Below are 69,853 nucleotides of genomic sequence, written 5' to 3' on the forward strand. Positions count from 1 at the left end.
TGACAGATAGAATATGGACAGTGAGAGAGAGACAGAGAGAAGGGTCTTCCTTCTGCTGGTTCACCCCCCAAATGGCCGCTACGGCTGGCGCGCTGCGCTGATCCGAAGCCAGGAGCCAGGTGCTTCCTCCTGGTCTCCCATGCGGGTGCAGGGGCCCAAGCACTTGGGCCATCCTCCATTGCCTTCCTGGGCCACAGCAGAGAGCTGGACTGGAAGAGGAGCAACGAGGACTAGAACCCGGGGTGCCGGCGCTGCAGGCATAGGATTAGCCTAGTGAGCCGTGGTGCCAGCCCTCAAGGTACACTTAACTTGTCTCTCCTCTCTATTTACTGTGAACTGGAGGTGATGTGTGGAGGCCACACCAGGTTTCATGTTAAACAGTTTTGACAAGATTACTTCATAGATAATATTGTACACTTCATACTGTAAAATATCAGGGGGTGTGCATGTGAATCTGTGCTTGATCTCTTGACCCATGTTAGTCCCAGCAGTCTCCATTGGATTGACACGCTTTTTATTTGTAATTAGTAAGTAACCCATGGAAGGTCACATTGGCACTGTAATTAAGTATGTAAACACTCATTTCTCAGAACATATTCCTGCCATTTAGCTGTCCTAGGCCTAGAGAAGAAGGAGAGGAGAAACAGGGAGAACTAAATTCACGGTCTCCGTTGTGTATTACTAGGCATTGTGAGAATTCAGATTAGTCATTTAAAAAGATCTAGCTGTGATGGTGGAAATATGCTAAAATATTTTTCATATATTAAATAGAATTATTAAGTAGAATCAGACAGGAAATGGTGACCAATTAGTTGTGAGGGACACTGGTTCAAGTCCTGGATGCTGCACTTCTCATCCAGCTCTCTGCTGTGGCCTGGGAATGCAGTGGAAGATGGCCCAAGTGCTTGGGTCCCTGCACCCATGTGGGAGACCCAGGAGGAGCTCCTGGCTCCTGGCTTTGGATTGGCCCAGCTCCAGCTGTTGTGGCCACTTGGGGAGTGAGCCAGCAGATAGAAGACCTTTCTATCTACCTCTTCCTGTCTCTGTCTGTAACTCTATCTCTCAAATAAAATCTTTAAAAAAAAGATGTGAGGGATGAAAAGTTCTAGAAATATTTTCAAACACCTGCTGTATCGCCATAAGCCCCCATTCAGTTACCTAATTTCAACCTACACAATCTTTCATACCAGCACTGGTGTCGGGGAAGCAGGGACCAAGTCTTCTAACTGACCCCATTGCTCATCTCTCCTACACTAGAAAACCATCACTTGAGGATTTGTTCATGCAGCCACTCGGGATAATGATTGTATTTCCTTTATTTGACCTATGGGTCTCCAATTTTAGCCATTTGAGATGACTGAAGCTGTGTGGTAACGTGCGGGAGCCTTCCCTAAACAACACCTCATTCGTGCCCTTTGCTCCCTGCCTTCCCTCTGCTGCCTGGATCTGGATCAGACGGTATAGACTAGGACTGCGAAGCAGATCCGTAATGCCCCGGGCTTAAATCACCAACTTCCAAAGTATTCTGTGACCGAGATAAGTGTCCCTTGTTGAACCACTTTATTCCAGGCCTTTTTTTTTTCAAGATTTATTTATTTATTTGAAAGAGTTACACAGAGAGAGGAGAGGTAGAAGTAGAGGGAGAGAGAGAGAGAGAGAGAGGTCTTCCATCACTGGCTCACTCCCCAGCTGGCCGCAATGGTCAGAGCTGTGCCAATCCGAAGCCTGGATCAGGAGCTTCTTCTGGGTCTCCCACGTGGGTGCATGGGCCCAAGGAGTTGGGCCATCTTCTACTGCTTTCCCAGGCCATAGCAGAGAGCTGGATCGGAAGTGGAGCAGCCGGGACTCGAACTGGTGCCCATATTGGATGCTGGCCCTGCAGGCTGGGGCTTTAACCCGCTACGCCACAGCGCTGGCCCCTGGACTGCCTTTCCCAACAATCCTGGTTCCAGCTTCCTGCTAATGCAGACCCTGAGAGGCAGCAGGTGATGGCGTAGACAGGTGGGTCCCTGCCACCCACGTGGGAGACTCAGACTGAGCTTCCAGCTCCCAGCTTCAGCCTGGCCCACCCTCACTGTTGCAGGCATTTGGGGAATAAAACATTGGATGAGGGACAGTGCTCCCTTTCTCTGCCTTTCAAATCATTTACATGAATTCCAACATCTTATGCTAACAGATAATTGATTAATGACTGATTAAGGTAGTAGCCTGGTTTGATTATGAGGTCTGAAGACGGAAGCTCTGGGAAGTGACTGCAGGGGACTGGGTTGTGTTGCTACGGTGGAGCCCATGACTGAATCATGTTGGCATTACACGGAGAGAACACACAGAAGACAGACGAAAAGCATGCCCCTGTCTTTTGGTTTGCCATGTGATTGTCACTTGGTCATCCTCCAAACAGTTCAACCAGTGGTGTCACCCAGTCTTGGGCTATGAGCCTTCGAACTATAAGCTGAAATAAGCCTTCCTTCCTAAATCTCTTCTTGGACATTTTATTTACTATAGTGAAAGGCTGACTAATAAATTCTGTAAAAAGACAGTCATAATGCATTCTTTTTCTTTTTTTTTCTTTTTTATTTTTTGGACAGGCAGAGTGCACAGTGAGAGAGAGAGAGAGAAAGGTCTTCCTTTGCTGTTGGTTCACCCTCCAATGGCTGCTGCGGCTGGCGCGCTGCGGCCGGCGTGCCGCGCTGATCCAAAGCCAGGAGCCAGGTGCTTCTCCTGGTCTCCCATGCAGGTGCAGGGCCCAAGGACCTGGGCCATCCTCCACTGCCCTCCTGGGCCACAGCAGAGAGCTGGCCTGGAAGACGGGCAACCGGGACAGAATCCGGCACCCCAACCGGGACTAGAACCCGGTGTGCCAGCGCTGCAGGCAGAGGATTAGCCTAGTGAGCCATGGCGCTGGCCCATAATGCATTCTTACTAAGCCAAGAAATAATAGTAAAGGAGCCTGCAGTGGCCCGTTATAGACACCAGTGAAATCTGTGAAATCACATGGTGAATGGCGACTTCTATGTCAGCTAGTGTGACTGACTAGACGAACTGAACAATCCTACAAAATATGTAGAGATTTTCTTTAAAATAGACATTGTCCTTCCAGATGTTGGCATTCTGTCAAATGAATATATAGATGATTATTAAAAAATATGGAAATCTGGGCTGGTGCTGTGGTGTAGCAGGTTAAGCCACCACCTTGAGTGCCGGCATCCCATATGGGCATCAGTTCGAATCCCGGCTGCTCCACTTCTGATCCAGCTCTCTGCTATGGCCTGGGAAAGCAGTAGAAAATGGCCCAAGTGCTTGGGCCCTTGCATCTGCGTGGGAGACCTGGAAGAAGCTCCTGGCTTCAGATTGGTGCAGTTCTGGCCATTGCGGCATCTGGGGAGTGAACCAGAGGATGGAAGACCTCTCTCTCTGCCTCTCTGTAACTCTGCCTTTCAAAAAAAATATTTTTTTAAAAAAAATAAGAAAATCTACAAGGGTGCAAAGTTGAATCGTCACTAATGATGGAACACCCTGAGATGTTTGCAGAATGAATGTACCAAGAGTGGTAAGTGACCCAGAAGCTCCTACAAGAAACAGACAAATCCATGCAAACAGTGTGAGGGAGATACTAATACATCTCTCATTAAGCGATTGTGCAAATGGGCAAAACTCCATGATGATGAACGTGTTTATCTAATGAGCATACTTTTAAAATCTGCATTTAATGTGCACTAAACACATTCTCTTGTACACATTTTTAATCATTTCCTAGGCATAAAGCAGTCCACATGAATTTCAAAGGATTGAAATAACAGAACATGTTTGTGACTAAAATTAAATGAATTAGTACCAAGAAGATAAATGTTAAATTTTGTACAATAAGATGAGGCAATACAATTCTAAAAGCCCTTGAATTTTAAAAAGTCATATTGAATTTTAAATATATATACTTATACACAAAATACTTAAATATGTGTATATAATTGTATATAAAGACAAATGGAAATTTTATAAATATCTTTGTGGGATGCTACTAGACCTATATCTGTAGAAATCTATAAATGCATAATTTAGAAAAGAGGGGCTAAATTAATAAATTAAGCCATTATCTCTAGAAATCTTTTTTTTTATTTGACAGGTAGTGTTACAGACAGTGAGAGAGAAAGAGAGAAAGGTCTTCTTTCCGTTGGTTCACTCCCCAAATGGCTGCCATGGCTGGCGCTGCGCCGATCTGAAGCTAGGAGCCAGGTGCTTCTCCTAGTCTCCCATGGGGTGCAGGGCCCAAGCACTTAGGCCATCCTCCACTGCCTTCCCGAGCCACAGCAGAGAGCTGGACTGGAAGAGGGGCAACCGGGATAGAATCCGGCGTCCTGACCGGGACTAGAACCTGGGGTGCCGGCGCCGCTAGGCAGAGGATTAGCCTGTTGAGCCACAGCGCCGGCCAGGAACAATCTTAACACATGATGTGACTCGAAAGCAGAAAATCCAAAGTGACCTACACATTTGGATAGAACATAACACACTGTGTAGAACGGTACATGTGGGGTGGGGGCCTCCAAAAATCCGATCCTCGATTACAAAAACAAGAACACTATCAAAACTGCCAAATTAACTTTTTTCAGACCTTTGGAAATTAACCACACTCACAACAATTCAATAAGCATTTATTCAGAGAAAACACCTGGATCTCAGTAATAAAGATGTTACAGAGGCCGGCGCTGTGGTGCAGTGGGTTAAAGCCCCAGCCTACAGTGCTGGCATCATATAGGCACCGGTTCAAGTCCTGGCTGCGCCTCTTCCAATCCAGCTCTCTGCTGTGGCCTGGGATAGCAGCAGAAGATGGCCCAAGCCCTTGGGCCCCCGCACCCGCGTGGGAGACCTGGAAGAAGCTCCTGGCTCCTGGGTTCAGACCAGCTCAGCTCTGGCTGTTGCGATCATTTGGGGAGTGAACCAGCGGAACGGAAGACCTCTCTCTCTCTGGCTCTACTTCTCTCTGTAACTCCTCTTTCAAATAAATAAAATAATTCTTTTTTTTTTGGACAGGAAGAGTTAGACAGTGAGAGAGAGACAGAGAGAAAGGTCTTCCTCTTTCCATTGATTCACCCCCCAAGTGGCCGCTACAGCCGGTGCACTGCGCCAATCCGAAGTCAGGAACCAGGTGCTTCCTCCTGGTCTCCCATGCAGGTGCAGGGCCCAAGCATTTGGGCCATCCTCCACTGCCTTCCCGTGCCACCGCAGAGAGCTGGCCTGGAAGAGGGGCAACTGGGACAGAATCTGGCGCCCCAACCGGGACTAGAACCCGGTGTGCCGGCGCCACAGGCGGAGGATTAGCCTGTTGAGCCGCGGCACTGGCCATAAAATAATTCTTTTTAAAAAGATGCTACAAAAATAAATAGGATTATAAATAAAAAGGAATCATGCAAGAGAATATTTACAAGAATTTGATATCCTTAATAAGAACTAAATAAAAGTTTATAAACGAATCCCAAGAGGGGCCGGCACTGTGGCATAGCATGTTAAGCTGCCTCTGCAGTGCCAGCAGCCCATACGGGTGCTGGTTTGAGTCCTGGCTGCTCCACTTCTGATCCAGCTCCCTGCTAATGTGCCTGGGAAAGCAGCAGAAGATGGTCCAAGTGTTTGGGCCCCTGCACTCAGGTTTGGTGCCATTTGGCAGAGTGAACCAGTGGATGGAAGACTTTCTCTCTCTCTGTCTCTCTTTCAAATAAATAAAGAATAAATAAAAAAAGAAGACTATGAACAACTGTATGCCATATGAATAGATGAGACAAATTCCTACCTGACCTATACAAGCTACCGAAACTGACCCAAGAAGAAACAGAAAATATAAATAAACTCACGACAAGAGGTTGAATCAATAATCAAAAACTGCCCTACACAGAAAAGCCCAGGGCCAGACGGCTTCACTGTTAACTTCTACTAAACATTGAAAGAATTAAAATCAGTTCTCAGAGCATTTCAAAAATGGAGGAGGTAGGCTGGCGCCGCGGCTCACTAGGCTAATCCTCCGCCTGCGGCGCCGGCAACCCGGGTTCTAGTCCCAGTCAGGGAGCCGGATTCTGTCCCGGTTGCTCCTCTTCCAGGCCAGCTCTCTGCTGTGGCCCGGGAGTGCAGTGGAGGATGGCCCAAGTGCTTGGGCCCTGCACCCCATGGGAGACCAGGAGAAGCACCTGGCTCCTGCCTTTGGATGGGCACAGTGCGCCGGCCGCAGTGCACCAACTGCGGCGGCCATTGGAGGGTGAACCAATGGCAAAAGGAAGACCTTTCTCCCTGTCTCTCTCTCTCACTGTCCACTCTGCTTGTCAAAAAATTTTTTTAAAAAATGGAGGAGGTAAGAATAATGCTCACATCTTTTGAGGCCAGCATTACTCTGACGCTGAAGCCAAGCAGCACATCACAGTAGAATAAAGCGCAGGCCAGTCTCCTTATGAATACAAACGCAGAATCCCTCAAGGAAACCATAGCAAATTGAATCCAGGAGCACATGAAAAGAATTCTACAGTATGACCAAATGGGATTTAACCACAAACACAAGGTGCTTTAACATACAAAAATCAACTGTTGCAATGGACAGGGAAAAAAAAAACAAGAACAATAACAACAACAACACCCGATCATCTCAGCTGGGGCAGAGAAAGCACTTGACAAAATTCATCATTTTTTCATGATACAAATATTTTAATAGGCAGACATTTGCCTAGAGGTTAAGATGCCCACATCCCATGCTAGAGTGGTTCAGTTCCCAGCTTCACAATAATGTGGGAGACCAGCTCCTGACTTTTGTCTCAGCCCAGCCCTCATTACTGCAGAGCAAATGGGGAGTGAACCAGTTTGGGGAGCTCTGTATCCCTGTATGTCTCTCCACTTCTCAAATATATTAAAAAGAAAAAAATTTTAAATAAAGTTTTATTAGAACATGGCCACATGCCATCATTTATATATTATTCACGGCTTCTTTCATGGTGCAACCAGAGTGGACAGAGACTCCGTGGCCCAGAAACTTGAGAATATTCACAGAAAATATTGACTGACCCCTGCTGTACACAGAGAATAACGCCTGGCAGATGGAATCTCCTGGTCTGTGTCAGATCACTTAGGCTTCAGGCATGTACTGCAGGAGCTGGACTTCTAAAAGCAATTTCTCTTAGCAACGGGAGAGCAAGAGACCCCCACGGAGCTCACAGCAAAGGAAAACCTTGGCCTCTGAGAAGCCAAGCGTGCCTTATGCTGGCCACACGGTGACCCCAGACTGTCCGGTTGAGGTGAATAACCACGGAGTTAGAAGAAAAAGTGGGGGACAAAATGTCTGCATGGGGACATGGGAGTTTGTCACTGAGGGCCCCCCTACTGGTTCTGTACATACACCTCTCAAGCCCCCTCTGCTCCACCCCTGAGACCACTGTCTGCTTCTTCATATCACAGGGAAGTTTTGATCTCTCTGGCTTTTCTCAGTAGGCGTTAATTGGTAATTGTTGTGCTATGGTTTTCCCTGGGCCAAAACTTTTCTCAAAAACATTCTCAATTCCCCTTGCAGACACTGTCAGTGCTGTCAGTGCATAACAATGACTTCACCGCTGGGAAACTGTGGTGCCTCCGACCTATAACCTGGGGGCTCAGGGGCTTTTTCACACACATAGGCGCAAACCCTGGTGGCGACAGGTGCAGCATCCAGGTATCAGAGGTAGGTGTGGTGAGCTCATCTTTTTCATCGTTTCAATATGTCATACAAAGTGGCTCTGTGGCTCTAGGAATTTCTTAAATTTTTTTTGAGAGGCAGAGAAATATTTCTGTCTGTTGAAAATGCCCACAATGGACTGGCACCGCGGCTCACTAGGCTAATCCTCCACCTGCGGCGCCAGCACCCCAGGTTCTAGTCCCGGTCAGGGTGCCGGATTCTGTCCCGGTTGCCCCTCTTCCAGTCCAGCCCTCTGCTGTGGCCCAGAAAGGCAGTGGAGGATGGCCCAAGTGCTTGGGCCCTGCACCCACATGGGAGACCAGGAGAAGCACCTGGCTTTTGGCTTCGGATTGGTGCAGCGCGCTGGCCGTAGTGGCCATTTTGGGGGTGAACCAGCGGAAGTAAGACCTTTCTCTCTGTCTCTCTGTCTAACTCTGCCTGTCAAAAAAAATGCCCACAATGACCAGGACTGGGCAAAGGCTGGATCCAGGACCAGGAATGCAATCCACATCTCCCACATAACCGGCAGGAACCCAATTACTTGTAACATCACCCTGGCCTCCCAGGGTCTGTATTAGCGCACTCAGGAACTGGAGATGGGTGTTCAACCCAAGCTCTCTGACATGGGATAGGACATCTTAACCATTATGCCAAATGTCTGACCCTCCAGGAACCTTAATAAGCATTTTATTGAATCTCAGGATTTAAGAAACACTTGGAAACTCTCAATGGCTCTAACAGGGTGTGTGGCTTTACTCGATTTAGTTGGATTATCCTCTTGTGCTTCCATTCCCTTGTTAATGAGCTTCCTGAATTTCCCTCCCAGAGTCCTTTCTTTTCAACCTTTTCTTTTAAACTGGGGAGCACAGCACCCCCCTTGCAGGCATGTTATGACACGGCATCAGAGACACCAGGCTTTGGGCATGGACACATGTGGATGTGTGGGTTCCTTTGTCTTGTTTCCTCTGTGGTCCTGATTGGCCTTAAGGGAGATTCATAAAGAACTATACTGTGAGTGGTGATGGGAAGACATAAACCCGATTCTCCTCCTCGGTTTCTGCGTGTGCCACAGGAAAGGGGTGGAGTTATTGTCTCTGAGTCTCTGGAGGAAAGACATATCCCTGAACGTATTTCTCAGAACCAATAATACAGACCACACACTGGCCACGTCACCCATGTAGGGCCTGAGTCACCGGGCTGTGATATTAACATGGGAGGTTGGGAGTTCTGGGCTCTAATTCAGAAAGGTTCCTTCTCACCAGCTCAAGTCTGACCCTACACTGCCCTCTGTGCTAGACAGGAAATGAAAAACTCCAGTGAGAAAGTAGAGCAAAAAGCCCATCGAATGTAGGATCATTTTTAACATCAATTGCTGGTACATGGGGCCGGCACTGTGGCACAGCAGGTTAAAGCCCCAGCCTGCAGCACCATCATCATTTATGGGTGCCGGTTCGCATCCCGGCTGCTCCTCTTCCCATCCAGCTCTCTGCTGTGGCCTGGGAAAGCAGGGGATAATGGCTCAACTCCTTGGGTCCCTGCACCCACTGGGAGACCCGGAGGAGGCTGCTGGCTCCTGGCTTCGGATCAGCTTAGCTCTGGCTGTTGTGGTTATTTGGGGAGTAAACCAGCAGAATGGAAGACTCTCCTCTCTCTCTCTCTGGCTCTGCCTCTCTCTGTAACTCTTTCAAATAAATAAATAATAATTCTTTTAAAAAATTGTTGGTACATACAGGGTCCACATCTAGCTAAAACCTATAAGGCCTAGAGAAGGGAAAGCTGGAATTAATTTAACTTCCTTTCTTCGGGCTGGCTTTTCTGAAGACTGATTACTGGTTTGCCCACTTAATGACTGATTCCTCTTTTCTGGGCCACTTAATACAGTGTTGTCCTTTTTGGAAATATGGTTCTAAAACTATCTGCCTGCCCACGTTCCTATTCGCTCTCGTGAGCTTGCCTAGATTTCTCTCCCCTCTGGTTATGTCTAAGGATTTGTGCTGACTCATCAAATGAGTAGGGTCCTGTGAGCTTACCTCGGAATCTGCTTATGGTGTTCATGACTCTGCACACCTTGGAGGTGCATTGCAGCGGGCAGAGTGTGTGCCGCCCCAACCCCAGACCCCTTGACCCTGGCTGGTTCATGCATCCCTGTCTGCTGTCAGTGCTGGCCACTAGGCCTCACGCCTGCAGCCCTCTCAGGAAAGCTGAGAACCACCACCTCACCGACAGGGTTGCTTGAATGGCCAGTGAACAACGCATGAGTGAGATGAGAGCCCACAGGCCCAGCCCATGGTATCCGTGAGCATCTAGCCTTGTGCTATATTCAGCTTGGCGCCAGTGCCCATCACCCCTGCTGGATCAGTCCAAGACTTAGCCTTCTTCCTGCCCTACCGGCTCACCTCCCTGGAGAAGTTATCCCTTAATAAAGTACCTGGCCAGCTTCCCCAGCTCTGGCTCTGCTCTGTGGAATTCAACCTGAGCCACTGACAACCTTATTTCACAATGGAGTTGACGTTCTTCAGAAATAAAAGCATGAATCTGAGCTGCTAGGACGTGAACTTCCTGTTACCACAGGTCTCTCTGAGAGAAAGCTCGGGGTCTCTCAGGCACCATGGCCAGGGCTGGACACATCAAGTGTGATCATCCCAGTCAATGCTGGAACCCTTGGGACCTGATTGAACGTGAGTCACTGAGAATGACTCCCGGATTCCTGCTTTTATTTCTTACCCTAACAGTTGGAAATGGGGTTTTCAATGCGATTTCTAGTATCTCATCTCCTTTCCCTTTAAGTATCTCAGCTCCTTCCCAGGGCCACTCACAGCGGCCAGACACCCACAGGGAAAAACCGCGTCTTCTAGCTTCTAGTTCCTCCTTCCCTGTGAAGACTTTGTGTTTAGATGTCACAAAAGTTACCACAACTGACCTCCTCTTGTTCATATTGCACCACATTTGCCTTATCCTTTGTTCTCCATCTCTCTCTAAAAATACAGCGACTCAGGTTTCCAAATAATTGAAAGCAAGTCATACAACATGGCCCTTTACCATTAAATACTTTTGGGTGTATTTCCCAAGAATTGGACATTCCCGAATTCACTAACATCTATAGTAGTTTTTTTTTTTTCTCCAGGAGAGGAAACATTTTAGAATCAGGCTTTTGCATTAAATTGTGTCTCTGACTTCAGCCTCCCTGAATCTGGAAATTTTCTAGTCTCTGTTTGTGATATTGGCGTTTGAGGTGAGCATGCCTCCCTGGCCCCTCAATAAACATTCCTCCTTGGCCTTTGATTTGTTCGCCTAAGTTCTCCTGGCTGGACACCACACCCGCCATTCTCTATCCTTCTCAGAGTAGCAGGAATGCACAGCACCCATCTGTCACTTCATTGGTTAGTTTTGTTAATCAAGCTTCTACACAATTTCTTTGCATAGTTAATTACTTCTCTGTGGCAACTAATAATTCACAGGTGGGGAGACATGTTAAGACCTCGTAGATATCCTGCTCCTCATCAAAACCCCCTACATTTAGAATGCATGATCATTGTCTAATCCGATCTTTACTGTGATGGCTGCGAAATGACGGCTTGTCCAATTGCAGCATGACTGCTGAAATTACTGGTTGGCACTTGTCACCCTACTGTGAGTAAATATGTACTCTTCCAAATTTTTTTAAAAATTTTTTGACAGGCAGAGTGGACAGTGAAAGAGAGAGACAGAGAGAAAGGTCTTCCCTTTCCATTGGTTCATCCCCCAATGGCCGCTGCAACTGGCGTGCTGTGGCCAACGCATCGTGCTGATCCGAAGGCAGGAGCCAGGTGCTTCTCCTGGTCTCCCATGCGGGTGCAGGGGCCCAAGGACTTGGGCCATCCTCCACTGCACTCCCGGGCCACAGCAGAGAGCTGGCCTGGAAGAGGAGCAACCGGGACTAGAACCCAGGGTACCGACGCCACAGGCCTAGTGATTAGCCTAGTGAACCGCGGTGCCAGCCAAGATTCATTTTCAATTAACTCTGTAAACTTTGTCTTTTTTTTGTTACTTACCTGATAATGACTTTTCTCTAATTTTCTAGAAGGTTTTGGGCTTTTCTCCTTAATTTTTTGTAAGGTATTTGAAGTTTTATTCTTGAGACAGTTTTTTTTTTTTTTTGGACAGGCAGAGTGGACAGTGAGAGAGAGAGGCAGAGAGAAAGGTCTTCCTTTTGCCATTGGTTCACCTCCAATGGCTGCCGCGGTAGGCGCGCTGCGGCCGGCGCACCACGCTGTTCCGATGGCAGGAGCCAGGTGCTTCTCCTGGTCTCCCATGGGGTGCAGGGCCCAAGAACCTGGGCCATCCTCCACTGCACTCCCTGGCCACAGCAGAGAGCTGGCCTGGAAGAGGGGCAACCGGGACAGGATCGGTTCCCTGACTGGGACTAGAACCCGGTGTGCCGGCACCGCAAGGCGGAGGATTAGCCTAGTAAGCCACGGCGCCAGCCTGAGACAGTTTTGATAAACCATATTTTTGTAGGAATTTCTCCATTTCTTCCAAATTTTCAAAAGCTTGTTCATGCTAACCTCCATATCTTTTTACATCTGTAACTCATTTTCTATTCATATATCATTTATTCGTGCTTTTTCTCTTAGATTTCCCATCTTTTCAGAAATGAACTTTTAGCCTCTTATTTTATTGTTGTTGCTTTGTATTTTTCTTTTCTTTTCTTTTTCTTTTTGACAGGCAGAGTGGACAGTGAGAGAGAGAGACAGGGAGAAAGGTCTTCCTTTGCCGTTGGTTCACCCTCCAATGGCCGCCGCGGCAGGTGCACCGCGCTGATCCGATGGCAGGAGCCAGGTGCTTCTCTTGGTCTCCCATGGGGTGCAGGGCCCAAGCACTTGGGCCATCCTCCACTGCCCTCCCGGGCCATAGCAGAGAGCTGGCCTGGAAGAGGGGCAACCGGGACAGAATCCGGCGCCCGACCAGGACTAGAACCTGGTGTGCCAGTGCCACAGGCAGAGGATTAGCCTATTGAGCCGAGGCACCTGCCTATATTTTTATTTTCTATGTTCATAAATTTGGGATATATATTTTGAAGTTAAAGATTTATTTTATTGTATTTGAAAGGCAGAATTACAGAGAGACAGAGGCAGAGAGAAAGAGGCAGAGAGAGAGAGAACCATTTTCTATCTGCTGATACATTCCTCAAATGGCTACGACAGCCAAGGCTGGGCCAAGCCAAGGCCGGGAGCCAGGAGCTTCTGGGTCTCCGAGGTGGGTGCAGGGGCCCAAGTACCTGGGCCATCTTCCATTGCTTTCCCAGGTACATTAGCAGGGAGCTGGATTGGAAGTGGAGCAGCCGAGACAAACCAGTGCCCACCTGGGATGCCGGCATCACAGGTAGAGGCATTACCCCCTATGCTACTATGCCAGCTCCAGTGTCTTTATTATAATTGTCCTAAGATATGTTCTTAGCTCATTTAGTTTTGACTTCTTTTTTATAATATAAATATTTAAGAATACAAAGCTGGGGCCGGCACTGTGGCGCAGCGGGTTAATGCCCTGCTCTGAAGCACCGGCATCCCATATGGGCGCCGGTTTGAGAACTGGCTATTCCACTTCTGATCCAGCTCTCTGCTATGGCCTGGGAAAGCAGGGCCCCTGCACACACATGGGAGACCCCGTGGCTCCTAGCTTCAGGTCAGCACAGCTCTGGCCGTTGCAGCCAATTGGGGAGTGAACCAGCAGATGGAAGACCTTTCTCTCTCTCTCTCTCTCTCTCTCTCTCTCTCTCTCTGCCTCTCCTCTCTCTGTGTAACTCTGACTTTCGGATAAATAAATAAATCTTTTTTAAAAAAAGAATATAAAGCTTATTAGTTTTTAAAGTACACAGCAGCTTGAGTTGCACATAATTCACATAACATACACTGCAATTATTTGAAGTGTATAATTCAACAATTTTTAATATAGTCACAGATTTGGAGCCAGCACCGTGGCATAGTGGGTAAAGCCACTGCCTGCAGTGCCGGCATCCCATATGGGCGCTGGACCGAGTCCCAGCTGCTCTACTTCCAATCCAGCTCTCTGCTATGGCCTGGGAAAGCAGTAGAAGATGGCCCAAGTCCTTGGTCCCCTGCACCCGCGTGGGAGACCCAGAAGAAGCTCCTGGCTCCTGGCTTAGGCCTGGCTCAGCTCCTGTCCATGTGGCCATTTAGGGAGTGAAACAGTGATTAGAAGACCTCTCTCTTTGCCTCTGCCTCTCTGTAACTCTTTTAAATAAAATAAATCTTAAAAAAAAATTATAGTCATAGATTAATACAATCATTGCTACACTTGTAGAACATTTTTATCAGCCTTAAAGAGACCCTGCACCCTTTAGCTCTCACCATCTACTGCCCCAATAGCCCTAAGCAACCACAGATCTTTATTGTTAATTTTTGGAAAATGCTTTGTACATTAGGGATGCTAACTTTTTTTTTCTTTTTTCTTTTTTATTATTTTTTATTTTTATTTTTTTTTTTTACAGGCAGAGTGGACAGTGAGAGAGAGAAAGAGAGAAAGGTCCTCCTTTTGCCATTGGTTCACCCTCCAATGGCCGCCGTGGCCAGTGCATTGTGGCCGGCGCACCGTGCTGATCCGATGGCAGGAGCCAGGTGCTTCTCCTGGTCTCCCATGGGGTGCAGGGCCCAAGGACTTGGGCCACCCTCCACTGCACTCCCTGGCCACAGCAGAGAGCTGGCCTGGAAGAGGGGCAACCGGGACAGGATCGGTGCCCCGACCGGGACTAGAACCCGGTGTGCCGGCGCCGCAAGGCGGAGGATTAGCCTATTGAGCCGCGGCGCCAGCCGGGATGCTAACTTTTTATCTGTGATATTTTTGCAAATATTTTCCTGTGGTTTGTCCTTTGTCTTTTGAATTTGCTTATCATGTTTATTTGCAATTTGGGATAGATCCCTGAAAACACAATCATTTCCCCAATTGATCTGCATAGATACCTTTGCCATAAATCAACTATCTATTTGGAAATATTTCTGGAGTCTCTTTTCTATTATGCTGATATATTTTAATTCTCTTATGCAAATACTACATTCCAAGAAATAGCTTTATAATAAATATTAAAATCAGGCAAGTTAAATCTTCCAGCCTTTTTGCCTTTCCAAAACTATCTTTGGCTATTCTAAATCTTTTTATTTCCATGGAGATTTTAGAATGAGTTTGGCAACATCTACACAAATATGTGCTGGAATTATTGGCATTGCATTGACTCTTCATATCAACTTGGAAACAATGCGTATCTTAACGAGGAATATTCTAATCCATGAAAATTATATATTTTTCTATATATTAAAGTCTTCTTCAATTCACCTAGCAGTGCTGTGTAATTTTGATGCCAACATCTTGCACATATTTTGTTAACTTTCAGCCATTGCAAAGCTTTTGTTAAAAACAAGTATCATTCTGGCCCAAGTTCTCGGGCCCCTGCACCTACTTGGGAGACCCAGAAGAAGCTCCTGGCTCCTGGTTTCGGATCAGCGCAGCTCCAGCTGTTGTGGCCAATTGGGGAGTGAACCAGTGGATGGAAAACCTCTCTCTCTCTCTCTCTCTCTCTCTCTCTCTCTCTCTCTCTGCCTCTCCTTCTCTCTCTGTGTAACTCTTTCAAGTAAATAAATAAATCTTTTTAAAAAAAACAAGTATCATTCATAAATCACACAGGTACAATGTGATTAAATGCAAGCAAAGCAAATACAATCTGGAAAACTAGTTTACTTCTTCAATGGAGTTTGTAACTGTAGTTTATTTCAAGATTTGCAAATCCAACAATACTAAGGATAAATTCATAAAGTACCTTTGTAAATATAAATGAAGGAATTTTTGTAGACTTTTGCATTTTTCACACCAAAGAAAATAATATACTTCTTTCTCTCCAGATTTCTCTGGCTCTGGGCAAAATAAAGTTGTCCTAACAAGATGGCCACTGGTAACACAAACTGCCTGGCAACAGGCTGTGATTGGATTGCTTCGGAAACTGCCTGTCAACAGGGTATGATTGGTTAGGGCATAGACCGCCCCTTAACCAGATTGGCTGCCTTGGCTATATAAGCTGCTGTAGCAACTGAAATAAACGAGTCTGCCGGCTGCTTGCCTCAGGCCCGCTTTCACCCGCTTTCGCCCGACTCCCCGGGGTCTGTGTGGTGACTCCACGCCTCTTGCCCCCACCACGCTCTTCCTCTCAGGAACGAATCCACAGCAACAGTCCTAACCAGTGATGTAATGGCATCCAGTGAGTTGGCAGCTGGGCTGGTCTTCCTCCTGCAGACTGGAGTTGGAATCCTGGGGAATGTGTCCCTCCTCTACCTTTACATATTCGCTTTCTCCACTAAGCACAGCCAGAGGCCCACAGACTTCATTTTGAGCCATCTAATGTTAGCCAACTTCCTAGTCCTTTCCTCAAAGGGAATCCACCACACAATGGCTGCCTTTGACTTGCAGTATTTCCTGGGAGATGTTGAATGTAAACTTAGTTTTTATATTCACAGAGTTGCCCGGGGTGTTTCACTCTGTACCACCTGCCTGTTGAGCGTCTTCCAAGCTCTCACAATCAACCCTAGAAATTCTAGATGGACCAAATTTAAACTGAAGGCCCTTAAATGTGTTCAACCTCCCTGTTACATCTGTTGGATTCTTCATTTCCTGGTAAATACTATTGTGCCGCTGAGAGTGATTAGCCCAAAGAACACTACAAATAGTACAATAAACGATTTTGGGCTGTGTTCTACAGGAAGGTCTAATTCATTCGTTAGGTCACTCTATGCAGTTCTCTTTTCCTTTCTCGATATCCTGTGTTTGGGACTCATGGCCTGGGCCAGTGGTTCCATAGTAGTCCTCCTGCAGAAGCACAAGCAGCAAGTCCAATACATTCGCACCGGCTCTCCCGGGGCCTCCCCAGAGACCTCAGCTGCACACACTGTGCTGCTTCTGGCAAGCTCATTTCTGTCCTTCTATCTTCTCTCCTCCTCCTTGACACTTTACATGACTTACTTCGGCAGCTCCAGCCGGCAGCTGATGAATATCACTACGTTCCTGGCTGCCTGTTTTCCAACTCTCAGCCCCTATGTGCTCATCCACTGTGATGCTCGCATCTACACAAACTACCTGGCCAGTGGGAAAACAAAAACATCCCACTAGTCTCTCTCTCTCTCTGCCCATCCTTCTCTCTCTGTGTAACTCTTTCAAATAAATAAATAAATATTTAAAAAAAAGACTCATCTAAAATTTGCCCTAGTTAATGTGAGATGTTAGCCATGTGACTTAATTCTCCAAATATGTTAATTATTTCTCTTTGGATATTGCCTTCTAATAGAGGCAGTATCAGTTTTTGGTTTCTGCAGAAACAGTAAAAGCCAAGAAAAAAGGCCTACACACACTGACACCCGGCACTGCACTTACAAAATGGAAGAATCTACAACATGAATGTAATGGAAGAGCCACCGATTCAAATCAGCTATTAAAGTCTCTCTTTTTTCATATAAATGGACAGGGGTTTTTTTTTTGGGGGGGGGGCTCAGTTGGACACTGCAGAGCTGCCCACCTCACACCACAATGGAGAACCCCTCATTCCGCGAAAGCCTTCTCTGAGCCTGCCCTTCATTCTAATGAATTGTATGCCACTTTGCGCTATGTAAAATTAATATTTTATTTCCTAATGATAACATGAATCTCACTTCCTTACAACCCCATCAGTTCTGCTAATTTCCAATACCAGACTCCTATCCTTGGCTATCTGGTGAACACAATGATTTCTGGTAGGGAATTTTGTGAAATACACATTGCAATGAAAAGAACAGAAGTCCTTCTAGTTCTTGGAGGTAAAGAATATGAACACAAAGAGACTTACAAAAGTAGCTAAAGGCTGGTGAGACTAGAATGGATATGGAAGAAGGAATTCAAGAAAAAGTCCTTGCTGCGGGCCCACCAGCGTGGGTGCTGTTTCTGCAATAAACTTCTGGAGGAAGAGACTATCAGCAGATAGCTCCAGAACCACTACACTGAAGACACGGATTGTGGCTCTACCTACAGATCAGGAACCCTCACACTGCCACTAGCAGGGATCCTGTTGAAGATTTATTTATTTATTTATTTGGAAGGCAGAGTTACAGAGATGCAGAGACAGAGAGGCCCTTTTTTATTTTAAAGATTTACTTATTTTATTTTTTTAAAAGATTTTACTTATTTATTTGAGAGGTGGTAGAGTTACAGTGAGAAGGAGAGACACAGAGAGAAGTCTTCCATCTGCTGGTTCACTCCCCAATGGTTGCAATGGCTGGAACTGAGCTGATCCGAAGCCAGGAGCCTGGTACCTCTTCCCATGTGGGTGCAGGGTCCCAAGGACTGGGGCCATCCTCCACTGCTTTCCCAGGCCACAGCAGAGAGCTGGATCGGAAGAGGAGCAGCCAGAACTAGAACCGATGCCTACATGGGACACTGGTGCCACAGGCAGAGGATTAACCTACTGTGCCACAGCGCTAGCCCCAAATATTTACTTATTTATTTGAAAGTCAGAGTTACACAGAGAGGAGAGGCAGAGAGAGAGAGAGAGAGAGAGAGAGAGAGAGAGAGAGAGAGAAGTCTTCCATCTGTTGGTTCACTTCCAATGGCGCCCATCTGAAGCACTGGCCCCTATAATGGATTTTTAATATTTTCATGGCTAATATCTAACATTAAAATGTGCCATATAAAAGATTAGACTCTCCAGAGCTGGTGTTGTGGTGTAACAGGTAAGCCACTGCCTGCGACACTGGCATCCCATATGGGTACCAGTTTGAGTCTCTGCTCTACTTCCAATCCAGGTCCCTGCTAACATGCCTGGGAAAGCAGTGAAAGATGGCTAACTTACCCCCCAAATGGCCGCAATGGCTGGAGCTGTGACAATCTGAAGCCAGGAGCCAAGAGCTTCTTCCAGGTCTCCCAGGTGGGTGCAGGGGCCCAAGCATTTGGGCCATCTTCCACTGCTTTCCAGGCCACAGCAGAGAGCTGGATGGGAAGTGGAACAGCTGGAACTTGAACCAGTGCCCATATGGGATGCTGGCACTGCGGGTGGCAGCCCTACCTGCTACATCAGTGGCCCCAAAACTAGAATTTGATCCTCTATGTTAAAGCACCAGAATTTTCTGTTAGGAAAAAAAATGGGAGGGTGAAAGTTTTGATATTTTAATTTTGAAATATTTTCTATAATGCTTTCAACCATCTACTGAATTACAACCCCACCCCCCCTTTTTTTTAGTTTGTATTTAATTGGTGATTCTCTTCCTTGACATTATAATCAGCTCCTACAGCTTCTTTCCTCCCCAGGTCTGACTCTAGCATGACCTGACACTAGAAACAGTGACAGGATGAACTGATTCTTTCCTAGTGCCTTTACCTTTGAATACAATAACTGGCCAAGAAAATAAAGATTATGTTTTGTTAAGGAAATGTTTTGTTTTTGCTTCTATCATTATTAAGTTTTGATGTTTGGGACAATTGAGTTTAAAAAAAAAAAAAAGGAGCTGGCACTGTCTCATAGCAGGTAGAGCCACCGCCTGCAGTGCCAGCATCCCATGTGAGTGCTGGTTCAAATCCATGTGGCTCCACTTCCCGTCCAGCTCTCTGCTATAGCCTGCAAAAGCAGTGGAAGATGGCCCAAGTGCTTGAACCCCTGCACCCACGTGGGAGACCTAGAAGAAGCTCCTGGTTCCTGGCTTTGGATTGACCCAGCTCCAGCCATTGCGGCCAATTGGGGAGTAAATCAGAGGATGGAAGACCTCTCTCTTTTTCTCTCTGCCTCTGCCTCTCTGTAACTCTGCCTTTCAAAAAAATACATTTTTTAAAAAAGTTAATATTTTAAAAGATATCCATTGATTTGTGAATTTAGGTGACCATTTCAACACTTTGATTAATTCTGGTCTATAGCTGGTTAAATATTTCTTAATTAGAGGACAGCGTTTACTCCTGGGGGGACCCTCCCAGAGGGCGGGGAAAGCTGGTGCGAATCCATCGGGGTGGAGGAGGGCTCCTACCTCCCTGGTCCGGTGAGGCTGCTGTGCTCTGAGCCTGGCGGCGCTGAGGAGGAACGGGAGGCCCCCCACGTCCCCGAGTTCTTTGAGGGGAGCGCCCAGGCGGCCGGAGGAACGTGGCGCCAGTCCTCGCTGCAGTTGGAAGCCCTGTCTACTGTGAATCTCCATCTCCATTTATCTTCAATGGTTCTCCCCGGTATTTTCTTTCATTTGTAAGACTGTTTGGTCTGTCGGTTCTCTCCCTTGCTGTGCACAAGGTCCTACATGGGATGTGATCCTCTTTGTCCATCTGGGATCACGTTGAAGACCTGCAGAGGGCCAGCAGCACGTGGGAAACCAACAAGGATGCCCTGTGCACAGATTTCAAAGGAAGAGCAGATGCGTGGAAATAGGTTTAAGACAACCTCACAACACAGGGGTGAGGCCACTGGTGTCGACACATGGTCATCATTGAGAGTGGAAGAAGACCGGGTGAAGACCTGAGTGCGTGGTGATGTGAGACAGAGCTTTTGGAAATACTTCCACATGTTGAAACACAGAATCAAAGATGATTTGGATCCTCAGATTCTATCACCTAGGAGAGTGAGTGTGTGCTCATCATCACACGGAGAGCTCAGGCCTTAAGCAGAGAGCTGGATTGGAAGAGGAGCAGCTGGGACATGAACCAGCGCTCATATGGGATGCTGGCACCCCAGGCAGAGGCTTAGCCTACTATGCCACAGCAGTGGTCCTGAAATCTGAAGTTTTGTGAGGCTGTACACATTTGTAGTATCCCCTCAAGCATTAATGAGAATTATAGAATTTTTGGAGACTAACATGGATACCTATCTAGGTAGCTAGCTAGCTGTGTGTGTGTGTGTGTGTGTAAGGGGAGGAAAAAAAACCTTTAAAATCACAAAGTCATTTCTAGGGACCCATTCTAAAGACACCCAGCCAAGAGAAGCAAGAAACTGGGATCTCAGCTCTGCAATTGCAAGAGAGGATCCTGTAAATAATCCAGATAAGCAAGGCACACGTGAAGCCCAGAGCCCCAGGCAGGAGCAGCACTGTCCACACAGCTTGGTGCCTTTCACTCTGTGAGACGGGCTGCGCTGCCTAACCTGAGAGGTGAGGGGTTTGGTAACTGGATGCAACCACAATCTCCATTGCATCACAGGTTCAAATTCCCCAAGGAGTCAGTTGGTGCCAAGGAGGCACAGGCTACTCTGTAACTCACGCCATGATGGAAGGGTAAGCAAGAGGATGTAGGTTAAGAGGAATCCCAAGTTCTGAAGAGGATAATACAGGGGGGCAAGGGAAAATCTTGATGGTCAGCGAAAGGAAAAAGATTAAGGATCCAGAAGTGAGAGGAGAGAATTAACCACGTAAATGACAACGTACCCAGCTCTCTCTATGGTATGATTGTTGTCATGAATCCTTCATTTTGTGCTATTAATATCTGTTTTTCAGAAAAATAGTAAATATACCCTTATTTAGTGTCTACATGTGAAGTGAATATGACAAAATGTTAAAAGTTATTCAATTTTAAAACTAAAAGAGAAAATTATCACTAAGTAATCTAATTTTTTCATTTGAGCCTTCATTTTACAGAATTTGGTGTGAGGCACTTGTGGCAACCCCGCGTTTCCTTCTTTCCAATCCTGCTTTCTGCTCTGGAATTCTGCCCTAAATTTTAATCATGGATATCTTAAGAAAAAGATTCACACCATTCCTAGTTTCAGAAAGAATTTTTCCCAGCTCAGAGAACTATCCTGAAGAGTGAATTTGCCTGCAGACTGGTTTGCATTATTTGTTTAAAGATGCTAAGTATAAACAAAACACTGCTATTGCAATGATGTATTTGAGGCTCCCCATGCACTGTAGCAGAACAATGTTATATAAGTGGAAAGTGCCTCATTTATTTTAAAAGAATACATGAGTTTATTTCTCAAAAAAAAATATTTCTTAATTATGTGTGTGATGATTATTTCATAACGATCAAGGGTTCTATTTTGATCAAATGTTTAAACCCTTCTGGCATCTCTGGCAGGCTTCCTCAGTTCCAGGATTCTATGTTCTTCTGACTTCTGAGATTTCCAGTTGGGCCTCTGGAGATCCTTAAAGAATCTCTCATTTTGTAGGGATGAAAGTTAATTGGGCTTACTCAGCTCATACGGAAAACGTTGTCAGGTTGTGAAATTATGCTAAACCGTGTGGTACTGATGTAAGTATTCCAGAGTATATAAAATGTAGAGCACTCTGGCAGCCCTGGTGTGATGTCATCAGTTATGACTGCGATCTTAATGAAAAAGAGTTAGGGGCCTTTCAAAGATCTTTGCCCTTGTGCTACAAATCCAAAGATCTAAAAGGGATACTTTTTTTTAAATATTTATTAATTTTACTCGAAAGTCAGAATTACACGAGAGGAGGAAAGGCAGAGAGAGAGAGAGGTCTTCCATCCACTGGTTCACTCCCCAATTGGCTGCAATGGCCGGAGCTGCACCAAACCGAAGCCAGGAGCCAGGAGCTTCCTCGGTGTCTCCCACGTGGGTACAGGGGCCCAAGGACTTGGGCCATCTCCTACTGCTTTTCCAGACCACAGCAGAGAGCTGGATCAGAAAAGCAGCAGCTGAGACTTGAACTGGTGCCCATATGGGATGCCAGCTCTGCAGGCAGTGGCTTTACCTGCTACACCACAGCGCTGGCCCCAGGATACAGGTTTTGTAAAACCCCACAGGTGTTTTCTAAAATACAGTATGCAATGACTATAACGAGCTCTCCTTGTCAGTTGCTGAGTTTTATCTTTTTTAACTATGGCTATTTTAAGTGTCTTTAATCCACAGTTCTGACATCACCTAAAACATTTGCAATCAGATTCTTGGGGAAGACTCTAACAAATATCCCCAAATATGGGTTTCTGGCAGCTTTAAGTTCAATAGACTAGCTTAGAATTTCCAGAACTCTGATTTTAAAAAATGCTAAATTCATAAAATTGCTAATGGAAATACTAAGCAAGAATTAGTTACAAGACTGAATTAATGGGCCGGCGCCGTGGCTCAATAAGCTACTCCTCTGCCTGCGGCACTGGCACACCAGGTTCTAGTCCTGGTTGGGGTGCCGGATTCTGTCCCAGTTGCTCCTCTTCGAGGCCAGCTCTCTGCTCTGGCCGAGGAGTGCAGTGGAGGATGGCCCAAGTGATTGGGCCCTGCACCCCATGGAAGAACAGGAGAAGCACCTGGCTCCTGGCTTCGGATCAGCGCGGTGCGCCGGCCGCGGCAGCCACTGGAGGGTGAACCAACGGCAAAGGAAGACCTTTTTCTCTGTCTCACTCACTGTCCACTCTGCCTGGCAAAAAAAAAAAAAGGAAGGAAGGAAGGAGGGAGGGAGGGAGGGAGGGAGGGAGGGAGGGAAGGGAGGGAAGGGAGGGAGGGAGGGAGGGAAGGGAGGGAGGGAGGGAGGGAGGGAAGGGAGGGAGGGAGGGCAGCAGCCCGATCTTGAACTGGCACCCATTTGGGATATGGGCAGTGCAGGCTGGTGCTTTAACCTACTACACCACAGCGCTGGCCCCATTTTTATTCCTCATGGCATGGTGTTTGTTTTCAGGAGTTCAGTAAGGGGCCAGTGCTCTGTTGTAGCAGGGTAAGGCCCTGCCTGCGGCACCAGCATCCCATATGGGCAGTGGTTTTGTCCCTGCTGCTCCTCTTCCCACCCAGCTCCCTGTTCAGGGCCTGGGGAAACAGAATATGGCCCAAGTGCTTGGGCCCCTGCACCCACGTGAGAGACCTGGAGTAAGCTCCTGGCTCCTGATTGCCCCACCTCCAGCAGTTGCGGCCATTTGGGGAGTGAACCAGGACATGGAAGACCTCTCTTTCTTTCCCTCCATAACTGTGCCTCTCAAATAAATAAATCTTCTAAAAAAAAAAAAAAAGAGTTCAGTAAAATTTGTCCTTTTTTTGGCCAGCATTGTGGTATAGCAGGTAAACCCACAGCCTGCAATGCTGGCATCCCATATAGGTGCCAGTTCATGTCTTGGCTATACCACTTCTGATCCAGCTCCCTGCTAATGGCCCAGGAAAACCAGCAGACAATGGCCCAAGTATGTAGGCTCCTGCAACCCACATGGGAGACCCAGATGAAGCTCCTGGCTCCTGGCTTCAGTCTGGCCCAGCACCAGCAGATGCGGCCATTTTGGGAGTGAACCAGCAGATGCAAGATCTCCGTCTCTCTCTCTCTCCCTGTGTAACTTTAATCTTTCAAATAAAGATTTAAAAAGACCTTCATCCCCAACCCCTTGGGCAATAGCTACTCACCTACTTGCTCTGTGCAGTACAAGAAAAACTCTCATCATCCTGGTATCAATAATGAGATTGAGATTGTAGCATGTCAGGCAAGTAAACCCAATTGGGGGGGGGGGTCTATAGTAATTTCTCCCAAGAGATTTGAGGGTGTTCTGTAACAGTATGAGTATTCTGGTATTCTTTTTTCTTTTTTTTTTCTTTTTTTTTTTTTTTTTTTGACAGGCAGTTAGACAGAGAGACAGAGAGAAAGGTCTTCCTTCCATTGGTTCACTCCCCAAACGGCCGCTACGGCCAGCATGCTGCGCCAATCCAAAGCCAGGAGCCAGGTGCTTCCTAATGGTCTCCCATGCAGGTGCAGGGCCCAAGCATTTGGGCCATCCTCCACTGCTATCCCAGGCCACAGCAGAGAGCTGGACTGGAAGAGGAGCAACTGGGACAGAATCTGGTGCCCCAACTGGGACTAGAACCCGAGGTGCCAGCGCTGCAGGTGGAGGATTAGCCTAGTGAGCCACGGCGCTGGCCAAAATGGTAGTCTTAAATCCAACCTTTTTTAAAATTTTTTTTATTTGACAGATAAGAGTTAGACAGTGAGAGAGACAGAGAGAAAGGTCTTCCTTCCATTGGTTCACCCCCAAATGGCCGCTACGGCTGGCGCTGCACCGATCCAAAGCCAGAAGCCAGGTGCTTCCTCCTGGTCTCCCACACGGGTGCAGGGCCCAAGCACTTGGGCCATCCTACACTGCCCTCCGGAGTCATAGCAGAGAGCTGGACTGGAAGAGGAGCAACCGGGACTAGAACCCGGCACTCATATGGGATGCTGGCGCTGCAAGGTGGAGGATTAACCAAGTGAGCCACAGCACTGGCCGTATGAGTATTCTGGTACTCTAATCAGAAATGTGACAAATGATTTTGTTTAAATCATATGGTGACTTGTCTCATGCTTTAAAAAGTGTGACTATCTCTCAAATTATTTCTGGGGATGGGCAAACATTTGACTTTTAACTTCCAATCTTTCATGGATGGATACTTTTGTAAGATACGACAAAAATGTTATGGCAATAAAAAATTGCTATAAAGTTTCCAAATATTTACTCTCATTTTCTGCATATATCTCATAGTTGAAAATTTAGAGACTGGCACCAGTCTCTGGGAAATGGCTTGAATGACTTCCAGTTAAAGGCTTTCCTACAGCTCTTTTTATACTTTTTTTTTTGACAGGCAGAGTTAGACAGCGAGAGATTCAGAGAATTTCTCATGCAGATTAATTCCCTGATGCATCCTAAGATGTTTACATGTCTACAAGCCTTCTCACATTCCTTACATGTATAGGTTTCACAACAGTATGAATTCACTGATGTGCAGCAAGACTGAACTAAGTTTAGATCCTTCCACATTCCTTATATTTAAAGTGTTTCTAACAGGTATAAATTCTCTGATGCAGTCAGAATTTGTGCCATGAATAAAGACTGCCAGGGGCCGGCGCTGTGGCGCAGTGGGTTAAAGCCCTGGCCAGAAGCACTGGCATCCCACATGGGCGCTGGTTCTAGTCCCGGCTGCTCCTCTTCCGATCCAGCTCTCTGCTGGTGGCCTGGGATAGCAGTAGAGGATGGCCCAAGTTCTTGGGCCCCTGCACCCATGTGGGAGACCCGGAGGAAGCTCCTGGCTTTGGATCGGTGCAGCTTTGGCCATCACAGCCATCTGGGGAGTGAACCAGCAGATGGAAGACCTCTCACTCTGTCTTTATCTCTCTCTGTGACTCTGTCTTTCAAATAAATAAAAATAAATCTTTTTTTAAAAAAAGACCTACACATATTTCTTTCATTTATTTATTTTTTTTTTGACAGGCAGAGTGGACAGTGAGAGAGACAGAGAGAAAGGTCTTCCTTTTACCGTTGGTTCACCCTCTAATGGCCACCATGGCCGGCATACCACGCTGATCCGAAGCCAGGAGCCAGGTGCTTCTCCTGGTCTCCCATGGGGTGCAGGGCCCAAGCACTTGGGCCATCCTCCACTGCACTCTCGGGCCAGAGCAGATAGCTGACCTGGAAGAGGAGCAACTGGGACAGAATCCGGCGCCCCAACCAGACTAGAACCCGGTGTGCCAGCGCCGCAGGCAGAGGATTAGCCTATTGAGCCGCGGTGCCAGCCTCTTCCATTTAAACTGTTTTACATCCATAGAAATTGGTGCTCAGTAAGATCACACAGAAGTGTAAAGGCCATTTCATATTCCTTGCTTTCAAAATATTTCTAGTGTCAATGTGATGATAACAACAAGCTGTCCACATACAGGAGAGGCTTTAGCACATTCCTTACATTCATGGGACTTTTCCTCCTCACATCGTTACCCACAAACAAAAAATGTCCTTTCACATTTCTTCAATCATGCTGTTTCACCGGTATCAATTTTCTCATTTGAGGAAGTTGTCCATATACAGTCTTTATATTTGTAGGGTTCATTACTACTAAGCGTTCTCTCACATTGATCCCAGTTCGAGCCATGAGAAAAGGTCTTCCCCAATTCCTTATATTGATAAAATTTCTCTCCAGTGTGAAATCTCTGAGAAACAGTGAGTTGACAGCCATCACATTTCCCCACTTTTTTTACATTTATAGGATTTCTCACCACTGTGGACTCTCTCATGTTTAACAAGGCTTGGACCCCAACTAAAGGCCTTCCCACATTCCTTACATTCTAAAGGCTTCTCGCCAGTGTGAATTTTCTGATGCTAAGTGAGGTGATAGCCACGACAAAAGACCTTGCCACAGACTGTGCACTCGTAAGTTTTCTCTCCGCTATGGATTCTCTTGTGTTGAACAAGACTGGATCCACAGCTAAAGGCCTTCCCACACTTCTTACATTCACAGGGGTTCTCCCCAGTATGCAATATCTGATGGCGAGTCAGTTGATAACCCCAACAGAAAGCCTTGCCACATACTTTACATACATAAGGTTTCTTCCCAGTTGGATTTTCTGATGCCGAGTGAGGTGATAGCCATGACGAAAGGCCTTGCCACAGTCTCTACATGCATAGGGTTTCTCACCAGTATGGATCCTCTCATGTTTAACAAGGCTGGATGTCCAGCGGAAGGTCTTCCTGCATTCCTTACATGCGTAAGGTTTCTCTCCAGTGTGAAGCCTCTGATGTACCGTAAGTTGACAGGCACTCAAGAAGGTCTTCCCACATTCCTTACACTCAAAGCATTTCTCATCTGTGTGAGTTCTCTCATGGTGAACAAGTTTTGACCCATGACTACAAGCTTCCCACATTCCTCACACACACGGGGCTTCTCTCTGCTAGGAACGCTCTGATGTGGAGTGAAAGATCTGCTTTTCCTGAAGGTGCTTACTTTTTCATGGTTGATTATCATTTGGCTGAAATATTCTTCTTGATGTCCCTGCAGTCCTTCAAGTTGCTTTTTGAACTTCCAATTGTTTCCAAAAATGGCTGCTTCAAGGTCAAAGGTTTTACTTTTTTCCTTTATCTCCCACTGGGAAAAATTTATTTCAAAACTGCCCTTTTCTGAAAATACATCTTTGGTGTCATATGTTGACTCCAACTCTGAAAGAAAACCACACATTTTATTTCCTTCAACAGAAAAAAAAAAAAACTTAAAGAAATAAAAAATAAACTGAAAACTACCTATTGGAAGGGATTTACATTCAGAGATTACTGAACTCTCTAAGCATCAAGGCTTTTCCCTGTTAGGCAACAAACTCAGTTTTCATTGTTCAGCTCTTGTGATCTTAATGTTCTGATTTGATAGTTTTCTGGAGGGTTCCACAGAGATCATTTAAAAGGCCTTCACTTTGCCCTGCTGATGGTCATTCTTAAACCAAAATGTAAGCTTCCATTGCTGAAGCCACTTGTAGTGTCCAATGTTCCCTGTTAGGTATGCAGCTTAAAGGCAAGCAAGCTCTTACTACAATAAGCACTGGCCGATTCTATTTTGACTAACTTACTCTTTCTCAGCTTTCTGCAATGTGTGACTTGTTTTCTTTCCTCTAGCCACGTCTTTTGAAAGATGAACTTGATAAACTGTCTGGTTATTCGTATGTGATCTGCTGGAGATAAGGGATCAACCTCTGCTTCCTAATTACGTGGCCACTATGTCACAGAGCCCGACATAAATGACCCACAGGAAACCACGTTACTTCTACACCTTACACGTTCTGTAAGTCACTGGCTGTGGGTTTATATGTCTGCATTTTGTAATGGATTCTACACATAACTCAGGTTTCCAGCCAGGCCCTACCCCATAACAAGATCACAAACTAGGGATTACCAAACTGCTAGCTTGGTTGGCAAAATGTTCTACATCACTCTCGTTAGCACTGTAAAGAATCTCTTCCAGGCACAGAAACGATACCTTCCATGTATGTTCTTCTTAAATAGATGCATGCACCAAACAATTAAAAACAACTGCTTCTATGTATCCTCACTATTTTTTTTTTAATTTTTTTTTTTGACAGGCAGAGTGGACAGTCACAGAGAGAGAGAGAGAGAGAGAGAGAGAGAGAGAGAGAAAGGTCTTCCTTTGCCGTTGGTTCACCCTCCAATGGCCGCCGTGGCTGGCACACCGCGCTGATCCAATGGCAGGAGCCAGGTGCCTATCCTGGTCTCCCATGGGGTGCAGGGCCCAAGCATTTGGGCCATCCTCCACTGCACTCCCTGGCCACAGCAGAGAGCTGGCCTGGAAGAGGGGCAACCGGGACAGAATCCGGCACCCCAACCGGGACTAGAACCCGGTGTGCCGGCGCCGCAAGGCGGAGGATTAGCCTAGTGAGCCACGGCGCTGGCCAATTATTTTTTAAAGATTTGTTTATTTATTTGAAAGTCAGAGTTACACAGAGGAGAGGCAGAGAGAGTGAGAGGTCTTCCATCTGCTGGTTCACTCCCCAGTTGGCTGCAACGGCCAGAGTTGCGCCGATCCAAAGCCAGGAGCCAGGAGCTTCTTCAGGGTCTCCCACGTGGGTGCAGGGGCCCAAGCACTTGGGCCATCTTCTACTGCTTTCCGAGGCCATAACAGAGAGCTGGATTGGAAGTGGAGCAGCCAGTTTAAGAACTGGAGCCCATATGGGATGCCGGCACTACAGGCAGCAGCTATACCCACTAGGACACAGTGTCAGCCCCACTATTATTCTCATTTCTAGTCTTATCCGGTGAAGTAGCAGTCTTTCATTAAGGAGAATCTAGAGTTACCGTGGTTACTTGACAGACTTTTTAAATTTTAACAAGTTTTCTCAATTCCAAAAAATTCTAGAACAAAAAAGAAAAGCTACTGTGATAATTAGAAATACCTTAGAGCTCTGTGCTGACAGGTTTATACTCAGAGACTAACAAGTACTTGAGTAAACTTCTATTCTGAAAATAGAATTCAACAATGTCAGCAAATGAGGAAACTTGGACTCCCGATGCTTTCAGTGTTGTGACTCTAGGAAAATCTTAAAATGCTTGCTAAATCTCAACTCTAAGAACTCTCAATTGATGTATTGGCCGTGTGTACTATGCTACAAAAGAAGAAGCTAAGCATCGCTATCAGATTTCCAATGTTTTTTTTTTAAATAATTTCAAGAAATGATGTGAAAAATCAATGTGACAAACATGTCATCCTACAATACATTAAAACCGTAGCTAAAGAAAAACAGTAACCTTGGAGTGAACTGCCAACTCTCCATATGAGGGAAACATTCATCTTCAGAATACACAGAAAATAAAAGCTTCATTTTGTCACATTTCTGAATACTTTATATTTCACAGTCTAATTTTCATGCTTTCAACTGTCTTTTACAACACATGTAAACTATTTTTAAATAAGAAACCATTTTTCTTATTTTAATAAGAACCAAAATCCTTAACCATTTTGTAACCTTCTTATTGTTCATTTTAAATATTATGTTAACATTTTCAGGGCCAGCGCTATGGCGTAGTGGGTAAAGCCACCGCCTGTAGTGCCGGCATCCCATATGGATGCCAGTTCAAATCCCAGCTGTTCCACTTCTGATCCAGCTCCCTGCTAATGTGCCTGGGAAAGCAGCAGAAGATGGCCCAAGTCCTTGGGCCCCTGCACCCATCTGGGAGACCCAGAAGCAGCTCAAGGCTCCTGGCTTCAGACCAGCCCAGCTCCGGCCATTGCGGCCATTTGGGGAGTGAACCAGCGGGTGGAAGACCTCTCTCTCTGCCTCTGCCCCTGCCTCTCTGTAACTCAGCCTTTCAAATAAATAAATGGTCTTTAAAAAATTTTTTTTCATTAATTGGACAGTAAGGACAACTTCTGTTCTTTACAAAAAGTCCCTCTGACAAGTCTTTTTGATGTGCCCTTTCCAAACTCAGAATAACAAAATGGATAAACAGATAAGAGCTGTAACATAAAATCTACTCTTTGGGTTTCTTAGAGATCCACTGAGCAAGCTCACAAATCTGCTCCTTTGTCTTACAAAAGAAAGGATATTAGGTTTGTCTGGTATGATCCAAAATTTAATTCACTCAAAACTATTGTGATGGGGCTGGCACTGTGGCGCAACAGGTTAAAGCCCCAGGCTGCAGTGCCAGCATCCCATACGGGTGCTAGTTCGTGCCCCAGCTGCTCCACTTCCGATCCAGCTCTCTGCTATGGCCTGTAGGAGACCATGAAGGAGACCCATGTAGGAGACCCGAAAGAAGTTCCTGGCTCCTGACTTCAGATCAGTGCAGCTCTAGCCATTGCAGCCGACTGGGGAGTGAACCAGTGGATGGAGGACCTCTCTCTCTCCTTCTCTCGCTGTGTAACTCTGACTTTCAAGTAAATAAACGTTTTAAAAAAAAAACTATTGTGACATTTTAAAACAAGAACAAAACAAAAAGCTGACAATAAGTTTGGCCTTCCTAGGTTAATCATATATAAGTAACTTGTTACTGAAAGAAATACGTCTCAGTAATTATGTACCTGACAAAGACCTATCATGTACAAAAGAGTCTATAAAGTAATTTTAAGAAAGAGTGTGTCTAGGTTTGAATATCCTCATCAATTTGGAACAATCATAATTCTCTTTCATTGTCTATAACATGCTTTAATTTTAAGGTAGTCATTTACCTAATCCTTATAAATTATTAAATTTTATATCTCAACAGAAGATTCCATTTTTCTCCATTCTGATGTTGTTGGTTTTATTTATTAAATTAAGCAGAGCCATTAAGTCTTTTTTTAAAAAAGATTTATTTTATTTATTTGAAAGACAGAGTTACAGAGAGAGGTAGAGAGAGAGAGAGAGAGAGAGAGGTCTTCCATCTGCTGGTTCACTCCCCAGATGGCTGCAACAGCTGAGATTGCACCAATCCGAAGCCAGGAGCCAGGTGTTTCCTCCGGGTCTCCCTCGTGGATGCAGGGGCCCAAGGACTTGGGCCATCTTCTGCTGTTATCCCAGGCCACAGCAGAGAGCTGGATTGGAAGAGGAGCAGCAGGGACTAGAACCGGCGCCCATATGGGATGTTGGTGCTTCAGGCCAGGGCTTTAGCCGGTTGTGTCACAGCGCCGGCCCCAACCATTGAGTCTTAACACCTATAACAAGCTCCCACAACAAAGAATACAAAATTTGCCAAAATAGTTTGGAAAAGTCAGATAGCTCCAGCCCCCAAGACCAGAATTCAGAAATGCCTAGAAGCAGAAGAGTCAGATTTCTAAAGTGCCACCTTACAATGCTCAGAACGCTTCGTGCTCAACAAGAAACTGCAAAGAACACAGACATGGGGGGTGGGGGGTGGGAGGGGAGCTAGCCAGAAAAAGAACCTGGTGGAAACCATCCCCAAGAAATTCCAGACAGTAAATCTATTGTCTCGAATACATTCAGTGAGCTAAAGGAAACCATGGACCAAGAGCTTAAGGAAAACAATGAGACTATCAATAAAAGAAACTGCTGACAGGAACTCATCAAAATCCTGTACCTAGAAAGTAAAATAGCTGCAGTAAGGATGACAAATGAGCAAACAAAGAATCAGGGGGGCCAGCGCTGTGGCGTAGCAGGTAAAGCCACCGCCTGTGACACCAGAATCCCATGTGGGCACCAGTTCGAGTCCTGTCCGTTCTGCTTCCGATCCAGCTTCCACTAGTACACCTGGGAAAGCAGTGGAGGATGGCCCAAGTCCTTGGTTCCTGCACCCATATGGGAGACCTGGAAGAAGCCTCTGGCTCCTGACTTCAGCTTGGCTCAGTCCCAGCTGTTGTGGCCATTTGGAGAATAAACCAGTGAATGGAAGATCTCTCTCTCTCTCTCTCTCTCTCTCTCTAACTCTGCCTTTCAAATAAATATCATAAATTTTTTTTTAAAGGTTAACTTAAACACACAACATAGTAACCAAAGAATGGCTTCTAATCCCCGGGAAAACAACCCATATTCCTTCCTGAAACCAACTACACTGCCCAACATCCAGCCTGTTTCCCTCACCAATTTCCAGGTCCTCTCTCTCTCCCCTTCTTAGGATTCCCCCCAAAACAGGCACACTCAGCACAGCGAGGAAAGGCCGACGTTAACCACCGTGGGACACCTGGGCTCCCTGGCGATGTTTAGGACACAGACGCAGCCCACTGCAAGCCCAAGCTCTGCTCAGCACGTGCAGGAAGGGTCTGAGGATGCGAAGCTCGCTGGGGACGGGGAGTCGAGGCGCCTTTGAGGCAGGGAGAAGACATTCACCTACACTTCCAGTGGAGAACAGGATGGGCACAGGATCCTAAGGGAATCACAGACAACCTCACCCAGAGACAGCATGTTACTGTAGTTCTCCAGCATCACATCCACGTGCAGGCCCTCTGAACGGGGCCCAGGCACTCCCACTCCTCCTGAGAAGTCAACCGCCACATCCCTGACGTCACCAACCCCTGAAACCAAAAGGCCACATTCTACTTGTGGAATTACTCCCAAGAGGGAAAAATGGGTATGAAGGAAAAGCTGCAGAGAAACGGAACAACTGAGCGGGCCAGAAGTCTGTGAGATGGGTAGGGAATGGAAGAAAACCCGTGCAGTCACAGCAGAATGCAAATGTGCTCTATGAGAATCCTGTCACAGGCCAGCGCTGTGGCGCGGGGGCTAAGCCTCCACCTGCGGCGCCACAACCCCAGATGGGTGCCAGTTCACGTTCCGGCTGTTTCTCTTTTGATCCAGCTCCCTGCTGATGGCCTGGCAGATGGCCCACGTGTTTGCGCCCCTTCATCCGGTGGGGAGACCTAGAAAAAGCTCCTGGCTCCTGATCAGCTCAGCTCAGGCCATTGCGGCCATCTAGGGAGTGAACCAGTGACCTTTCTCTCTGTCTCTCCCTCTCTCTGTCTGTAACTCTACCTCTTAAATAAATAAATAAATAAAAAATATGTATATATATATATATATATATATATGTATATATATTAAAAAAAAAGAATCCACCGGCACCGTGGCTTAACAGGCTAATCCTCCACCTTGCGGCGCCGGCACACCGGGTTCTAGTCCTGGTCGAGGCGCCGGATTCTATCCCTGTTGCCCCTCTTCCAGGCCAGCTCTCTGCTATGGCCCGGGAAGGCAGTGGAGGATGGCCCAAGTGCTTGGGCCCTGCACCCGCATGGGAGACCAGGAGAAGCACCTGGCTCCTGGCTTCGGATCAGCGAGATGCACCAGCTGCAGCGGTCATTGGAGGGTGAACCAACGGCAAAAAGGAAGACCTTCCTCTCTGTCTCTCTCACTATCCACTCTGCCTGTCAAAAAAAAAAAAAAAAAAAAAAAGAATCCTGTTATAGTAGGAACAAACTTCTGGATACTATGCGGTAACTCAGTTACCCAGACATGTCTGGTAATAGATAAAATAATCCCAAGTTCTCCTCTATTAAATAACAAGTAAGTGATGTTTGAGTGTGTGTGTGTATATATGTGTACACAACATGCTATGTGCCTGCTTTGTAAGTATTTTATAAATGTGAACTGCTAACCATCTTTTCTCTTTAAGGAATTAAAAAACACATGAAACTTTCTTCCAAATGCATTTTTTTTTTTTGCAGAGATACAGAGAGAGTAGGAGAGACAGAGGGAGAGACAGAGACACAGAGGGGGAGAGAGAGAGAGAGAGAGAAAGAGAGAGAGAGAGAAAGAGAACGAGAACAAGAAAGAGAAAGAGAAAGAGAAAAAGAGAAAGAGAGGTCTTCCATCCACTGTTCACTCCCCAGATGGCCGCAACAGCCGGAGCTGAGCCAATCCGAAGTCAGGAGCCAGGAACTTCTTTCAGGTCTCCCACACGGGTGTAGGGGTTCAAGGACTTGGGCCATCGTCTACTGCTTTCCCAGGCCATAGCAGAGAGCTGGATGGGAAGTGGAGCAGCTGGGACTCGAACTGGTGCCCATATGGCAGACAGAGGCTTAACCTTCTACACCAAAGCACAGATCCCAAATGTACTCTAAAATCTGTATTTTGGAGAAATTAATTCCATGAAATTAAAGATTACTTTAATGTCAATGAGGCATGTCTTTGGCCTAGCAGTTAAGCTGTCAGTTCAGATACCCACATTTTATACCAAGAGTGCATAGGTTCGGGGCCAGCGCTGTGGCGCAGAGGGTAAAGCCGCCACTCTACCTGCAGTGCCAGAATCCCATATGGGTGCTGATTTGTGTCCTGATTGCTCTATTTCTGATCCAGCTCTCTGCTGTGGCCTGGGAAAACAGTGGAAGATGGCCCAACTCTTTGGGCGCCTGCACCTGCATGGGAGACCTGGAGGAAGCTCCTGGCTCCTGGCTTTGGATCAGCACAGCTCCAGCCATTGCGGCCAACTGGGGAGTGAACCAGAGGATGGAAGACTTCTCTTTCTCTGCCTCTCCTTCTCTCTCTGTGTAGCTCTGACCTTCAAATAAATAAATAAATCTTTAAAAAAAAAAAAAAAAGATTAGCAGCAAGCCTCAGGTAAATCATTCTATTACATTATATCATAAGCATTTTTTCTTACCATGGTGAATAAACAAAGTATCTTTTTTCTCACTTTGTGTTAAAATCTTTCTCATAGCTACAATACAGTTCATCCTCTAGATGTATTCCCTTTCTGCACTTAGACTGAACAAAACTCTGGGGCTTTTCTTCAGCCTGGGAGCACTAGCACGGACCACACAGGTAGCTGGATGCTCTTCTCACTTGTTCCTCTGAGCCACCCTTCACCTAGCACCTCCCTCGTTTCTGAGTTAGAGGACACTGACCCAGGATGGCACACAGGGCCCCCAAGACCAGCATGTCCCAGTCAGTGACAAAGAGGACTTGACACTGGAGTTCGTCTCTTAGAAAATCTCTAGAAAGAACCACACGTTCCCCACTCCCATCCTGAGAACCTCACAACCTCACGTAAACGGAGGCTGAGACCAAGCAATCCCCAATTCCACCTTTCCCTCTTGAAGACCCAGAGCTATGGAGAAGTTCCAAGTTTCCCCACATGGTCTGATGGGGCCCTCATCGCCCACTGATCATACTATAGGTGTAGCACGGGAATGAGACACCCAAGTAAGAGCAATGGTGCCAACTGGCTGAGCAAAGCCAGAGGCACCAAAGGACACTGCCCCTGGCAGTCTGAAAGGCTACACTGCGGTTAACCCCAATCTGTGTCAGAGTGCCACACAACTGGAGCTGGCCCCTTGGGTGACCACGTAGGTGAAGATCCTGACTGTCCTCTCTGATGGCTTCTCCTGATCAGCACCTTCCCCAAAAAAGGAAAACGGATGCTCTCCACATGTCCACGGGCTCTCCTTCCTTCCCCTTTCTTCCTTAAGTATTTCCCTTAAGACTCCACTCCTTCACTTATCTTACTAGAATCGGGCACACGAGGGCTGCTGAATCATGACTACGAAACCCACTAGGAAAGGGACAGGCCCACACAGACGACACTCGGCTATTCGGCACAATCCTTCGCTAGACTAGGAGATGCGGACAAGCAGGCTCAGGAACGGAGTTCCCTCAGGTAGAAAGCTTCCAGAATGATTGAGGGAAAAATTCACATGACCTAAAATTTATTTATAGTTCAAGGAGAGAAAAAAAAAATACCAACTTATATCAGTCATCGTTACAGAATTGTGAGAAGTAATGAACGCTCTATGAGGTCTCTCTATTGGTCAAACACGGAATCCAGAAAGAAAGAGCTGGGGAAGGAAAAAGCAGCTTTAGACCAGGTGTACCCAAATGACCAGGTGTACCCGACCAACCAGGTGCAGGTGTACCCGACTGACCAGGTGTACCTAACCAACCAGGTGTACCCAAATGACCAGGTGTACCCAAATGACCAGGTGTACCCAACCGACCAGGTGTACCCAACCGACCAGGTGTACCCGACTGACCAGGTGTACCCAACTGACTTCACCCTGACATTCGCTAATCTGAGCTTCCGTCTCCTCCATTCTCACTCTGCTACACACCCACATGTCACTGACAGAACAGAAACTCTCACCCAAGACCCCAAGCTTCTTCAGCAGAAGGCTTCTGGCAGTGCCGAGTTCTGAGCCCGCTGGCCAACACCAGGGACTGGACTGCTTCGTCTGGCCCAGATCAGACTCCCTCCTGCTAGGAGGAGCCACATGGTCCAAGCTCCAATCTCCTTCATGAGCTCACGACTGAAGAAAGTCAGTCAAGCCAAGGGAGCTGGGCAGGATATACATGAGCCCAAAAGCTGACTTCTTAATACATGTTAGACCATCCACAATATGGAATATTACCAAGCTGGTAAATGGTAACCTGGGGAAAATAATCAAGATATGCTGTCAATAGAATGCCAACAAAACCGATACGCCTTGAGTCTGCTATTCTTCCTAAATAACATGTGCAAAACAGTTCTCAGAAAGATACAGAGGAATGCAGCATCATGAAACTGGCTCAGAAAACCCAACCCACTAAGTGTCAAGTTGAGAATTCAACCAGAAGCCCAACTCGTCCTTCTGTACAAACTGGTGACTTACTTGAGTATGTACAACAATATTCCATCTTCTGGTATTGATATCTGTTGATATCTGCTGCAGGAAATACTATTAGGAAATCACAATTATTATTTGCAGAAACAAAACCAGATACATAGGTTCACAGGAAAAATATATGAGAAAAATACAGAGAAATATTAAGAATGACTAATTTTAGAGGGTGGAATTTTAATTTAAAATTTAAATATCTATTTAATATCTATGCAATTATTCATTTAATATTTATTTAACATTACTTTAAATATTTAAATATTCAAATGTAAATTAACGTTAATCATTATGGTTAACATATAGTCAATTAACATAATTAATGTGATCGGTGTATCATTGATATATAATTCTAATTTATGATAATATAATATAATAATATGTTTATATTTATTATATTGATATATTAGTGTATTGATAATTAATAAATATTTATTATATTCTACTAATTATATAATACATTATTTATATTTATTATATGTTTATATATTGTATTATGCATTATTTAAATTTAAATTATTATTAAATTATTAATTTATTATTGTAATGTGTTATTGATTATGCTATAATTAATATACAATTAATCAATACAAAATAATATAAAAATTTTTAAGATTTATTTATTTGAAAGGCAGAATTACAGAGAGGCAGAGAGAGGTCTTCCATCTGCTGATTCACGGCTGGAGCTGTGCTGATCCAAAGCCAGGAGCCAGGAGCTTCTTCCAGGTCTCCCATGCGGGTCTCCACTGCTTTCCCAGGCCACAGCAGAGAGCTGGATAGGAAGTGGAGCAGCCGGGACGTGAACCGGCGCCCATATGGGATGCCGGCACTGCAGGCGGCGGCTTTACCCACTCCACCTGTCTTGCTTTAAAAACCATGACCATGGAAAAGATTTTTAAAACCACGTGTAATACCAGCTAAACACCAACTTCCTCAAGCAATCATAGTCTCAAATAAAGCTCTAACCGTAGTCTCTAAGAGGTGCATCTCCGCACTGTCAGAACGCACTGGAGATCTGAACAATGTGCGCGGCGACAGGTGGCGGAAACCAGAGACAGACAGCCGCTGAAACCTCGGACAGCCGGTGGCGGCCCCTGGGAAGACGGTGCGCCAGAGGGAGGCCCAGGGCACACAACACTGGTCAAGCACCTCAGCCCAAACAAAGGAAATGTTCTCCTGACCCAGACACAGACAAGAGTTAAAAAGTCCACAGCCCGCACCAGAGCTCCTGGATCCACCGCCCAGCTCCCGCTCCTGGCCCCGGCTTCCCGAGCTCAAGTAGCTGGGGGACCCGCACTGCATTCGCAGCCCCACCGCGGCTCCTGCAAGCGTTCGGAGAGTAACCCAGAGGGTGGGGCGCTCTCTCATTCTCTCTCAAGCAAATAAAAAGTAAAAACAGCACAAACTCGGGGCTGGCCTTGTGCAGCGCGCTCGGCCACCGCCTGGCACGGTTCAAGTCCCGGCTGCTCCAGTTCTGATCCAGCTCTCTACTTATGGCTAAGGAAGCAGCGGAACACAAGTGCTTGGGCCCTGGCCTCACACCTGCACGACCCAGGTGGAGTTCCAGGCTCCCGGCGGCGAGCTGGACCAACCCGGGCCACTGTGGCCATCGGGGGCGCGAACCAATGGATGGACTCTCTCTCTCTCTTGAACCAATGGATGGACTCTCTCTCTCCCTCTCTCTATAACTCTCCTTTCCAAATAAATAAATAAAAATCTTATTTAAAAAAAAAAATCTTCTTTTAAAAGCATCCAACGCCTAAAAGCGACACAAACTCACCTCAGCCTTGATTTCTGAACTCCCGGCCCGGCCCGTCACGCCGCCGGGCCACAGCCTCCCCGCGGCGGCCGAGCAGAACCGGGGCTCCGGGCACCTCAGGCCCAGCCCTGCCGGGGTCACCGCCACCCTCACAGCCGCGGCCGGCGCCCCCGCCCTGGTCAATCCGGGGGCCGACTGCTCCCTCACCGCGCAGAGTCCACACCCTGGGGACGCCGGGAAGGGACCGGAGGCACCGCGGTTCGTCTGCGCCCAGAGGCTTAGGGGGAAGGAGAGCCGGGAGTCCTGAGAGGCTGGGAGCCGCAAGGCTGGCGAGCTCTTCGCGGGCAAACGCGCCCCGCCCCCCGAGAGACCTGCGCCTCGGAGGCTTCTGGGAAATGTAGTCCGCACCCGGCGACTCCCCGGAAGTGGGGATGCTCCCGGCATGCAGCTCGGCCCCGTCTAAGCCTGTGGGCACCTGCAGGCTTTCAGGAGCGACTCACTTATCTTTGTCGCGGCTTAGAGCCAGTAAAAAGGCCCTCGAGGAAGGCTGAGGAACTCATTCTGGATTGCAGAGCGGGAAGGAACGGAGGGGGAGTGTGCGGGCGCCGAACCCCGAGCGAGCAGGTGCATCCCGGCACGGAGCGAGACCGCAGCGCACCTGCTGCGAGCGCCCGGAGCGGCGTCTGCCGGTTGAGCTCATGGCTGTGTCCGAGTCTCCGGGACCCGGTGTTTATGTCCACGGGATGGTGTCTCAGCTTCTGCGAACGCACTTGGGCCCCTGCACGCCCGCGAGAGACCTGGAAGAAGCTCCTGGCTTCCGGCTTCGGCCTGGCCCAGCCCTGACGGCCACAGCCATTTGGGGAGTGAACCAGCACATGGGAGACCTCTCTCTCTCTGCCTTTCAATAAATTCTTTTATTAAAGACTTGGGGGCGTGACCTCCACCCCTTGGCCAATTAACAAAATGTGAATCAAGCCTTGATGTATAGCGGTTGCCAACTCCCACGGTGTAGACAGCCCCACGGTGACTAATGTCCAGCTGTCACTACGGAGAGATGCGCCATCGAAGTCTTCCGCCCTTTCCCCGCCGGACACATGACGGCGCATGCGCACTCTGGACACCGACTACAACTTCCGGAAACCCCTGGGGCGGCACCGCCCCTAGGCCCTCGGGTTTCCTGCATTTTCTGCTGGCTGTGGACTACACTTCCCATAAGCCTCTGGGTCCGAAGGACCATGAGTCCCTGCGGTGCTTCCCGGCAGCCTCGGCGTCCTCCAGAGTCCTGGCTCCACTTGCTAGCCGATCCGGGAGAGAGGAGACACCGAGGCTGGGCGGGGCAGGGAGGGCCTTGCGGGCTCAGACCCCAGTCGGCAGAGCGTGTGGGGGAGCGGGGGCCGGCGAGCTGAATGCGAGCTGCTGCGGGTGTGGCCGGCGCGAGGGAGCGGTGGGGCGGCTCCCTGACCGGCGAGACAGCGTCAGGCGTGGGGTTGTGTGTGAAGGGATGGGTGACACGGAGCGTGCATGACGGGGCACCCCACAGGTCAGGGATGTCCTGTGACGGAGGCCGTGGGGTGTGCGTGTGCAGGCAACTGTGCACACGAAATGGCCAGGGAGTGTCTATGAGTTCATGTGAAATATGTTGTATGTGACGGAGAAGGGGTGTTACTCCATGACTGTGGGGTGTGTGGTGTGTGTGTTGTGTGTTCCAGGTCCAGTCTGTGATCCTGTGACTGTTTGCAACAAATACTGCATGCATATGAGTGACAGGTCTGGAGTCGGTGACCTGTGTGTTACAGACATGGAGGACTTGTGCGCGATCCGGGCAGGGACGCGTCTCTGGGGAGTGTGAGAGAGACAGGGGTGGGGCATGAAATCTGCGTATGACAGGTCTTGGGGTCCGTGACAGTAAATGATTGTGAACCTGTGACTGGCATGTGATGTGCCTTGTGGCTAACTGAATTATATCCTTTAGTGTAAGTATGGGTTTGGAGCTTTGTGGTGTATGACTGTGACCAAAGGCTGAGCGCTTACAATTGCATTATGTCCATGTGGTGGAAGATTATATCGCTCATAAAAATAGTAGCCAGGATTATATCGCTAATAAAAAATAGTAGCCAAGATTATATCGCTCATAAAAATACTAGCTAGGATTATATTGCTCATAAAAATAGTAGCTGAGAAACCTTTCATTATATTTAATGTCATCTACTAAGTATTTCAGTTGATCTTTTGCAAGGATTGTATATCCAAAATGGTATCTTAGTTTGGTATTCTGTAAAGGGAAGGAGGTACAGCCACATGTATTGAGTATTGGGGCATACCACACATTGTTCTGTTGGCATAAATCTCTCATTCCATCATACCAGAATTGGGTTGTTCATAGCAAATATTTTTTTAAAAAAAAAGATTTATTTATTTATTTATTTGAAAGTCAGAGTTACACAGAGAGAAGAGAGGCAGAGAGAGAGAGAAAGAGAGAGAGGTCTTGCATCCGCTGGTTCACTCCTCAACTGGCTGCAACGGCTGGAGATGCCCCAATCTGAAGCCAGGAGCCAGGAGCTTCTTCTGGGTCTCCCATGCGGGTGCAGGGGCCCAAGGACTTGAGCCATCTTATGCTGCTTCATAGCAAATCTTGACAGTAAAATGCATTAATGATACAGTTAAGTAAACTTAAGAACTTGCAGGTGTTATTTTGCTCATTCCAGTGATTTTCCCTATAAAAACTTTTTGCTCACACTTAATGACCGGAAGGAAATTCTCTCCCACAATTCTGCTTTAAAAAGGGGGGCAGGGCTGGTGTTGTGATGGAGTGAGTTAAGATGCCACCTGCGATGCTGGCGTCCCATATGCCACTTCTGATCCAGCTCCCTGCTAATGCTCCTGGGAAAGCAGTGGAAGATGGCCCAAGTGCTTGGGCCCCTGCACCCACATGGGAGACCCAGATGGAGTTCCAGGCTCCTGACTTTGGTCTGGCCCAGTCCTGGTTGTTGTAGCCATTTGGGGAGTGAACTAGTGGATGGAAGATGTCTCTCTCTCTCTCTTTCACAAAATAAAATAAATCCTTTAGAAAGTTGAAAAAAGCTTTATGTTTCTGTTGGAATTAGTGTCAAACTCTGTAAAATTTTATATCTTTATGTCTTCATCCTCTGTTCTAACTCAGAATTCCTAAAAAACCACTTGAGGTTTATTATTTTGTATGCTAATTAGATGCCTTATGTTGGGAGAGTAAACTCAATGGCTGTAGGATGTTGTCTTACTAATAACATTTCCAAAGACACTTTTAAAACAGCAGAGAAAGGAATACAATGGTGATAGTTATAAATATTCCCAAGTCTACATTGTACAAAACATTGAGCCTATTTTTTTTTAGATTTTTTATTTATTTGTTTGACAGGTAGAGTTACAGACAGTGAGAGAGAGAGAGAGAAAGGTCTTCCTTCCGTTGATTCACTCCCCAAATGGCTGCCAGGGCCAGAGCTACACCAATCTGAAGCCAGGAGCCAGGTGCCCCTTCCGGGTGTCCCATGTGGGTGCAGGACCCAAGCACTTGGGCCATCCTCCTCTCCCCTCCCCGGCCACGGCAGAGAGCTGGACTGGAAGAGGAGCAACCGGGACTAGAACCCGGTGCCCATATGGGATGCCGGCTCTGCAGGTGGAGGATTAACGTAGGGCTCCATGGAGCCGGCCCCTGAGCCTCTTCCTTTCAGTTCCGGTTTGGGTACTCAGATGAGAGTCTGAGCTGTTTGGTCGGGACGGTTGGTGTCCCTCTGAGGCGGCTGGGGGAGTGGAGGGTGCATTTTCTCCCTGCCTGGTTAGAGGAGAAGCTCGCTTGCTAGTGTTGTCCCTGCAGAACTGTGTTCTGCAGGCTAGGCTGCGAGGGTGTTAGCGTTACTACAAGCAGGACCAAGAGAGCGAAGTGCTGCAGCTGCTTATTGTCTAGTGGTGGATGCAGGAGAGGAGCTGGGTGTGGCCTTCAGTGTTAAGAGCGGCCTCATGCGGACCGTCCTCTGGGTAGCTTGGCCATCCCGTTTCTCCCCCGCCGTTGCTTGTGTAGTTCTCCAGGGTAACTGCACGATGTGTTATGAATACAGCATCCTCCCACGAAGGCCAGGCTGGAGCGGGCCAGGCTGCCTTCTAGTCCTTCCCACAACAGGCTGTCCTGTAGCCCCTCGGCGAACGCCAGGGGCGGGCTCCTGAGCCCCTCAGCTGTGCTTCCAGTAGGGCGTCCACAAGTGAGGCTCCATCTTCCCGGGGCTGCTCTCCTGAGCCCTGGGGGACGTGGCCACCTGTCCGTGAGCAGTCGACCTGTGCCAGGTAGCTGCTGGGTGCGTCAGCCCTCTGTCTCACCAGACGCAGGCAGGCAGCCGCAGCCCCGTGAACCTGCTTCCTGACGCGTGGACAGCAATCGTGATCGGCCATTAAGTCACTGTTCGGCCACTTGTGTGGTGGAATGAGAAGGCCATGCCAAGATGGCCGCTGGCAAGTGAGTCTCAGTTACTCAGGAATGGCTTCAAAACCCATCTGGCAACAGAGCCTGCCTGGCAACAGGCTGTGATTGGATGGCTTTGGAGCCTGCCTGGCAACAGGCTGTGATTGGTTAGGGCATAGACCGCCCCTTGACCAGGTTGGCTGGTCTTGGCTATATAAGCTGCTGTACCAACTGAAATAAATGAGTCTACAGGCTGCTCGCCTCTGTCCTGCTTTCACCCGACTCCCAGGGTCTGTGTGGTGACTCTGCGCCTCTTGCCCCCACCACGCTCCTCCTCTCAGAAGGAATCCACAACAACACACTTGAGAATGGTACTTATTTTCCTGCCAACCATAGGAGACAGACAGTGTTATCTCGCTATGCTGATGGGAAGGTAGGCGGTGAGCTCTCTCAGTAAGCAGCAGAGTTCAGATTCACGTCCTGAATGACTGACAAGTGAGCCAGTGTTCTCGATGGACCTCTCAAGTTACCCGTGCGTGACGCTGCCATTGTGACACCGTGGACTGGACCACCACCTGTGAGGCCAGCCTCTCCTATGAGCACTGGTTTCAGTCCCGACCTCAGCCTGGCCCAGACCTGGCTGTTGCAGCCATTTGGAGAGTGAGCCAGCAGATGGAAGACTCATATTCTCTCTCTCTCAAAATAACGGGGGGCCGGCGCTGTGGTGTCATGGATTAAGCCACCGCCTGCAGTGCCGGCATCCCAGATGCACACCAGTTCAAGTCCCGGCTGCTCCACTTCTGATCCAGCTCCCTGCTAATGTGCCTAGAAAAGTGGTGGAAGATGGCCCAAGTGCTAGGGCCCCTGCACCCACGTGGGAGACCCAGAAGAAGCTCCTGGCTCCTGGCTTTGGCCTGGCCCAGCCCCTGCTGTTGGAGTCATTGGGGGAGTGAACTAGCAGATGGAAGATCTCTCCCTCTCCCTCTCCTTCTCTCTGTAACTCTGCCTTTCAAATAAATAAATAAATAAATCTTTTTTAAAGTTTTTAAAAAAATAACTTTGTTCATCAAAAAGGAGAGTACTAATGATTCTTTAAAACATTGTTTAAAAATTCTTTACTTATTACTTATTTGAAAGGCATAGCATCAGAGAGAGAGAGAGAGAGAGAGAGAGAGAGAGAGAGAGAGAATCTTCCATCCATTGGTTCACTCCCCAAATGCCCTAAACAGCAGGGCTGGGCGAGGCTGAAGCCAGGAGCCGGGAACTCCTGGGCCTCCCACATGGGCCCAGGTACCCAAGTACTTGAGCCGTCACCTGCTGCCCGCGAGGGTGCGCACTACCAGGTCAGAGGAAGCCAGGGCCTGCACGTAGGGTGCAGGATTCCAAGTTCACGCTCTAAGAGACCCCCCCCCTGAGCATTCTTCCCAGCAGCGCCCAGGGCCCTGAGGCCCCCACCCCAGGGAGTGTAGACCATGGGTGGGCGGTGCGTGGACAGGTTCCTCCTGGGCTGCAGCCATCTGTGCAGCTGGGACCAAAACCAATCAGGAGAACCTCAGCCCTCACATTGCTGGAACCCCCAGAGAGGGCAGTGCTGCCAGAAGCACAAGGCCTCCCCTCCTCTCGGCCAGGAGGAGCAAATACTCGGGGGGGGGGGGCGGGGGACCCACAGCAAGGGCAGGGTGGAGCCTGGGTCTCCTGCCCACCCTGTTGATCCTGCCTGCTTTGTCTGGCCCGCTTCTGACCCCAACCGTTCCTTTAGATGATCCTAAATTCTGTTCCCACCTAACTCCCCGGTCCTGTTGCTCTTAACTGTGCATCTTCTAGAAACCTTCTGATGGTTTGTGCTGTGGCACAGGGGGTAAAGCCACAGCCTGCAGTGCCAGCATCCAGAATGGATGCCAGTTTGAGTCCCAGCAGCTCCACTTCCCATCCAGCTCTCTGCTATGGCCTGGGAAAGCAGTGGAGGATAGCCCAAGTCCTTGGGCCCCTGCACCCATGTGGAAGACCTAGAAGAAGCTCCTGGCTCCTGGCTTCGGATCGGCACAGCTCTGGCCATTGTGGCCATTTGGGGAGAGAACCAGAAGAAGAAGGAGGGGGGAGGAGGAAGAAGAAAGAAGACCTTCTGTCTGTCCTCTGCTTTGTCATAGCCAAAACTTCTGTTCCATCTGTGTGTGGCTTTCCACTGTCACTATATACAGCTGCTCATGTTGGGTACTGCACAAGAGCTCTGTCCCTAGAAGTTTCCATTTGCACCACAGATCCCTTTGTTATCTTTGAAAACACATTCTTTGGAAACTTCTGTGTGTTAGTGTTAATCCTTTGCTGACTGCGGTGTGTGATTTAAAATTTATGGCACCCACGTTCCAGCAGGTGGCAGTAAAGCATCTTGTTCCAACAGAGTTGATGCCCGCCATTGGGCTTCCGCTTAGTGGATGGGCCACTTTGGAAACGCAAAGACCTTGTTGATCTCATGCAATCTAAAAGAGCCTGGTCTTTCATGCATACAGAGAATATTTTTAAAATCCCTATTGGTAGCTGCAAATTAGTTATATAGTCATTATATTATTATATATATTATATTCATTAGTTATATATTCAACATGTCATTTTGCAGTTTGTATTTTCATTTATTTACTGGGTCAGACTAGAATTGTTGAATTCCAAATTTAAGTTTCCACTTGGTGTGAGTCACTATATGGTAACTAATACCCAATTACTATTTAGAACTCACGAGAAATGTACGTAGGTGGGAATTAAAATTAGTATGCAAGAATCTGTTAATTATTATAGCAGTTGTTTGTCCTTGCTTTAGAAATGTCATCAGTACAAAAATAAGCTATTATTTACATTCAATGACTTGCTGCCTACACATCATTTTAAGATGTTAAAACTAAGATAAAATATTAGCCCTCTGACATCTGTGAAGAAGGAAGAATATTCAGGATCAGCAAAGGGAACCCTGGTATAAAACTAACTGGCTCATTGAATAAGTTGATGAGAAAAACAAGGTGGCAGGGGAAAAACATTTTTGAGAGAATTTCTTCAGCTCTTTGTAGTTTTAAATTTTTTTAAATATTTTTTTATTTGCCGGCGCCGCGGCTCACTAGGCTAATCCTCCGCCTTGTGGCGCCGGCACACCAGGTTCTAGTCCCGGTCGGGCACCGATCCTGTCCCGGTTGCCCCTCTTCCAGGCCAGCTCTCTGCTGTGGCCAGGGAGTGCAGTGGAGGATGGCCCAAGTGCTTGGGCCCTGCACCCCATGGGAGACCAGGAGAAGCACCTGGCTCCTGCCATCGGAACAGCGCGGTGCGCCGGCCGCGGCGGCCATTGGAGGGTGAACCAACGGCAAAGGAAGACCTTTCTCTCTGTCTCTCTCTCTCACTGTCCACTCTGCCTGTCAATATATATATATATATATATATATATATATATATATATATATAAAATTTGAAAGGCAGAGTTACAGAGAGGGAAAAACACAGAGGGAGAGAGAGCGAGCGAGCTTCCCATCTTCTGGGGCACTCCCCAGATGGCCACAATGGCTGGGACTGGGCCAGGCTGAAGCCAGGAGCCTGGAGCTTCCTCCAGGACTCCCACGTGGGTGGTTGCAGCCCAAGCACTTGGGCCATCATCTGCTGCTTTCCCGGGTTCATTAGCAGGGAGCAGGCTAGGAAGGTGGCGCAGCTGGGACTAGAACTCAGCCCCCACAGAGGGGAGCCCCCCCACCCAGCACCAGAGCTCCCCCTGCGATGCGCTGAGCCCTTGCTGGAGCCGAAGCACAGCCCACCTTCTCCCTTGCTCCGCCCACCTGCCTTCGCTTACCTCCCAAGGCTGTTGGCCCCAGGTCCTGCCCCGTTCTGAGTCTGCCCCCCCAGGAGGGCCCAAGCTGGGGTAGCACAGTGACGTCTTGGTCCATTCTCTGTTGCTGGGGCGCACAACCCGCAGCTGGGGACGCCATAAAGAGAAGCCGGGGCAGGCATTTGGCCAAGCGGTGAAGATGCTGGTGAAGACCCGCGTCCCACATCCGCGCCAGGGTTGGAGTCTAAGCTTTGCTCCTGATTCCAGCTTCCGGCTAAGGCGGACCCTGGGCGGAGGTGGGGCTGGATGGGTACCTGCCGCCCACGTGGGAGGCTGGGTTGCGTTCCCAGCTTCGACCTGGCCCAGCCCAGGCCATTGCAGGTATTTGGGAGGGGAACCAGCAGGTGGGAGCTTTCCTGTCTGCCTCTCTGTCTGTCTGTCCGTGCTTCCTGTCCTCCCTCTCTCAAATGTTTAAATTCAGAAGGGGACAGGCATTAGACTACTGGCTAAGACCAGTCAAGACGGCTGCAGCCATCAGCACACCTGGGCTTGACAGCCGACTCCAGCTTCGCGCCCGTGCAGGCCCAGGGAGCCAGCGGTCCTGATTGGGTTCCTGCCACCCGCCTGGGAGGCCTGGACGGCGTCCCGAGCTCCTGGTTGTCGTGGGCATTTAGGGAGTGACGCAGCAGGGGTAAGCTCGCTCTCCCCCCATCTGTTTGTCTCTCAAATTTAAGGAATAAAGCAAAGTGTCCCAGGGAGGGCCTCCCCTCTGTGTCGTCACCAAGTGCAGAAATGGAAGGGAGCGAGCCGCGTGCAGAGGGCCCAAGGGCATGGGGCGCCCTTGCCTTCATGTGCTGCCCGGAGAACGAATCCAGGCCCCAGGGACCGGACACTCCCAAGAGGACGCAGGGAGGCTGCAGCTCCCATGGCCTAATTACCTCCCCAAGCCCTGCCTCTTACAGTCTCAATGCTGGGGACCAACCAGCCGGCACGTGAGGCCCTGGGGGCCAAACCACATCCCAAGCCCAGCAGAAGAGTGGCGTGGGTCACGTGTTATTTGAAGATGGGGAGGGGGCTGGCACTGTGAAATAGCGGGTGGTGCACCGGCATCGCAAAGGAGCACCAGTTCGAGCCCTGGGTGTTCCACTTCCGATCCAGCTCCCTGCTGGCGCTCCTGGGAGAGCAGCAGAGGATGGCTCAAATACTTGGACCCCTGCGCCCACGTGAGAGAACCAGATGGCGTTCCAGGCTCCTGGCTTCTGCCTGGCCCGGCCCTGGAACCAATAGATGGAAGAGATCTTCCATCTCTCTCTCCCTCCCTCCCTGTTTCTCTGTCACGCTGTCACCCCGCCTTTCCCATGAAAGATTAAAAAAAAAACTTTAAACGAAAGAAACAGAGGGGCTGCAGCCACGTAGCATGCAATCCTGAAGATGGGGGTGCATTTAGCAAATATCCGAGAGAATTCAAAGCCGCAACCCGACCAGACACTGCTGTGCCCTTGGTCACAACAGCATCGTTCACGATCGCCCAGAGGTGGGAGCAACCTAAGGGTCCGCTGACACAGAAACTCATCAGCAAAACGTGGTCCCTCCCACGACAGGCCGCAGACGTAGGGGGGAGTCCTGACACCCGCTATCACACGGAGGAGCCTTGGCGATCTCATGCCGAGTTAGACAAGCCAGTCACGGACAGGGCGAAGACCACAGGAGTCCACTTCTGTAGGGCATCAAAAGCAGGCAGATAGGAAAATGGCCCCTGTCCAGGGCCAGAGGAACGGGGCGGGGCGGGGGACGGGAGGAAGAGGACTGTGTAGCGGGGATACAGTTTCAGAGTCTCCCGAGACAGAAAGTTGTGGAAATTGCTCGCACGACAAGGTCAAGGTGCTCAGCGCTAACTGCGCAGACTCCTAGGGACAGATGAGCGGGAGCTACAATTGCTGCAGGCAGAGTCCGTGTCACACCAACAAAAGAAGGTGTTGGCAGACAAGGGACGTGACCCAGCTTCTGGCCAAAGACCAGAACTGCAGAAGACGACTCTACCACTGAGAAAGCATGGGGGACGTTTATGCAGAACGTGAAGATTGGACACAGACCCAGTGCTGTGGCGAAGTGGACTCAGCCTCGGCCTGCGGGGCTGGCTCCCATGTGGGTGTCGCTTCGTGTCCCGGTGGCCCCTCTTCCAGGCCAGCTCTCTGCTGTGGCCCTGGAAGGCAGTGGAGGATGGCCCAAGTGCTTGGGCCCTGCACCTGCGTGGGAGACCCTGAAGAAGCTCCTGGCTCCTGGCTTCAGATTGGCCCAGCTTCTGCCTTTACGGCCATTTGGGGAGTGAACCAGAGGGTGGAAGACCTCTCTCCCTGTCTTCCCTCACTCTACCTCTCAAATCAATAAATGAAATATTTTTAAAAAGATTTATTTATTAGTTATTTGAAAGGCAGAGTATCATGGGCCCACAGCCGCAGGTCTGATGCTCTGGGACTTCCCGGCCTGCAGACCCACAAGGTGAATAAACCCCAACTCTGTGCGGATGTCCCAGGCAGCGCTGGTCCATCCTAGGGACAGACACCCACTGAGACAGACCCCTTCCTTAAAAAAGTTAAAATCGGCCGGCACCGCGGCTCACTAGGCTAATCCTCTGCCTGCGGCGCTGGCACCCCAGGTTCTAGTCCCGGTCGGGGCACCGGATTCTATCCCGGTTGCCCCTCTTCCAGTCCAGCTCTCTGCAATGGCCCAGGAAGGCAGTAGAGGATGGCCCAGGTGCTTGGGCCCTGCACCCGCATGGGAGACCTGGAAGAAGCACCTGGCTCCTGGCTTCAGATTGGTGCAGCGCTGGCCACGGCGGCCATTTGTGGGGTGAACCAACGGAAGGAAGACCTGTCTCTCTGTCTCTCTCTCTGTCCACTCTGCCTGTCAAAAAAAAAGAAAGAAAGAAAGAAAAAAGAAAGGAAGAAAGAAAGAAAGAAAGAAAGAAAGAAAGAAAGAAAGAAAGAAAGAAAGAAAGAGGAAGGAAGGAAGAAAAGTTAAAATCGCAAATTCATTCTCCAGCCTCCTCGAGGCGTAGGTAAGTGTTCTCCGGGCCTGTGGCCAAGTTTCCGTCCCAGGAGCCCTGTCTGTGAAACCATCCTGCGGGAGACTGGGCCCTCACTTCCTGGTCCAGCCCGACTGCAATAAGGCACGAGAAGCGAACACGAGGCCCTCACAGGTCAGAGCAGCTCTGGCCTCCTCGGGAAGAACTCCACATGCTGGGTACGCCCCGTGCCCCAGACTGCTACAGTGTGAAGACGATTTGGGCCTCGAACCCAAACAGTTTCGTCCATGATAGTCAGAGGGCGGAGGCTTACCCCAGTTATGGTGCGGGGAGGTGGGGCCTGTGGGAGGTGACAAGGTTGGCTGGGTCATCACGGTGGCGCCCTGGTGGCTTTCTGAGGACACAGACAGAGGCTCCTAGACACGCATCCACCCTGCCCTGTCATGGGTGCCCTGTCCCACCTGCAGGTTCCACTGTCAGGACAGCCACCAGCAGAGGCCAGGCCAGTGGGGCCGTGAACCCCCAGAGCCAAGGGCAAAACAAACCTCTTTCTTTAAAAAAAATTATTTATAGGGCCGGCACTGTGGCATAGCGAGTAAAGCTGCCACCTGCAGTGCCAGCATCCCATATGGGCGCCGATTCAAGTCCTGGCTGCTCCACTTCCCATCCAGCTCTCTGCTATGGCCTGGGAAAGCAGTAGAAGATGGCCCAAGTCCTTGGGCCCCTGCACCCACATAGGAGACCCAAAAGAAGCTCCTGGCTCCTGGCTTTGGATCAGCACAGCTCTGGCCATTGTGGCCAATTGGGGAGTGAACCAGCAGATGGAAGACCTTTCTCTTTCTCTCTCTCTCTCTCTCTCTCTCTCTCTCTCTCTGCCTCTCCTTCTCTCTGTGTAACCCTGACTTTCAAATAAATAAATCTTTTAAAAAATAGTTATCTATTTACTTGGAAAGCAGAGAGAGAGAGAGAGAGGGAATCTTCCATCCACTGGTTCACTCCCCAAATGACCACAACAGGCAGGGCTGGACCAGATCAAAGCCAGGAGCGAGGAGCTTCCTCCAGGTCTCCCACGTAGGTGGCGGGGACCCGAGCACTCGGGCCATCATCTCCTGCCTTTGCAGGCGCATTAGTAGGAAGCTACATCGGAAGCCGAGTAGTTGGGACCAGAACCGACACTCAGATATGAGACGTGGGCGTTGCAAGCGGCCGCTGAACTCTGCGCCACACCGTCGGCCCCAGCCGCTTTCCTCTACCAGGTATGCTGCCCCGTGACCGTTACTAGTGTGAAAAACAAAACAACACAAAAACTCAGAACCAGTGTAGAGGGGACATTGCGGCACAGGTTAGGCACCACTTGGACACACGCATCTCCTAATGGAGTGCTGGTTTGAGCTCCAGCTACTCCGCCTCTGGTCCACGTCCCTGAGGCGTACCTGGGAGGCAGCAGATGACGGCTTGGGTCCCTGCTGCCCATATGGGAAGCCTGGATGGAGTTCCAGGCTCCTGGCTTGCCCTGGACCAGCCCTGGCTATTGTGGGCATTTGGAGGGTGAACCAGTTGATGGAAGACCTCTCTCTCTCTCTCTCTCTCTCTCTCTCTCTCTCTCTCTCTCTCTCTTTCTGTTGATCTGCCTTTCAAACAAACATACAAAGAGACAAATACAACTTATTGACAAGTTGTAACTTGGCTCCAGTTCTAACACCTGAATCTTCTAATTAATATCATGAGTGACATCTCAGAGGGTCACCTCCCACCTGTTACCGAATTCTCACCAAATCAACTTTCCCTTGATGTACTGAACAGTTTCAAAATTATCTTTGATAACTATATTTTCAATATATCCCAACACTTTTTAGAAATGCAAAAGTGGGGCCGGCGCTGTGGCACAGTGGGTTAACGCCCTGGCCTGAAGCACCGCCATCCCATATGGGCGCCGGTTCGAGTCCCAGCTGCTCCACTTCCAATCCAGCTCTCTGCTATGGCCTGGGAAAGCAGTAGAAGATGGCCCAAGTCCTTGGGCCCCTGCACCCACGTGGGAGGCCCAGAAGAAGCTCTTGGCTATGGATCAGCCCAGCTCCGGCTGTTGTGGCCAATTGGGGAGTGAACCAGCGGATGGAAGACCTCTCTCTCTCTCTCTCTCTCTCTCTCTCTCTGCCTCTCCTCTCTCTGTGTAACTCTGACTTTCAAATAAATAATAATTCTTTTAAAAAAAGAAAGAAAGAAGTGCAAAAGTAATGGTAGAGAGGCCGGTGCTGTGGCGGGGTAGGCTAAGCCTCTGCCTGCAGCACGAGCATCCATATGGGCACGAGTTCGTGTCCTGGCTGCTCCTCTTCCAATCCAGCTCCCTGCTAATGGCCTGGGAAGGCAATGGAAGATGCCCAGGTGCTTGGGCCCCTGCACCCAAGTGGGAGACCTGGAAGAAGCTCCTGGCTCTTGGCTTTGGATTGGCTCAGCTCCAGCCATTATGGCCATCTGCGGAGTGAACCAGCGGATGGAAGACCTCTCTCTGTGTCTCTCCCTCTCTCTGTCTGGAAGTCTACCCCTCAAATAAGTAAATAAATATATATATTTTTAAAAAGTAATGGCAGAAGGTTTGAAGGATATTTTAAAACCCAGTAGTGATGAAGGCATTTTTTCTGTATTAGTCATCATCCATGCTAAAAAAAAATCTAGATGTCCTGAAATTAATGACAAAGGGTGGAGAGGGAGAGATAAGGAGAGCAATCAGCTAATAGCTGTGGGGGAAGCCAACAGAAAGGCTGCTTACAGATGTTGAAACCACCAGGGCGCCCCGCCCTGGTTACACAAACACCTGCCGGACTCCTAACCCCAACCGAGCCAGGTCCAATTACTGCTGTGGGCGCCCTTCCTGTGTCTGGAGTAGCCTGTCTTTCTTATCTACAGCCCATGTAGGCTCAGTGTAAACAACGGATGGCCGCCTTCCCCAAGGTTCCATCACAAACATTCTCCGAGTTCTGGTCCAGGGGGCCAGGCCAGCCATGTGGCCCTGCTGCCGGTTGTCATGCAAACTTGTCCCAGGCCCGGGCCCTCTCTCTCTGGGTAGCGTCTCTGACAGCTCAATGAATCTCTTATTGGCAGAGATCTTTGGCTTTAAGAGTTATGGTTTTGCGTGCAGTTGGAAGAATGCGTAGAGGAAAGATTTAGCCCTGCAGGAAGAGAGCGTGTGCACAGGAGAGGAGGTGCCGGCCAGCCCCGGATCCACCTGCCGACGGGAGCATCAGCCTGTGTCTCCACGGCTCTGTGAGCCCCTTAGAGTTTCTAACGTCTCGGAACGTTTTCCTGGGCCTCCTGCTGCATCCCATGAGCTTCCGTGCGTTTTCCCACTTCCATGCGCATCGGCAAACCCCTGGCCTCTCAAGCTCTGCTTTTCCAGGTTCAGTTCTGGTAAGCAGCTCACTGAAGGCGGGTACCACCTGCTTCTGGTCAGGACAGAATCTCCCGAAATAATGACATAGGAGAAAAGGAGCCACTTGGAAATCTATTGCCACCTGCTAACTATGGACAGGCTCTGTGAGTCAAATAGTTAGAAACGGTCTCTCAGGCTTCATTGAAAATAATTCCACTAATCCAACATGTCGGGGCCAGCGCTATGGCGTAGCGGGTAAAGCCACCGCCTGCAGTGCCGTCATCCCATATGGGCAGCAGTTCGAGTCCTGGCTGCTCCACTTCCAATCCTGCTCTCTGCTATGGCCTGGGAAAGCAGTAGAAGATGGACCAAGTGCTTGGGCTCCTGCACCCACATGGGAGACCCAGAAGTTCCTGGCTCCTGGCTTCAGATCTGCACAGCTCTGGCCATTGTGGCCATCTGAGGAATGAACCAGTGGATGGAAGACCTCTCTCTCTCTCTCTCTCTCTCTCTCTCTCTCTCTCTCTCCATAACTCTGATTTTCAAATAAATAAATCTTAAAAAAAAAAAATCCAGGCCAGCGCCACAGCTCACTAGGCTAATCCTCCGCCTGTGGCGCCAGCACACCGGGTTCTAGTCCCAGTCGGGGCACCGGATTCTGTCCTGGTTGCTTCTCTTCCAGTCCAGCTCTCTGCTGTGGCCCGGGAAGGCAGTGGAGGATGGCCCAAGTGCTTGGGCCCTGCACCCGCATGGGAGACCAGGAGGAAGCACCTGGCTCCTGGCTTTGGATCGGCGCAGCGCACTGGCCGTAGCGGCCGTTTAGGGGGTGAACCAACGGAAGGAAGACCTTTCTGTTTCTCTCTCTGTTTAACTCTGCCTGTCAAAAAAAAAAAAAACACATCCAGCATGTCCTAATGACAATGACACTTTAAATGGTATTCCTTAAGGAATGTGTAACGTCATTTGTTTCCTATCTTTTTTCCTTTTAAGATTTTATTTATTGGGGCCCCTGGCTGTGTCATGCCATGATGGAGAGCATTACGGGGCAGACAGAGAAGGTGCCCTCAGGTCTCTCTTCTTCCTGCAGAGCTGCTGATGCCTCCGTGGGGGGCCCATTGACCCCAATCACCTCCCACAGCCCCTCCCCAAACACCACTGACCAATGACCTATGGATTTGGGGATCACAGATCCAACACATAAACTTTGGGGAGCAGGAGTCACTTTCAAACCATAGTAGTGCTCTGAGAAAACGGAGGTCAAGGGCGCGGGGTCGGGGGAAACCTGGCTCAAGTTTCATCAATGCCCAGGGGACTGTGAAGGACACCCCATCACCGCCATCATGCCGGCTCAGCCCCAGCCACCTGTGGCTCCATGATCCTGGGTCTGTGCACACGCCTGGCACCCACCTGCTGCACAGCACACCGCGTGGGTCTGACCCAAGCCAGCAGCGTCTCCAAGCAGCGAGAGGTGACCCAGGTCCGGAGGTCCAACCTGGGGTCTCCGCCCAGTGCCAGCCCCTCCTGAAGCATATCTCTGCCTGGTGTCTGAGTTCTGTCTGTGTCTTTGGGGGCCAGGATGTCCACCTGGCCACCCACTGTATCTCTGGGGATTTTTTTTTTTTTGGTCTCATTCATGTAAGAAACACTTATTAAACACCATCGGAGGGCACGCCAGCCCATCACGGGTCCGCTCTATTTCTGCATTTCATGACTCTGTTCCTCTCTCTCTTGACACTTGTCAGTTGGTTTATTCATTCATGGATTCCTTCACTCCCCCCCGGAGGCCCCCCAGGAGCTGACAGCCAGATGGAAGAGTCACAAGCTTAGCTCAGCTGTGTCAGGGCTGGGGGACAGGGCGGGTGCTGGGAGATGGGGGTCAGAGAAAGCGTCTTGGAGAGGAGATGCGTGTGTGTGCACGTGCACACGCGTGTGTGTGTGTGTGTGTGTCTGGAGACTTGGCCCAGGAATGGAAGCTTTGTGTGTCTGAGGGTGGGGGTCGTGTGTGTTGGGGAAGATGGGAGAAATTCAGAGGCCATATGTAGCGACCTCAGCCGAGACAGAGTGGGGAGGAGGTGGGAAGAAAGTCAGCAAAATACAAATCCCCCCAGAATTAGGGGTACCCCCTGTGCCCCTCCTCCCTCAGCCCCACGACTCACCCTGGCCCCACTGTCATTACGAGGAGGAGACCAGCCCCACGGCGGAGGGCGGGGGTGGAGGAATGCTGGCCAGGCTGCAGAGCCGGGTGCCTGGGGCTCGGCAGGGAGAACCAGCCGGGCAGCAAATCAGAACAGGAGGAGCTGTCCCAGGTGCCTCAGCTCAGCGGCGCACTCGGCAATGGGGGTCCCCAGAACCTCTCTGCTCTGCCTCTTTGGGGCTGTGCTCTTCTGGACAGGTACCCCCAACTTCTAGGTCCCGTAAGAAGAAAGGACCTGGGGCCAGAACCCCTGGGTCTGAGGGAGGAGGGGCTGAGGGCCTGGACCCCTGGGTCTGAGGGAGGAGGTGGCTGGGCCTGGACCCCTGGGTCTGAGGGAGGAGGGGCTGGGCCTGGACCCCTGGGTCTGAGGGAGGAGGGGCTGGGCCTGGCCCCCTGGGTCTGAGGGAGGAGGGGCTGGGGGCCTGGCCCCCTGGGTCTGAGGGAGGAGGGGCTGGGCCTGGACCCCTGGGTATGAGGGAGGAGGTGGCTGGGGGCCTGGACCCTGGGTCTGAGGGAGGAGGGGCTGGGCCTGGACCCTGGGTCTGAGGGAGGAGGGGCTGGGGGCCTGGACCCTGGGTCTGAGGGAGGAGGGCTGGGGGTTCACACTCCTGGGCCTCCAGGGCAGAGACTGGGGAGCACGTCCACTCCCTCTCTGGTCCCCTCCTGTGTTCTGCCCCCTCGGTGGTGCCCTCTCTCCCTGCCAGTCCTCTCGCCCTCCCCTCCTTCCAAGGCACTCCTCAGGGCTCCTTCCAGAACCGGCCAGGATCTCAGCCTCACCTCAGGCGAGCCCTGCCCTAACGGGGGCCAGGACAGGGACACGGTGACTTGAGAGTGGAAGTGGCCGCGCGCAGAATCAGTGAGACGGGAAGGCGGCTCTTCCCATGCTCGGCTCCGTTTGTTCATCGTGGCCGAGTTTGGTTTCTGGGTGGGACCTTGGCCTCTGTGCCGCGTGCTTCCCTGTACCACGTCCAGGCACTTGAACAAAGCCCAAGCTTCGCTTCCTTTGGGAGAGCGATGTGTGTAGGATCGTGCATAGCCGCGTCTCTGTGTGTGTATCTCTGCTTTGTAGGCTGGTGCTATGTGTGAGTGTGCCCAGGTGTTCCGATGGTTTTCTCTGTGTGTATGTGTGTCGTCTATGTCTCTATGTATCGTGTATCCGTGTGTGATCTCAAACTGTACGTCTCTGAGGTCTCGGTGTGCACATCTTCACTTAGGCGTAATTATGGTGTCTGGTTTATCTGGCTGTCTGACTCTCGGGTCCACCATTGTGTCTCCCATGATCTCCTGTGCTCTGGGTCCCTGTGTGTGTGGTCATTGCTGTCACATGGCCTTGGTGTCTGCATGGTTTTCTGTGTGCCCGGCTCTGTGCCTTGGTGGGGGGGGGGGTTTAGATGGGCAGCCAGGAGAGCCCTTGTCCCTGTGACAATGTCGACCACTGCAGTGGCTGCACGTGGGACACCCCGCCCCTGCCTGTGACATTTGCATGAGCCTGGGTCGCTTTGTCTTTGAGTGTTTATGCCAGAGTTTAAGTGTTTTGTGTATGTGTATCATATTTTTATTGTTTATTTATTTGACAGGCAGAGAGACAGACAGGCAAACAGAGATCTTCCACTTACACTGGTTCACTCCCCAAATGCCGGCAACAGCCGGGCCTGGACCAGGATCCCAGAACTCCATCCTGGTCTCCCCTGTGGGTGGCAGGAACCCAAGTACTTGGGCTGTCACCTGCTGTCTCCCAGGGTGTACATTAGTAGGGAGCTGCAATCAGGAGCAGAGGACCGAGCTGAACCCAGGCGCTCAGACACGGGACGTGGGAGCGCATCAGTGTCTTAGCCACTGGGCCACATGCCCGCCCCTGTGTGTGTGTGTGTTTGCTGCACATCACTATGTCCACACTGCACTGTGTTTTCCATCAGCACTTTGATTGGTGAGGTGATGGGCAGGGCAGGAGTGAGTCACTTCCTCCTCCCTAACCTGAATCTCAGAGGGCTGCCTGGAGGAGGGTAGAGATCTGGAACAGCCTAAAGGGGAAAAAAAAAATCTGGCCTGGCAGCAGGGAGGCAAGCCCTCTGCCATCAGATGGACACAGCCGCCACCATCTGGCTCCCTCAAAGTCACCAGGCTGGGATTCCCTCAGTGGCCTGGCATGGCTGTCACGTTCAGGATGGGGCCCTGGCATCCGGGGGCAGCTCAGCTCAGAGCCTTGTGGTCCCGCCCACGCCCCCACCCTAGGGTCCCACGCCCTGCACTGCCACCGATTCCGGCACATCTTCTTCGGCCCCTTTGACCTCAGCAACATGCAGTTCCCCAACGTCTCCTGTGCCTACGGGTGCTCCGAAGCCGTCCTGGCCCTGGACACTGGTGAGGGGCTGGGCGAGGCGCGGGAGAGCCAGGGGGCTGGGGACTCGGGAGGGAGGGGAGTGGCCGAAGAGAACAGAGCAAGAGAGGGGCAAGGGGGGCGGGGGAGGTGGGGACAGCAGGTGGGGGAAGAAGAGGCGGAGGAGGGGAGCGGGAGAGGGAAGTGGGTGGAGGAAGGGGAGCGGAGAGGATGACCAGCCGCCCCCTGCGCGCGCCCGCAGGTTACCGCTCCCCGGTGACCCTGGTGCAGAAGGGCTGCTGGACCGGCCCGTACACCGGGCAGATGCGCTCCGAGCAAGACGCGCTGCCGCCCGACTACTCGGTGGTGCGCGGCTGCGCGACCGACTGGTGCAACCGCCACTTCCTCACCCACAACAGCATCCCCAACCTGAGCCCAGGTGCGCGGCGGGCCGGGGCCGGGGGCGCGGGCGGCGGGGGCGCGGAGGCGGGCCGGGGGGGCGCGGAGCCCGGCTGGGGGCGCGGAGCCCTCGCCTGACCGTGCGCCTCTGCCCCCTCCAGTGCCGGACCCGCCGTCGCTCAGCGGCACCGAGTGCTACGCGTGCGCGGGGATCCACCCGGAGGACTGCGCCCTCGAGAAGGCCCGGCGCGTCCAGTGTCACCAGGACCAGAGCGTCTGCTTCCAGGGCAACGGCCGGATGACCGTCGGTGAGCGGCGCGGGGCCGCCAGGCTTGGCTGGGGAAGGGGGCGGGACTCTACTCTGGGGGCGTGGCTCCAGTCTGAAGAGGCGGGACTCTAATCTGAGGGGGCGTGGCTCCAGTCTGAGGAGGAGGGGCTCCAGTCTAAAGAGAGGGGACTAACCTGAGGGGCGTGACTCCAACTTGAGGGGGCGTGACTCCAACTTGAGGGGGCGTGTCTCTAAAGGAGGAGGCAGGGATCCAGTGTGAGGGGGCGTGGCTCTAACCTGAGGGCCGTGACTCTGCTCTAAAGGAGGAGGCGGGGCTCCAGTCTGAGGGGGCGTAGCTACAGTCTGAAGAGGCGTGACTAACCAGAGGGGCGTGGCTCCAGCGCAGGGAGGCGTAGCTCTGCTCTAAGGAGGCGTGGACCCAGTCTGAGGGGCGTGGCTAACATGAAGGGCGTGGCTCTAGTCTCAGGGAGGGGGCGTGGTTCAGGGCCAGCGAGGAAGCCGGGCTTTGGCCTGCGGGAGGAGACCAGCCTGAGTGAGGGGGCGCGGCCTGGCCCCAGGCCGACCTGCAGTGGGTCTGGGCCCCGGCACAGGGGCCACCTCCGAGGCGTTGGCTCGGTTCTGACCCCTACCCGCTGCCCGCCCCCAGGCAACTTCTCGGTCCCCGTGTACATCAGGACCTGCCACCGGCCCTCCTGCACCACCGCGGGCACCTCCAGCCCCTGGACGGCCATCGACCTGCAGGGCTCGTGCTGCGAGGGCCACCTGTGCAACGGGGACTCGGTGACCCAGAGCTTCCCGGGCGCGGCCGCCGCCGCCCCGCCCCGGGCGCCCCACCGCGGGGCCCTGCTCCTGCTGGCTGCCCTGCTGGCCTACGCGCTGGGGGGGCCCCTGGGGCTCGCTGCCTAGGGGGCAGGTGCGGCTCCCTGGAGAACAAGGTCCCTTCAGCCGAGACCCTCCGCCCCCTCTCCGTCTGCCTCCCTCCGCCCCTCGCCGGTCACCAGGGCAGCCCGGGGCAGGGAACAGCCACGTCCTGCCCTGCCCGCCGGGTAGTTCTGGCTCCACGGTGGCCCCTGCTCTCCCCCGCAGAACCTACCCGGGCTCCAGGTGGGAGCTGCGCTGTCATCTGTTAGCATCAGGGGGAGAGGCGGGCGCAGCCAGACTCCGGGACCGGGCTGCCTGGGCCCGACCCCGGCTCTGCCGCTCAACCTGCCGGAGCACACTGGGCAAGCTGTTGGCTCTGTCTGTCCCTGCTTCCCGGCCTGCAAGGTGGGCGTGCAAATAAAGTCTGTGCTAAGGACCAGGCCGGCTTCGCCGTGGCTGTGGGGAGGGTTGGATGAGGGGAGCACGCGGGCACGTGGAGTGGGCGAGGTCATGAGCAGAGGGAGGGAGGGAGGGCTTGCAGGGGTGCGCCCGGTGAGGCGGAGCCAGGACTGTGACACCGCCAGGCGACCCCGCCTCCCACACGGGTGGGCCCCATTGCCCTCTGCCGGAAAAACACGGGAGAGTCCGGGGGGAGACCCAGACCAGGAGCATTTACTCCACTTTGTGCGGTGCCGCGTGATTCCAGAACCAAAAGACAAAGCCAGGCACAGGCGTCCGGCGCGTCCGTTAAGGATGCCTCTTGGACGGCCACATCCCATACCGGAGTGCCCGGTTCAACCGCCCGGTTCTGCTGATGCACACCCCGAGGGGCAGAGGGGGGTGGCTCAAGTCCTTGGCTCCCTGGGACCCACGTGGGACACCCAGATGGAGTTCCCAGCGCGCAGCTTCAGCCTGGCCCAGCCCTAGCTGTTGCAGGCATTTGGGGAGTGAACCAGAGGGTGGGAGATGCTCGCTCTCTCGCTCTCTCTCTCTCTCTCAAATGGAATTGAATGATATTGCAGATGTTTCCGGAACATGCGAGGCCTCCTGGTACATAAACCGTATCATAGTTGTTTATTATCATGATCAAGTTTTACACTATTCGTAACTGGAGGTATCACACTTTTTAAAAATATTTTTTATTTGAAAGGCAGAGTTAGAGAGAGAGGTCTTCCATCTGCTGATTCACCCCCTAAATGGCCCCAAACGTAGGAGCTGGGCAGGTCTGAAGCCAGGAGCCAAGAGCTTCCTCCAGCTCTCCCACGTGGGTGCAGGGGCCCAAGCACTTGGGCTGTCCTACACTGCTTTCCCAGGCCATAGCAGGGAGCTGGATTGGAAGGGATGCTGGCACTGCAGGCGGTGGCTTTTTCCCGCTGTGGCACCACGTGGGCCCCAGTGTGCTACACGCTCACACGGCTGGAAGTGCGTACTTTTTTCCCACCAGCATCACACAGACCTGTGGGTAATGTGTTGTGCTGCAGTGTTACCATGGCCACCTGCAACCAGGCGATGAGAATTCTTCACCTTCATCATACTCTTACGGCACCACCATTGTAAATGCAGTTTGAGTCTGGCTGTTCCACGTCCCATCCAGCTCCCTGCTGATACACCTGGAAAGCAGTGGAGGATGGCCCAAGTGTTTGGACCCCTGCACCCACGTGGGAGACCCAGATGGAATTCTGGGCTCCTGGCTTCAGCCTGGCCCAGCCCTGGCTGTTGCAGCCATTTGTGGGGTGAACATGCAGATGGGAGATCCCTTTCTCTCTCATCTCTCCTTTCTATGTCAGTCTGCCTTTCAGGTAAATAAAATAATTTTTCAAGAAAAATCAAACTAGGGCCAGCACTGTGGTGTAGTGGGTAAGGCCACCCCCTGCAGTGCCAGCATCCCATATGGGCACCAGTTTGTGTCCTGGCTGCTCCACTTCCAATCCAGCTCTCTGCTGTGGCCTGGGAAAGCAGTGGAAGATGGCCCAAGTCCTTGGGTCCCTGCACCCACGTGGGAGACCTGGAAGAAGCTCCTGGCTCCTGGATTCAGATCAGCGCAGCTCCAGCCCATGCGGCCATTTGGGGAGTAGACGAGCGGATAGAAGATCTCTCTCTCTCTCTCTCTCCTCTCTCTGCTTCTGCCTCTGTAACTCCACCTTTCAATAATAACTCTTTTTTAAAAAGAGAAAGAAAAAATAAGAGAAACAGATAAAGACGAAAGGCAAAAGCACCCCCAGGACATGAAGCAATACTTTCGCTGCCAAGCAAGCCACCACCTGGTGCTGGTCAGGAGTGGCCTGGAGAATGCCCCGCCCCCTGGGAGGGGCTGGAATCAGTGGGAGTGAACCTGGGCACCGGAGGGAAGTTGCTGTCTTGCATTTGATTACAGCAAGAACCAACTCCTGCCCTGTTCTGTGGCCCTGCACCCGGTGACAGGGGTGGGGGTGACTTACCGTCCACAGCTGGAGGCAGACGGGGGAGCTGAGAAAGCCGTGTGAGAGCTTTGGGTTCGGAGGAGCTAAAGGTCCTTGGTGTCCTAAGTACTTGGTGTCCCACGTATTTCCTCTGCCTGCTGGGTGCACCAGCAGGGAGCTGGATCGGAAGCGGAGCAGCCAGGACTTGAACAGGCGTTCTGACAAGGGATGTCGGCGTTGCAACTGATGGACCTAACCCGCTGCACCTCAACACGGGCCCCCTGAAGGCATTTGGTGCTGTTCTGTTCGTGTCTGTATGTTTGAACTTCTACATCACACACACACACACACACAGAATGTGTATGTACATGTGAACAGAGAGATCAAGTGCACACGGAGCTGTCAGAGGCCCACACCACCCTCTCCCACGGGGACGCAGAGATCTGCCTTCTCTCAGGGAGGTGGATGACCCTTTGTCTCCGTCTCCACACCACATGGCCTCTCCCCAAGGTTTCCCCACCTCCCTCCCTAGCTCAATGGAAGCAGAAACCCAGCTCAGCACCAAGGACAGGTCCATAGCCCGGGGTCTCAGAACCACAGACAGCTACTGGGGGCACAGCAGTCAAAGATATGGAGAAAGGCCACCCACCCACCCCCAGGACGGAGGCTAAGTCGAAGAAGAGCCGATCAGTGTCACTGAACAAGATCTTGTCCCCACGGGGCCGGCACTAGGGCATAGCAGGTAAAGCTGCCGCCTGCAGTGTCAGCATCTCATGTGGGCGCCGGTTCGACTCCAAGCTGCCCCACTTCTGATCCAGCTCTCTGCTGTGGCCTGGGAAAGCAGCAGAAGATACCCTAAGTGCTTGGGCCCCTGCACCCATGTGAGAGACCTGGAAGAAGCTCCTGGCTCCGCATCAGCCCAGCTCTGACTGTTGCGGCCATTTGGGGAGCGAACCAGCCAATGGAAGACCTCTCCCCCCCTCCCTCTCTGTAACTCTGCCTTTCAAATAAATAAATCTTTAAAAAAAAAAAAAAGAAAGAAAGAAAGAAAAGAGCGTTCCTTCAACATTCACTGAGCATCTCCTACATCTGGGCACTGCTCTGAGCATCAAGGACACTGTCTTTTTTTTATTTATTTATTTGACAGGTAGAGTTACAGTGAGAAGGAGAGACAGAGAGAAAGGTCTTCCTTCCGTTGGTTCACCCCCAAAATGGCCGCTACGGCCGGCGCACCACGCTGATCCAAAGCCAGGAGCCTGGTGCTTCTTCCTGGTCTCCCACGTGGGTGAGGGGCTCAAGCAGGTGGGCCGTTTTCCTCTACTTTCCTAGGCACATTGGCAAGGAGCTGGATCAGAAGCAGAGCAGCTGGGGCTTGAACTGATGCTCCGATAGGCAATGCCAGCATCACAGGCAGTGGCTTAACCTGCTATACGACACCAGCCCCCTAGTAACTTTTTTTTTTTTTTTTTTTTGGACAGGCAGAGTGGACAGAGAGAGAGAGACAGAGAGAAAGGTCTTCCTTTGCCGTTGGTTCTCCCCCTAATGGCTGCTGCGGCCGGCACACTGTGCTGATCCGAAGCCAGGAGCCAGGTGCTTCTCCTGGTCTCCCATGTGGGTGCAGGACCCAAGGACCTGGGCCATCCTCCACTGCACTCCGGGCCACAGCAGAGAGCTGGACTGGAAGAGGAGCAACTGGGACTAGAACCGGGTGCCCATATGGGATGCCGGCGCCGCAGGCAGAGGATTAGCCAAATGAGCCACAGTGCCAGAAGGGCCCTGTCTTTTATAGTTAGACAATAAGAATGCAGGATCCTTTTGCATAGTCATAAGGCCACACTAAAGATAAAGCAGTGATTGATCTAGCGCTGTGGCTTAGGGGGCTAAGCCTCTGCCTGCAATGCCGGCATTCTGTATGTGTGCACGTTCGAGTCCCAGTTGCTCCACTTCGAATCCAGCTCTCTGCTGATGGACTGGGAAAGCAGCAGAAGATGGCCCAAGTGCTTGGGCCTCTGTACCTGAGTGGGGGAGAAACCTGGAGAAACCTCCTGGCTCCTGGTTTCAGACCTGCCCAGCCCTACGTTTGGGGCCATTTGGGGAGTGAACCAGCAGATGGAAAACCTCTCTCTCTCTCTGCATCTCTCCTCCTCTCTCTCTGTAACTCTACCTTTAAAATAAATAATCTTAAAAAAAAGAAGAGAAAGAGAGAAACAGCCGTGAGATAGGAGACAGGATGATTGCTGGGCGAGGGGGGATCATTTTTGAAGAAGTGTTCAGGGAAGACATTGAACCGGGAACTGAAGGGGGTAAGCGAAGGACCCACGAAGAGCTGGAGAGGAACACAGCCAGGCAGACGGTGGAAAATTCCAAGGCCCTGGGGCAGGGCGGAGCTTGGTGCATCTGAAGATCAGTGAAAGGACCCTGGGGTAGGCAAGCAGTGGTACATGGCAGGGGGCGGGGCTCGAGGGGAGGAGATGGGGCGGACACGCTGAGAGCAAGACAGGAGAGAGACGGGATGATGCGAAAGGCAAGCACAGGTTGACCAGGGAAGACTCAGAGGTAAAAGGCTAAAAGCAAAGGATCCTGGCTGCTACGGACACGGTGCACTGCCACTGTCCCGCCCATTATTCCATTATCTACTCGCACGGGCATTGTGGGCATGTCAGAAAGTCCATAGTAAATGTGTATTATGGAAAAAACAACTATGCATGGACTTGAAAACTTTTGCACCACAAGAAAATTCCCTCTTAATTCCATTTCCATGAGCTCTTTGAAGAGCCCTCACGATAATACATGCTGGGGAGTGCAGGGCTTCGTGTTCTCTCTGTTTTTAAGATTATTTATTTATGTGAAAGTCAGTTATAGAGAAAAAGGGAAAGACAGAGAGAGATCTTCCGTCCTCTGGTTCATGCCCCCAATAGCCACAACAGCCAGGGTTGGGCCAGGCTAAAGCCAGGAGCCAGGCGCTTCTTCTGGGTCTCCCACGTGGGTGGCAGGGGCCCAAGCACTTGGGCCACCTTTGCCGCTTTTCCCAGGCGCGTTAGCAGGGAGCTGCATCAGAAGTGGAGCAGCCGGGACTCGAACTGGCGCGCATTCCAGATGGCAGCACCACAGGCAGCAGTTTTACTCGCTACACCACATCGCTGGCCTCATGTGTTCTCTTTTATTCAATTTTTCCATCAACTTTTCGGAGCCCCCCCCATATATAATATGTTTGCTCTTATGAATCATTCCAAAATTGAGTGTCTTTTTTCTTGTTTGGAAAAATAAAAGATGGAGAAGGGGAGAGAGAGAGAAAGAAAGCAAGAGAGATCTTCCATCTGCTGTTTGACTCCCCAAATGCCCACAGCAGACAGGGATAAGCCAGGCCAAAGCCCAGAGGCTGGAACTCCACCCAGATGTCCCCCATGAGTGACATGGTGATGGTGTGCATCAACAGGGTGTCGGGCTGGCAGTGGAGGAGCGGGGACTCGAACCCAGGCACTCTGATGCGGGACGGGGGCGTCCAGGGCGTGTCGTAACGGCAGCATTGCCAGGGCCTCCCAGGGCACCAGGGCACCTGCGGGAGACGGCAGCTGGTGAACTCGAGTCCGTCTGATTTATGTCTGTTACATTCCACACAGAAAGAAAGCCGGTGGTCCTACCGGGGTGTGAATGAAAGTGTGTAGACTCCCAGACGGTGAGACACACGCACGTCTGTCTGTGCACCTGTGTGACTGTGTTAACTGTGCGTGAAAAGAGACAGAAAAAGGAGACAGGTATACACTTGGAGACCAAGAGCAGGCGAGGGACTAGAGAAGCAAAGAGGCAGAGCGGTGGAAGCAGGAGGTCCCCCTCCAGGGCCAAAAGCTCCACCAAGACAGGGGTTTCGTCTGCTTTGTTCAGCCTGGCCACAGCTGTGACATTAGGGAAACTGAGGCAGGGGCACGCATGGCGAGGACTGCCTGCAGTCCCCCAAGCCACCACTAGGTGGCAGCAGCCCCACGCCCTGGACCCTCCGACTGCCAAGGTCCAGCGACAACGCGGAGGCTTTGCCCGCACAAGCCTCTAACCCTCGGCCCCGGCTGCCCCAGGCCCAGCCCCGCCTTTCCCCGCGCCAGCCCTGGGCGACGAGTGACCTTTCCGCCTGAGACACCCGCTTCTTCACGTCCGTCCACCAGCCTGCCCAGTTAAACAACTCTTTGTCCTTGGTCCCTTCCGGCTGGGCCCTGAGGCACCTGGGTCTTTTCCAGGCCCGGAGATGGGGCAGGGATGAAGGTGGGGCAGCTGGGAGGAGGCCAAGAAAAAGACCAGCCGACCCTGGAATCAGCTTTCAGTCTTCCTGGACCGGAAGTGTAGACCCAGCCTCTCCTCCCTCAGACCCAGGGCCCAGGCCCCCAGCCCTCCTCCCTCAGACCCAGGGTCCCAGCCCCCAGCCCCTCCTCCCTCAGACCCAGGGTCCCGGCCCCCAGCCCCTCCTCCCTCAGACCCAGGGCCCAGGCCCCCAGCCCTCCTCCCTCACACCCAGGGTCCAGGCCCCCAGCCCCTCCTCCCTCAGACCCAGGGTCCAGGCCCCCAGCCCCTCCTCCCTCAGACCCAGGGTCCAGGCCCCCAGCCCCTCCTCCCTCAGACCCAGGGTCCAGGCCCCCAGCCCCTCCTCCCTCAGACCCAGGGTCCAGGCCCCCAGCCCCTCCTCCCTCAGACCCAGGGTCCAGGCCCCCAGCCCCTCCTCCCTCAGACCCAGGGTCCCGGCCCCCAGCCCCTCCTCCCTCAGACCCAGGGTCCAGGCCCCCAGCCCCTCCTCCCTCAGACCCAGGGTCCCGGCCCCCAGCCCCTCCTCCCTCACACCCAGGGCCCAGGCCCCCAGCCCCTCCTCCCTCAGACCCAGGATCCAGGCCCCCAGCCCCTCCTCCCTCACATCCAGGGGTCCAGGCCCCCGGCCCCTCCTCCCTCAGACCCAGGGGTCCAGGCCCAGCCCTCCTCCCTCAGACCCAGGGTCCAGGCCCCCAGCCCTCCTCCCTCAGACCCAGGGTCCCGGCCCCCAGCCCCTCCTCCCTCAGACCCAGGGTCCCAGCCCCCAGCCCCTCCTCCCTCAGACCCAGGGCCCAGGCCCCCAGCCCCTCCTCCCTCAGACCCAGGGATCCAGGCCCCCAGCCCCTCCTCCCTCAGACCCAGAGTCCAGGCCCCCAGCCCCTCCTCCCTCAGACCCAGGGTCCAGGCCCCCAGCCCTCCTCCCTCAGACCCAGGATCCCAGCCCCCAGCCCCTCCTCCCTCAGATCCAGGGGTCCAGGCCCCCAGCCCTCTTCCCTCAGACCCAGGATCCAGGCCCCTCCTCCCTCAGACCCAGGGTCCCAGCCCCCAGCCCTCCTCCCTCAGATCCAGGGGTCCAGGCCCCCAGCCCTCTTCCCTCAGACCCAGGATCCAGGCCCCTCCTCCCTCAGACCCAGGGTCCAGGCCCCCAGCTCTCCTCCCTCAGACCCAGGATCCCAGCCCCCAGCCCCTCCTCCCTCAGATCCAGGGGTCCAGGCCCCCAGCCCTCTTCCCTCAGACCCAGGATCCAGGCCCCTCCTCCCTCAGACCCAGGGTCCCAGCCCCCAGCCCCCCCTCTTCACTCCCTCCCATCAAGCAGGCTCCCAGCCCCTCCTCCTCTCTCACGTCAGCCAGGGCCCCAGTGCCCGCCCTAGCCTGCCCCTCCCCCGAGCCCTCCTGGGCACCGAGGGCCCCCACATTTCCTCCCCTCTCTTCTTCGCAGAGACCCCTCTCCCTGCACCTCCCTCCCGGGCTGAGAGCAGGGCTGAGTCACAGGAAGCTCTGGGGCCCTGAGTCACCCCCGCCCCTCCCTGGGCAGGAGGGAGCTGACGGGGGAGCAGCGTTCCTACCCACCCGCAGCTCCCTGACCCGCGTTTGGCGGCAGGTGCCAGCCCCCCCGTTGCCCACCCGGCCGCCATGCCCAGTGCCCGCTGTTGGCCTCTCCCCCCCAGGCCCAGCCTCTGCACTCTGCACCTGTGCCTCCCTCCTTCCCATCTGCGTGTCTCTCTCTGGCTGCACGGCTCCAGCCCTCTCTCCCTCTCTGCCTCCCTTTATCAGCAGCACCTGGACCTGGGGGGGGGGGGCGGCACGGAGGCCATGGCGGGGGCGCTGGGGCCAGCAGGTTGGCATCACTGGCCCTTGGCCTCCGTGAGGGATGAGTGTGAGTCCGGCAGGAGCAAGCCTGGGCACAGCTGTGACACTGGGGAAACTGAGGCAGGGGCATGCACAGAGAGGTCCAAGGGAGGGAGACAGGGAAACTGAGGCAGAGAGAGAAACAGGGAAGCAGCAAGGGAGACGGAAATGAGGCAGAGAGAGCAAGGCGGAGACAGCACAGGTAGAGATGGAGGCAGCGAGACAGCTCCTCAGGACAGAGGAGGGAGGGGAAGGCCCAGGTGGAGGCAGAGGCTGGCGGAGCGGGACAACCTCAGAGGGAGGGAGAGGCACGGGGCCGGCCGGGCCACGAAGGAGGGCAGCGGAGTGGGCAGGGCCAGCCCTGGCCACTGACGGGTGCTCAGGGTGCCAGGGTGTGTCCCCATCCCGCTCCCGCCGTGTCTCACCCAAGTGGGTATCAAGTGTGTGCCACGGGACGGGGCAGCCGCCCAGGGTTGTGGCTGTCACCAGGCGTGTGTGTGTGTGTATGTGTGTGTGGTTTGGTGTCTCTGGGTGTGGCCGTGTGGGCTGCGTTGCTGTCTTGCCGCAGCCGTCTCGTGGCCAGTGGCTGGCTAGTCCATGGTCCCGCACAGCTCAGGGCAGGGTGGGGACAGGGCTGCATCTGTGCGCCCCTCCCAGAGTGGCCCCTCGCCACGGCCCACGTGAGCCCAGCGTGCGCGTCTGGGCCGGGGGTCTTGTGGCACCACGTCGGTGTGTCCCTGTGTGGGGACCCACGTGGGCTGCGTTGTGTGTCCCTCCGTGCAGTGACGGGCGCCTCCCCCATACCCCACCTGCCGGAATCCCAGCCTGCTGCCCCCACTCACGTGTGTCGTGTTGGTGTCGCTGTATAGCGTGTTGTCCCCTAGGTGTGTGACACAGAGGCGGGCCCAGGTCTCCTGTGTCAGTGGGCGTGTGTGTGTTGGGGAACGTTGAGTCACCACGCATCTCTGAGGCCGTGCACCATGGCAGGGAGTGCGGGGCGGCCTGGGTGGGGGTCTCAGGTGAGGATCGGGCAGGGCTTGTGGGTCGGACATGATGGCTCATATCACATCAAGCCAGGGGTCCCTGTCTGTCTAAGCTCATCCCCCATCCCTTGGGACATCATCCTGCATGGTCGAAAGGTACCCGGACTCTGGCTTTGGATGGGCGCTGCCCGGGTGTCTCTGTGTGTTGTCTCTGCACACGGCCACTGACTGACCAGGGGAGCTGACTGTGGGTGTCTGGGTGAATGGGGGTGTGTTGTGACTCGTGTTGGAGGGACGTGTGTTCTTGTGTTCCTGCATGTGCTGGGAGAGTGGGGGCTGCCGCGGGTGCACGTGTTGTGTGGCTCGAGGTTCCAGGTGTCGATCCACAGGCGTGTCACGTGTGCTGTGCGCGAGGGGTGGGTGATCTGTCTCCATGCACAGTGTGTGCCTGTGTAGCACTGGGCACAGGGGCTGTGTGGCCACAGGCGCACCTCAGCCGACGTGGGGTATCTGGTTCTTAGTGTTAGAGAAAGTTGTGCGGCTGTGACCTTTGTGGGCACCGTTTGGGTAGCTGGTGTGCTGTCTGGGTGTGAGTCACCCTGGGCAGGTGGTGTTGTGTGCCCCAGAGTGTCGGTTCCGGCTCCGGCCGTGCGGTGTCAGGGCAGGGTGGGGGGAGGCGTCCGGGTGTGGTGGGCGTAGGGCGCCAATCATAGGCACCAACGGCTGCAGGTGACAGAGCCCATTGTGTCACTGTGTGTCTCTGCCCACGTGGATGGACGTCTCTTCCCTGCTTTGCCCCAAGACACACCCCAGCCCCTCCTTAGTGCGGGAAGGGGGGGGCTGGGAGCCTCCCCTTACCCAGGGGCCTCCCCGCCCTCCCCGCCCTGCCCAGCCGTTACCACTCCCCAGAGGGCACAGAGCTGTGCCGAGCCTCCGAGCACAGCCCCAGAGCCGGCGGAGCCCAGGGGCTGGCGACCTGCATGCCACAGTGGCTGCCCTTTGCGTGC

At 51.4% G+C, this 69,853-nt stretch overlaps 3 protein-coding genes and 1 long non-coding RNA gene across 8 annotated transcripts in view; 3 read left to right on the forward strand and 1 right to left on the reverse strand.

Moving 5' to 3' along the window:
- Window positions 1-15,910: 15,910 nt before the first annotated feature.
- On the forward strand, window positions 15,911-16,825 carry LOC133747629 (vomeronasal type-1 receptor 4-like). The gene has a single exon (XM_062175954.1). The coding sequence runs from the start codon at window positions 15,911-15,913 to the stop codon at window positions 16,823-16,825; it is 915 nt and encodes a 304-aa protein (XP_062031938.1).
- Window positions 16,826-24,146: 7,321 nt separating this feature from the next.
- On the reverse strand, window positions 24,147-38,988 carry LOC133747797 (uncharacterized). 5 transcript variants are annotated; one of them, XR_009864407.1, is made up of 6 exons: window positions 38,671-38,988; window positions 37,532-37,755; window positions 36,885-36,950; window positions 36,586-36,663; window positions 36,380-36,427; window positions 24,147-27,529 (listed from the first exon to the last, which is right to left on the reverse strand). It is a non-coding gene; the product is annotated as an uncharacterized LOC133747797 (long non-coding RNA). The 5 variants fall into 5 exon arrangements; XR_009864406.1 differs by lacking the exon at window positions 24,147-27,529 and adding an exon at window positions 31,395-32,819; XR_009864405.1 differs by lacking the exon at window positions 24,147-27,529 and adding an exon at window positions 34,658-36,074 and having other exon boundaries at window positions 37,532-37,662.
- A 16,611-nt stretch (window positions 38,989-55,599) lies between these two features.
- Window positions 55,600-59,371, forward strand: LYPD5 (LY6/PLAUR domain containing 5). Its single transcript, XM_062177735.1, has 5 exons — window positions 55,600-55,658; window positions 57,693-57,821; window positions 58,040-58,216; window positions 58,338-58,484; window positions 59,112-59,371. Exons 1-5 carry the CDS (start codon window positions 55,601-55,603, stop codon window positions 59,369-59,371), a joined length of 771 nt encoding a protein of 256 aa, XP_062033719.1. The 5' UTR covers window position 55,600.
- Window positions 59,372-69,783: 10,412 nt separating this feature from the next.
- Window positions 69,784-69,853, forward strand: part of KCNN4 (potassium calcium-activated channel subfamily N member 4) — a 13,557-nt gene continuing 13,487 nt past the window's right edge. The window contains exon 1 of the mRNA XM_062176844.1: window positions 69,784-69,853. This exon is cut by the window's right edge and continues 215 nt beyond it. The gene's annotated coding sequence lies outside the window, so the exon portion shown is untranslated.

This window comes from Lepus europaeus, chromosome 19 (assembly GCF_033115175.1).
Source record: "Lepus europaeus isolate LE1 chromosome 19, mLepTim1.pri, whole genome shotgun sequence".
Lineage (NCBI taxonomy): Eukaryota > Metazoa > Chordata > Mammalia > Lagomorpha > Leporidae > Lepus > Lepus europaeus.

Excerpts from the sequence above, each read along its gene's own strand:
- LOC133747629 (XM_062175954.1), top strand. The coding sequence starts at position 15,911 with ATGGCATCCAGTGAGTTGGCAGCTGGGCTGGTCTTCCTCCTGCAGACT.
- LYPD5 (XM_062177735.1), top strand. The coding sequence starts at position 55,601 with ATGGGGGTCCCCAGAACCTCTCTGCTCTGCCTCTTTGGGGCTGTGCTC. Across the intron at positions 58,217-58,337 it reads CATCCCCAACCTGAGCCCAG|TGCCGGACCCGCCGTCGCTC; the intron begins GTGCGCGGCGGG and ends TGCCCCCTCCAG. Across the intron at positions 58,485-59,111 it reads CAACGGCCGGATGACCGTCG|GCAACTTCTCGGTCCCCGTG; the intron begins GTGAGCGGCGCG and ends GCCCGCCCCCAG.